Source organism: Pyrus communis, chromosome 2 (genome assembly GCF_963583255.1).
Source record: "Pyrus communis chromosome 2, drPyrComm1.1, whole genome shotgun sequence".
Lineage (NCBI taxonomy): Eukaryota > Viridiplantae > Streptophyta > Magnoliopsida > Rosales > Rosaceae > Pyrus > Pyrus communis.
In genome coordinates this window covers 16,849,353-16,910,160 of record NC_084804.1, presented here as the reverse complement: position 1 = coordinate 16,910,160, position 60,808 = coordinate 16,849,353, and the positions used below count along the sequence as shown (strand labels likewise).

General features: G+C 36.1%; 2 protein-coding genes, 2 long non-coding RNA genes and 2 pseudogenes across 4 annotated transcripts; 2 read left to right on the top strand and 4 right to left on the bottom strand.

Moving 5' to 3' along the window:
- The first annotated feature begins 1,500 nt into the window (after positions 1 to 1,500).
- On the top strand, positions 1,501 to 4,697 carry LOC137726944 (uncharacterized). Its single transcript, XR_011067704.1, has 3 exons — positions 1,501 to 1,943; positions 3,763 to 4,023; positions 4,300 to 4,697. It is a non-coding gene; the product is annotated as an uncharacterized lncRNA (long non-coding RNA).
- Positions 4,698 to 5,097: 400 nt separating this feature from the next.
- On the bottom strand, positions 5,098 to 57,040 carry LOC137724470 (inactive disease resistance protein RPS4-like). The gene is made up of 4 exons (XM_068463212.1): positions 56,964 to 57,040; positions 6,759 to 6,879; positions 6,150 to 6,602; positions 5,098 to 6,042 (listed from the first exon to the last, which is right to left on the bottom strand). The coding sequence occupies exons 2-4, from the start codon at positions 6,801 to 6,803 to the stop codon at positions 5,797 to 5,799; spliced, it is 744 nt and encodes a 247-aa protein (XP_068319313.1). The 5' UTR covers positions 6,804 to 6,879; positions 56,964 to 57,040; the 3' UTR covers positions 5,098 to 5,796.
- On the top strand, positions 25,699 to 29,297 carry LOC137724472 (uncharacterized). The gene is made up of 7 exons (XR_011067412.1): positions 25,699 to 25,876; positions 26,696 to 27,039; positions 27,267 to 27,338; positions 27,502 to 27,725; positions 27,818 to 27,879; positions 28,156 to 28,913; positions 29,045 to 29,297. It is a non-coding gene; the product is annotated as an uncharacterized lncRNA (long non-coding RNA).
- LOC137724471 (disease resistance protein RUN1-like) lies at positions 29,620 to 32,412 on the bottom strand (annotated as a pseudogene).
- Positions 42,002 to 45,755, bottom strand: LOC137727089 (uncharacterized). Its single transcript, XM_068466026.1, has 3 exons — positions 43,483 to 45,755; positions 43,072 to 43,383; positions 42,002 to 42,986 (listed from the first exon to the last, which is right to left on the bottom strand). Exons 1-3 carry the CDS (start codon positions 45,753 to 45,755, stop codon positions 42,860 to 42,862), a joined length of 2,712 nt encoding a protein of 903 aa, XP_068322127.1. The 3' UTR covers positions 42,002 to 42,859.
- LOC137726824 (disease resistance protein Roq1-like) lies at positions 56,999 to 58,980 on the bottom strand (annotated as a pseudogene).
- Between the last annotated feature and the right edge of the window lie 1,828 nt (positions 58,981 to 60,808).

Genomic DNA, 60,808 nt, shown 5'->3' with positions numbered 1-60,808 from the left:
AATGTAAGAGAAGACTATAATTATATGGTAATTGATTCTCCAAGTGTAATTAAGTCAGTGAGAGTACCTCTGAATCAAGAAAGAAATTGATTAGGAAATATTAAGATCTAGAGAGATCGAATACGAAAGACTGATCAAGTTGAAGCTTTTCCAGAATCCTGACGAAAATAATCCAGCGCAAGAGAGAAATATAGAAAGAAACAAGTTGGAAGAGAGATCATGTTGTTTCTAACTTGACTTTTGTGGGTTGTTGACTTACGCAGGTGTGAGGGACAAGTCTAACCATACAAACGAATTGTTATTATTATTATTTTTTTGATAAATATCTGCTTATTACGTTCAAGTTTTATGTTTTTTTAACGTTTAGTATATGAAATTATTTTCATATCAAAGTCATGACTGTTAAGTTAACTGTTAAGTAATTGATGATGTGATGCTTATGTAGACAATGATTAAATGTGTAGGATCCAAGTGAAAATTAAAAATTCAAAAAAATATTAAAATAATTAATTAAATAAACATATTTATAATTATTATTAAAATATATATATAATAAAGTAAAAATAAATAAATAAAAAAAATACCCCAAAGCGAACCCAGAACCCCTCCACCCCTCCACCCCTCCATCCCCTCTACCCCTTCCATCTTCTCCGCCCGAGCACCCCCTTCACCCATCCCCCATCACCCACCCGAGCCACCCTTTCTTCGTCCACTCCTTCCTCTGGCACTTGCTGCATCTGAAACCCCAAAGAATCCCAGCTATCAACCTTGAGCATCAGAAGGGCCGACCGCGAGACCTTCGACGCGGAGACGTTCTCTCCTGCGGCGGCAAGTTCGTCACGAACCAAAGAATCCTGCGGCGGGAGAAATTAGTGGGAGGGAAGGTTTGGTAGACACTGTGGGTATGAAAGCAGGGTTGGAGGGATAGACATATGGTGAATTGATGGGGCTTTGGAGGGGGAAATTAGGGTTTTGGGGTTGTCGGGTGGGGATGGAGGAAGGGGGTTTGGCTTTGTTTGTTTAGGTTTTTTTTTTTTTTTTCTTTAAATAAATATTTTTGTAATTAATTTTTAAATATTTTTTGAATTTTTGATTTTCACATGGATCCCTTAATAACACGTGTTATTCAATCATTGTTCACATAGACGTTACGTTATTGAGAGACTTAATATTCACACTAACAGATGTATAAGACTGTTCCAAAATTAACATTTTAAATATAATTTGGAACAAAAAAAATTTCGTAGTAAATGTAGAAAACCACAAAACTGATATTTACCTTTTTTTTTTTTTTTTTTTTTTGGTAAAATCTTTTCCGTAGAAGGGAACAAAATTTTATTCCAGCATTAAGTTACAACAAAGGCCCATATACACATAAACAAAACAAACAGAAGCCACCTAAGCTAAACCCAAAAGAGCCCAACCAAGGGCCCAAAGCTACACACAGAACAAAAGAAAATTCTGGATTCCTTCTACCACCACTGCAATGGTATTTCCCAATCAATCCGAATCGATTTCCCCAGCAGACGCCAAAGATCTTACCAAGCAGCACCGTAGAGATTAAATGGAGGAAAATCTCATCATCCAGCCACGATCCTCGCGCCAATTTCAGCCAGAAATTGAAAAAAGCATGTGGATTTACCACGAACAACATTGCCAACAAAGGCGGACAAAGAGAAGGAGGTGGTGTTGTAAACACCTGAGCCGGCATGATCACCAGAACTCTACGCACCCTCTCGAATAATCGCAACAAATTGCGTTGAAAAGTGACTGCAGACTAGAATGAAATTGGTCGAGGAAGATGGACGCCCGTGAGGTTTGAAGAACAGGTAAATCGCGACAAGATAGCAAGGGGTAAAGGCAGCAAAATGAGCAAAAGGTTGAAACTTAGAGAAAAAGGAAAGATCTTCCACCGACCCCTGCCACAGCGAGGGCCGGTGCAGGTCAATTATAGGTTCTGATCCTCAACTCAATTCACACCATTTCAAGGAAATTCTTATGAGGCAATAGCTACAGGTGCACATATGTTTATTAAGCTTCAGTTTCATAGTGAAGTTTCTGGGATTTTGGTTCATATTTTTATTTTAGGTGCTTGGATATAATGTTTATGTTTATGTGATTGAAGGATTACATGGATTTCGAATGATTAATTGGACAGAGTCATTTTAGTTTCAGTTATTACATTACATTTGCTCATTTCGTGGATTATATCTTCATGTTAGAAACAAATCTGAGTTTGTTGTCAAAATATGAATTCATTCTTTTAAATCCTTATTATATCTAAATGAAGTCTCTGTCTCTTTTATCTTTAATAAAAAAGAAGAGAAAATTCCAGTCCTTCTACCACAAATTTAAGTCAATGTTACTAGGAAGCAAATTTTTCTGAGTTCAGTCTCTCTCTCTTTTAAATCCTTATTGATATCGGTTAATGTAGATGGCGTTTATGGTTGATTGCTGGTGGGGAATAGTAGAGGGACATGCTTGACAGGAGTATGATTGGAATGGATACAAGAGGCTCTTTCAGATGGTGTGTGAGCTTAAGCTAAAGTGACATGTCTGTTTTATATAAATACGTTCTTGCAATTGCAGAAGCTTTTTCCTCTCAGTGGGCATATAAACAACATATGTGGTTAATTGTTTTGCCATCTTTGTGGTCATTTTTATTCTTTCTATGCATGTTTTTGGTAACAATTTGACAACTGATTGTAGCAACTTTTGTCTTTGTATGTTGATGCTGATGCTTCTTAATAGTGGTGGTGCCATGCATGTTCTTGGTTAAATTAATAGAGTACATCCGTAATTTGGAATAGTTCCTTTCTAAATTGGCAGGAATTTTTTCAGCCGAGGAGATTGTTGGATACTTCTGCTAATTGGATGATTTGGATCAATGAAAACGATAGCCAGTGATTAGGGGTATCTTTTGGCAGGATTACGAGCGTGTTCTCTTCTTATTTCTGAAATGCAGTTTGCAAAGGAGAATCCATTTGCCACTAATCTACCACAACTCAAAGTTAAAAATCAAGAAGAGGTAACGGAAGAGGCAGTGACAATCACATTACGAAGGTCTCTGAGTTTCTATTCAACAATCCAGGCACAAGATGGACATTGGGCTGGAGATTATGGGGTCCCATGGGGGTCCTATGTTTCTGCTTCCTGGTTTGGTAAGGGAGAAAGGCAGTAATCACCATGTAATCCAGAAGATGAAAACACGGAGAATCTGTATATCATGGTTAAATATGAGAAATAAGTTTTGACATTCCAAAAGATGGCTGCATATTCATTTCGGAACTTCACAGCCTTTCTTCTTAGTTAAATGAATTAACCAAGACTAGTTTTTTCTTTATTATTTGGTCCATTTGGTAATTGTCGAGTGACTAAGTATTACTTACCAATTGCAACAGATCATTGCACTTTCAATTATTATTGGAGGTCTGAATGCTGTTATGATGTGCAGAAATCTCTATAATCATCAGGTAAGAATGCTTTTCATGAAATTAATGCTCCTCTTTGTCTGCCAACAAAGGCAGACAAAGAGAAGGAGGTGGTGTTGTAAACACCTGAGCCGGCGTGACCACTAGAACTCTATGCACCCTCTCGAATGATCACAACAAATTGCGTTGAAAACTGACTGCAGGCCAGAATGAAATTGGTCGAGGAAGATGGACGCCCGTGAGGTTTGAAGAACATGTAAATTGGGACAAGATAGCAAGGGGTAAAGGCAGCAAAATGAACAAAAAGTTGCCACGGCGAGGGCCGGTGCAGGTCATTGAAGCTGATATCGAAGTGTTCAAAGCAAAGTAGAAGGGATCTGATTTCAAGAAGAAGGATTTGATTGATCTTTACAGCCAGTGCAAGGGGAATATGAATAGGTATTAGCTTTATTTATCACTGCATTTATCTTTTTGGTCATTTGGATTCCTGTTTCTGTTTGATACTTGCAGACTGTTCTATTGAATTATAGGTTCTGATCCTCAACTCAATTCACACCGATTCAAGGAAATTCTTATGAGGCAATAGCTACAGGTGCACATATGTTTATTAAGCTTCCATTTCATAGTGAAATTTCTGGGATTTTGGTTCATGTTTTTATTTTAGGTGCTTGGATATAATGTTTATATTTATGTGATTGAAGGATTACATGGTTTTCTGTTTGTCAATGCATTTGCTTTTCTACTCTTTACCTTGCATTAGAGGTTGCCATGTCAAGTGAGTTCAAGTTTTGCTTAATACACAAGGGTTGTTTTTAAGCTTAGTCGCCAATTTGTATGCTCTTCATCATGTCTTTTATTTTGGTGGCAGTTAGGTGTCATTCATATGAAGTGTGTGCTGGTTGATCCAGATGCTCACTAAAGCAGCCGAGGGTATTGATATCAGTTAATGTAGATGGCGTTTATGGTTGATTGCTGGTGGGGAATAGTAGAGGGACATGCTTGACAGGAGTATGATTGGAATGGATACAAGAAGCTCTTTCAGATGGTGTGTGAGCTTAAGCTAAAGTCACATGTCTGTTTTATATAAATACGTTCTTGCAATTGCAGAAGTTTTTTCCTCTCAGTGGGCATATAAACAACATATGTGGTTAATTGTTTTGCCATCTTTGTGGTCATTTTTATTCTTTCCATGCATGTTTTTGGTAACAATTTGACAACTGATTGTAGAAACTTTTGTCTTTGTATGTTGATGCTGATGCTTCTTAATAGTGGTGGTGCCATGCATGTTCTTGGTTAAATTAATAGAGTACATCCGTAATTTGGAATAGTTCTTTTCTAAATTGGCAGGAATTTTTTCAGTTGAGGAATTTTTTCACCCCAGCATCAACAAATTTCAACATATATAAAAAAGTGATATTCTTTTCAACATATTTGTATAAATTCGTTCATGCACTTGAAATTTTATGTTGATTAGTGTATGTTTTCATAATTAGATCATATCAAGCTTCATTCATGCTCACTACTATTCCTAAGAGCCCGTCTTCTGTCAATGGCGACAATGGAGGCTAAGCTTGAAGCCAAACCAGAAAATTGAAGAGAGTTCTGAATCTCTTCTCAAATACATGGTAATTAAAACTTGAAAAAAAAAAATTATGAGCACCAATAACAAAAGATTATGACTTTCACATGTTTATAACATCTTCTTCTAGTTCTGTCCTAAAGTTGAAATTATGAATCCTTATAAACAATCCTCAGGGAAGACATCTTCCCGATATGCTTTGCCACAGGCACTTGTATTGAAGTTGGAAGATGGGACGGGTCTTCTCATCCCCTCACAATTTGAAAATGCCTCTCAATTGAATAAAGAGTAAACACCGCCAATCTTTTGATATGTTTTCTGTATGTATATATTACTTGGAGAGCCAATGCGTTTCAACAACAAAGACTAATACTAGGAATCCCTCGGCCACAAAGCTTACAAACAGCTTAAAAGATGAGAATACAAACAATAAGAGCAGCTCAAATTCTAAATTTTTCATTTCTAACTTTTTATTTTTGGCTACTCCAACCTGTATTTCCTCCTGACTTGATGGTCTCGACATCTTCAGCATACAGAAGGCTGATCCCACACTTTTTCACCTTTATTCTGAAAAAGGCGGTGACTTTCGCGGTGAACTCAAAACAGGCCTCAGTGACAAGTTTGTAAAATGAATTGGAGCGATTTAAATTTGCTCCCTCTCCAAGTGCAAGCGCACTATACCACACAAATACGTGACCAAATTCCGAATAAGCAACCGCTCCCCCTTTTTCATTAAAAGGATAATGGGAAGGATAAATGGTTTTATGGCTTTCACCACTATTAGTTTTAAAATTGCACGAGCATCAGATCTTTATGAAAGACATAGCGACCGAGAACAACAGATAGAGCAAAACCCAAAAAATCTGTATAATACCAATTTCGAGGAAGCTTGATAGTTATCGAAGATCCTTCATTTTGATGGCAGAACCAATTTGGAATTTCATTTCCTGCACATACAGTGCTAACTAAAGTCCGAGCAGAGACGGTGCTACCTAAAGTCCGACAAGAGGTAGGGATAGATGAAGTCATTTCCTGTAACATCGATGCATGGAAATCAAGTAAATTATTCAACACGTGAAAAAATGGCATAAAGGAGATATGAAAGTGTGTGCTAGTGCGTGCGTGGGTGAGAGAGCGACCATGACAATTTCTTCTTCTTTATGTTGCTGAGTTTTCAATGGCCCAGTTGCCACTCGCATAATTCTTAACTGTGTGTCAGCCATTATATTGGTCCTTGCATTTTCGTCCAAGTTTCGGCAATCAACAAAGTTAAAACGCCCTCGAAATAATTCATATTTATCCCAAGCTTGTGTGAGTGAATTTCTTGAACTCGAAACTGTCTTCAGTGAAGTGCAGCCACTTGCTTCAAGACAACATAGCACTGGGAGTTCTGGTAAGAATTCTAGACTTATGCACTGTCCCAGATTCAGCCATCTAAGCTTGTCAAGATCTTTAAAATAAGAAGGAATTCGAACCAATCTATCACACCCAAAAAGCACTATATGCTCAATTTTTTTACTGCGAGAGAGATCTGGAACTTCAGTCAGATGCACGCAAAAACTTAGTTCAATCACTTTTAAGTTCCCAAGATTCTGTAACAAATTAAAGAAAAATGGAAAGAAGAACATTATTGACTTCGGCCGAAATAGGTTTCCAGAGGCACCATAGTTCATACGAAGAACAAAAGTTAGCATATATATACTTCTATAAAAAAAACATAGAAAAAAGAAGAGGAAGCATATATATACCTGGTTTTTACTCCAAAGTTCTGCCCCAACAAAGCTTTCGGGCATTCGAAGCTCAACAAGATTTTGTGGAGAAAAATTTGATGGAAGAGATTTCAACAGGTATCCCTGCCAGTAAAGATACCTGAGAGAATTGGGAAGAGACTGAAGACCTTGAGAAAGGTCCAGAATGTTGTTGCCAAAGGGATTATCAACCTCTTGCATCCATTTTTCAAACCCACCCCTGTACATGAACCTTAGACGAGAATCATGAATTATCAACAATCTTAAATTAGACATCTTCTTGAAGGATATGCATTGAACTGTTGAAGTTCCCTGGAAATCAAGAGAAAATAGTATAATGAGAATAAATGTACAACACAGATTACTAAAAACTACTTTTCTTGACATATGCTTATACAAAATGAGTTTCCACAACCTATTACGTTTTCCTGATTTTTGGTTCTTACCGTATCATTCTCCAGCACTTGATAGACATCATCAGCAGCCCACAACCTATTACGTTTTCCTGGCTCGTCCTTGCATTGTTCGCGAACAATTGTCCGGCCCATTTCTTGCAGCAAATCATGCATCTCTAAGCAATTCTTCTTTGAAATTGATATGAGAGACTTGTCAATGAGAATTTGGATTCCCTTCACAAAGAAACCCCGAATATCTAATATTCTTTTTGCATAATAAACATCTGCCCCTTTCAGAAAGCATGCAATGTCAAGAAAGCATTCCTTCTCATTTTCTTCTAATCCATCATAACTAAGTCTTAACACATTCTGAATTTTTTCGCTAGGAAATTTTTTCAATCTGTTCAATTCTTCATCCCAGTCTTCTTCTGTATCGCAGCGATGGAATAAGGCACCCAAAGTTTTAAGAGCCAATGGAATGCCTTGAATATAATCTATCACCTTTCTTGAAAACTCTGTATAAACTGTCGTAGGAGACTTATTTTTCAGAGCATGCAAATGAAAGAGCTGAAGAGCGTCACTATGTTTCAATCCCTTGACCTCGTAAATTTTGTCAACCACCTTTTCATTGAGTAAGCTCCTATCTCGAGTTGTTATAATGATTCTACTTCCGACACCAAACTCAAGATCATCTCCAACTAGAAGTTCTAATTGCCTTGAATCATTCACGTCGTCAAGAACAATGAGTACCTTTGTACGACGGAGCCTCTCTTTAATACGCACTGGTCCTATAGATGGAGTCTTAATATCTATATTTTCATCATCCAAAATCTCACGGAGAAGTTCATTTCGTAAGTTATATATTCCTTCTTTTCCTTCGGAATTTTCTCTAACATTTTTAAGAAAACAGCAAGCCTCAAACTTGGAAGAGAGTCGGTGATATACAACATCAGCAAGGGTGGTCTTGCCAATACCACCCATGCCCCAAATACCTACAATGCAAACATCCGATGACTCAAGGCATAGTAACGATTCAATTTGCTCAACTTTGGTTTCAATTTCAACTAGGCCCTTTAAATTACTTGAGCTTTTGCAATCCAATTTGTTCAATATAACTTGGACAAGTTTCTCAATGGAATCGGCCTCTGTCCTGGAAAATATAAATAATCACGAAGGAAAAATAGTTACCAAGTCCTGCATTAATGAATATTGTTTGAAACAAATGGTCACAATTAAAAAATCCTGCAAGAGGTGCAAAGTTAGTTACCCTGCTTTGTTTGAATTGTCATAACCAGATAGGTTGGCAGCTTTCTCCAAAGCATCCCTCCACTTAAGCACCTTGTCCATACAGTCCTTGAAACGTTCTTCAAGCTTGGCAAATGCATCTGCATAACTCCCCTGTTGTTTTCGTACATCCTGTGGACTGATGTCGTAAAAAACGGGTATAACAAACTGTCCATCCCTTTCCTTGCATCCTAGTATATGGACGAGTTCATCCAGACACCATGTGGAAGAAGCGTAGTTTTTTGAGAAAATGATCACCGAAAGCCTTGATTTCTCAATAGCTTCTAGAAGGGCAGGTCTGATTTCATCCCCTCTCTCAAGTTTGTCATCTATGTAGGTGTGAAGTTTCTTTCGAAGTAAAGCAGCACGAAGGTGGCTGGTGAAATTGTTGCGGGTGTCCTCACCTCTGAAACTAAGAAACACATCATACTTTCTTGGAGGTGACGAGATAGCAGCAGCAGACGAAGAGGAAGAAGCCATACTAATAACCTGCAAACCCCACTATTTATATTTCATAACCTGCAAATCCATCCATTTATATTTTTCATAACCTGCAATCCGGATCTACTTCATAACATATACACACATGTATGTTCATAAGGGGTCCGTTAACTATGACAAAATATGAAATTATTTATTTAATTAAGCCAAAATCCCCTATATACAACTGACATACATCTCAGTTAGAATCTACCCTGAACGCACCCGGGGTCACTGAATTCGAATCTCCTTCACCAACATAATCAATTCTATCAACAACACACAAAAAAAAAAAAAAAAAGAAAAAAAAAATCAACGTTTCTATCTTGGTGAGCTTTATAAACATTCTGAAGGATCAAAAAGTCACCACAAATTAACAATCGCTATACAATATTATAAGAGAAGACTATAATTATATGGTAATTAATTTGTGTAATTAAGTAAGTGAGATTACCTCTGAATCAAGAAAGATATTGATTAGGAAATATTAGGATCTAGAGATATCTAAAATGAAAGACTCATCGAGTTGAAGCTTCTCCAGAACCCTGATGGAAATAATCCAGCGCAAGAGAGAGAGATAGAAAGAAACAAGTTGGATGAGAGATCATGTTATACGCAACTTGACTTGCTTGGGTTGTTGATTTACCCAGGTGCAGGACAAGTCTAATCATGCATGCTCACTTTTGCTTTTGACAAAAGATTTGCTTTTGGCAAAAGATCTATAGTGCTTACTTTTGCAAATTTATCTATGGTGCTCCATTTTGCAAATTTTCTTCTAACCGTTAGGCCATCTTTAATGGGAAGGGAAAGGTTTGAAACTAAAAAAATAATCTCATTTGTTTAAAATTTCATCTCCAATTGCTGATCAAGTTATAATTTTATGAAGCTTACAGGCCATTATTTGGCCAAAGGTGCATTAGGTTGGCCAAATATAGCCCATTCTTAGCCCATTTTTGGAACTAAGCTCCTTAATTGCAATTATTAATTCAAATTCAACGATTAGATTTGAAAACATTCAAAGTTGTTTAATTTTTTATTTTTTTTTTAACAAACGATAGTATCTACACTAAGAGGAGTGGGGTGGGCTTAGCCTCACAATAGGCTAGTAATAATGTAATTCAAATTCGTCTTTGGTGAGAATTGAACCTAAGACATCTTAATTACAAGTGAAGATGAATATCATGAGATTGTAGTACTAAGTGACAAAGGTCGTTGAATTAAATTAATCAATAAATTTCAAGTATAAACGTAAAACTAATAAATTATTGAGGAAGTTATGTTTAGCTTATTCGGTTAGAGATAATATATAAGTATGGACTGACATTGTTCATTTAAGAATAACTTTTTGCAAGGCTATAATTCTAGATGAGGATGTGTTTAGCCTTTTCGGTTAGAGATGACATTAGAGCATCTGCAATGGAACTCCCTATTTAGGGACTCCCACCACCACTTTTAAAAACTCATTTAGGAACTTAAAGGCATCTTCGTGTCTTTAAAGAATATTGCCTCTAATGGAAGAGTCCTTATAGAAGGATTCTTAAATTTGAGGTTTTTACGATTTTATGTGATAATTTGATTAGGTACAATTTCTATTTTTGTGTTAACTTTTTTTTAATTAATTTAACATTACGTTGTCGTAAAATATTTTTGTAAACATTTTGACCAAAAAAACATTTAAATTCTACTAGTTTGATACATGGCTCTTTGTAATGATTTCGTTGAACACTTGTGGAATGGACGGAGAGTGGATAATTAAATAATTTGCAAATCAATTTTTCATGCTTCCAATAAGTAATTAGAAATATTATTGTAATGTTACTAGTTAACTCTTGTTGATTAAGTACGTAATTTATGTTTTGTAATTTGAAATTTGAAATGAATAAAAGAATTAATAAGTTCATACAGATTTAACTATTAAATTAGTTATAAATAAATATATATATATATATATATATATATATATACTTGGAGCTTACTTAAACCTGCCATTGATGAATAAAATAAATTAACAAACTAAGGAAAATAAATTGTATAATTTAAAGAAATGAGTATAGAATGTGAAAGCATATAAAATTGGAAGGCAAAATAAGCAAACAAGAAGAAAAGGGATGGAAGTCGCGGTCGTTGCGCCAAATAATTGTGCAAAACAACAAGAAAGATAAAGCGATGGGCCCATTTGAATTGAAAAAGTACACGGTAAAGTCAGAATTTGTGATTAAAAAAATGAATAAAGATAGCCCCTATGTGGTAGAAAATTTTAAGAACTCTACTTTGTCCCTCTAATACAGGAATTGGAGCTCCGCCTCATTAGAAGTCACATAATGCTCAAATTTAAGTACATACGGTGGTAGAGATTCCATTAGAAATGATGTTTGTATAAATAACATGTTGTCACACTTCTTAAGAATTACTCTAGTCATACTAATAAATTGGTGCGAACATGACCACAAAGTGATTCAATTATTGACGTGATTAATGTCATGATAATATCGATTCATTTTAATCAAAATCACAATTTCAGCATGGATTAGAGTCTGGCCTAAATAAATTCCGGGCTAGATCTCTTTTATTATCTCAATTATCCTCATTTTGACCCAACTTGACCACTAGATTACATCAACCCAAAGCAAATTATACCGGATGACGTCAAATTTACGCACAATCATGAAGGATACGTTTCCTTCACGACTAATCTTAGACCTTCAAATTTTAGAAGTTGGCATGTATTTCTTCTATCAACTAACATAGGATCTAGTGAGTTATCTACTCAAATCCATCCTAGGCACCAAAGGAGGCCTAGATGTTTTGTCACACAGTCGCGCAATATATTTGTGTATATACAAGAAGTTTCTACAAAACTAGTCTCACCAGTAATCACGACAAGAACAAGTGCCGTCAATGAAGTGGTGAAAGACCTTCGAATCTCCTACAATTATCTCTCTCTTGGTGATCTCTGAAATCTTCTTTGCAGCGCTATGGCATTCTTCACAGATTCTCGTGTTCTTCCTAACAACAACGGGGTGTCTGATTTCTGTGGAGATCAAACCAAAACAAATTGCCAATCTTACACTGTGACTCTCTGCGGAATTTGCTCTCTTTCTCTTCAAATCCAACGGTCTGAAGTTGGTGATACTCTTAACATATTTATCTTCCCCTATCTTCCTCAGAATCAAATCTAAAACAGCATAAATCATGTAGGTTTCAACGTGGGTTGTATCTTGGTTGATGAATCTGTAAGGCCTACATTTGGTCTCAACAAAGCTGCACGCGACAGTTTTCCGGAGTCCTCTTTGCTTCATATGAGATTTAAGCCGTTCTACATCTTCCCACCTCCCAGCTTCAGAATACATATTCGCAAGCAAGATATAACACCCGGTATTATCATGTTCCGAGGACAAAATATGCTCAGCAGCAAGTTCAGCTAACTCTATGTTTCTGTTGTTTCTACTAGCTGTCAGTAATGACCCCCAAATTCTGGCTGTGGGCAGCAGCGACATTTCCTCGATAAAAATCTTGGCACGGTCAAGATTACCTGTTCCAGGATCAATACCATAGTCTCTTTTCATCGAGCTATAGTATTTCCAACCCTCGTCAACCATGCCAGAAACACTACACGCCATTAACAAGGAAACAAATGTGCTCTCATTAGGCTGAATGCCATTGTCTCTCATTTTGGAGAAAAACTCGATGGATATTCTCCCAAACCCATGAATTGCATAAGCCATAATTATAGTGTTCCACGAACTGGTATCCCTGAATATCATCCTATCAAAAACTTCTCGCGCCGTCTCCAGATACCCACATTTTGCATACATGTAAACAGTTGCATTCAAGATTAATGTATTTGAGTTGTGCTCCAATTTTGTGATACAACCATGAATTTGCTTCCGCTCCCCAATGGATGCTACTTCACAATAGGCAGGTATGATGCTTGAAAATGTAATTGCATCCGGTTCAAGCGGTTCATTCAAGAGATCCCAAAATAATTCCAAGGCTTCCCTGTTATGTCCACTTTGTACATATGCAGAAATCATGCTATTCCACGATATCAAGTTCTTTTCAAATAGCTGACCAAATATACGTTCTGCCAAATTTATCCTGCCGCAGGCACCATACAAATCGATCAGTGCAGTTTCAAATACAATATGAGGGAGAAAACCTCGTCTAATGGCATAGCCATGGATTGATTTACCTTCCAATAGGGCTCCTAGTTGTGTGCAAGAGGGAAGAAAATTGATCATTGTGATAGCATCAGGAATCAACTTATCTGCCTCTTGCATTTTTTTCAAGCAAGAAAGTGACTCAAGCGGCTGAGCATTTAGAGTATACCCATGTATCATTGCATTCCAAACCACAACATTCTTGGTGCAAATCTCATCAAACAACCTCTCTGCATAGTCCACTCTACCACATTTGTGGTACATGTCGATAAGCGAGGTGTGCACCATGACATCTGATTCAAGCATACATTTAAGAACCTGGCAATGGATTTCCTTCCCGGGTTGGAGAAAGCAATCAATAGCACAAGCGTTAAGACCGCCAATCATACTGAATCTATCAGGCTTCATACCGAGCACCTGCATTTCCTGAAAACAAACCATCGCCCTCCAACCATCCCCAACAGCAGCATAGCCGCCGATCATAGAATTCCAAGAAACCAAGTCTTTAACAGGCATTTCGTCAAACACTCTCTCTGCATACTCTATGCAACCAAGTTTTGCATACGCAGCACAAAGCGAGTTACCGATATAAACATCCAAATCCAACCCGACCCTAAACAACTTCCCATGAACCTTTTGTCCTTCATCCAACGACAACAACCCACCACAAGCCTTGATCACAAATGGGTAGGTATAATTATCGGCTCGAACACCTTCACTTTGCATCCTATGATAAAAACCAACCGCCTCCCGGAACAACCCGTTATCAGTGAGACCTCTAATCATAACATTCCAGTAATACGTATCTGAATGGGACATTTTCTCAAACACCCGGAGTGCATCCTCCATGGACCCAGATTCCACATGATCTTGAAGAGCCTGTTTGAGCGCATAGTTGTTGAGGGGTTCAATCGAGGTGCTCGGATTCTCCGATAGTTTTCGGATTCCACGAACCAACTTAGGAAACTTCGGCTGGTCGGAGCCTTGGTTTGCTTTCGGCTCAGCGGCTCGTTTTGGTAAAAGGCTCGGTGGCGGGGAGGTGGAGTTGTAGAGGTAAGAGCTGTGACTGTGAGCGAGACTTGCAGCCATTTTTGAATGGCTTCAGGGATTAGGCGGCGCTGGGAAAATAGCCGTTCCAACTCATTACTCAACAGACAAAAACAAAAGCGGTACACACTCTGTCTTCCTCCTCCGCGGGTTTTGAATGATAGGTATTTCTGACAACTTTTAAACTGTCGATATATGCAATCGTTAACGGGCTGGGGCAGCCCGAATCTTTTGAGCCCAGCTATTTTAAGCCCAAAGAGTAGTCGTAGTCAAGCAAGAACCTCTGAGTGAGAATAATGACTTACATGACACGAGTAAACTGTCACGCGACATTCTTTGCCAATGAAATAAGGATATAGAGACAAAACTTTATACATCTTCATTATAATGGCATGGGGACGCCACCACAGCGTGTACCTGTGTCATGTATGTCATTTTCCCAAGTGAGGGCAGTATAAAAGATTAATTTTGCTAAATTGGTTAAACCAAGACACGTCTTAGAGACTAAATTCGATTGTAGATATAATTACTAAGCTAAGGTTTTCAGCGGTTGAATCACTCATTTCCTTCTACAATGGTGAATTATAGTCATCATGATGTAACGAGAATTGCTTGTTTCTACGATTGTTAATGATAGTATTTTGTTTTCACTCTAGCCACATAAAATATTTATTAACATTGAAAACAAACTTCGTCAAGTAACTCTTCTAAACGAGTTAGCTTCTTTAGACTTCCTGTATACTTTAATTACACATCGAATACAAATAAATGGCAATCTTATCTTAATATACTTGTTATACCATTTAGATATTAGTTTAGTAGTACTTCTCTTTTTTCATATTAAAAAAAACGTCAAGTTTGATTCCTCTAACCCCATTGATCCAAGAAAAACATGTTATCGACACTAATATATCTAGTTAAACGCACAAATACTACTTGTGCTTTGCTCTTAATGAACATAAATATATGTGCTCTTTGTTAACAATTATAATAGAGTTATTTTTAAGTGGTCGGTTACGCTAGCAGAGGGAAGGTGGGGTCAATGGATGACTGTGACCCCAACAAGATGGTTTTCTTCCCATTGAATTCCGGTGCCGGCCCCAAAGATACGTTCATGCAAAGAAAGTCAAACACCCATGCAAAATATCTCTCTTTTGTAAAGATACATTACTAGGACCATCATAGAAGTGAATTAACATTGAGCATTTGATATGTACAAATATGTGTTTAGATGTACTTTTTAAATGATTGAAAACGTTTTGAAAAAATTATAATTGTAACCAATCATTGATCAAAATGCAAGTGAATTCTAAAAAAAAACATTTTGAAGTACTCCTACAACAAGCACATCAATGAGCTTCCAAAATGCACTTTTAGTGCTTTTGTAACCCAAAATACTTTTACCAAAAACGATTTCAGTCATTCTAAAGTCACTTCCAAACATGACTAACAAATATATGTCTCAAATGTTTTTTTAACGTGTCAAATGCATATTTGAGAGCCCTAAAATATATAATTATCATTGGTTTGCTTTAATTTACTTGAGAAAACTAAATTTTAGATATAATGCATATCTTTCAAAGGAATCATATGGCTTATAGAACATAAGATTTTGTAAGGAAAACTATAAATGGAAGGTAACCAACTTTCGGAGCTATTGTTGTGAATAATGCTTGGCTACTTAAGGATGAGTAGGAACTTTTACTCAAAACTCTTCATGTTCAAATTACATAGGTTTGTGCTTATAATAAAAACCGTTCATATTATAAATCACTTTGTAAATATCATCTATGCAAAAATTAAATTAAGACTAAAGTCATTTAGTCAATTTATTGTAGCAAATACATAGACAATTCATAATGCTTTTACCAATTTCGTTCATCTATTTTTATTCAATTCAGTGACCAAATGACCTTAATTTTAATTATTTTTTGCACAAACGATCTTTATATAATATTTGTAATATAAACGGTTATGATATAAACACTAAGTTCTATGGATTGGCAACGAACTGTTTTGAGTAGGAACTCCTACTCATTCTTTGGCCAAGTATTATTCTTTTGTTGTGCCCCCATTACGATAAATTTCTGGCTTCACCACTGATCGGTTACCTCTATCCGGGATTGTTAATTGATCGAAGGTAAATTATTGATCACATGAACTCATATTTGTATGTGACTTGCAAAACCCAAATTAAAGCCACTAGAGCTATAACAAGCTACCATAGAGTTCAGAACCAACAAGGATAGTTTTATTATGTTGAAAGAAAAACCAATATGAATTGGAAAAAAAAAGAAAAGATTACATGCGATCAAAGTATGATGTCAAACACATAAAGTCAAACAACACACTCGAAAATCTTAGTTGTAATTAGGTTATCAAATTAAATTTCTTCAGGGATGCTTTGCAATTCAGGACTCCGAGAACTCTGGCGGCTATGTCTGGCTCTTTGAATTTGCTTTTTTTCTCAAAACATATAACCTCTGCTCCAAAGAAAATGACGACGATGCCCCAACAACTGATGATTGGTTATGAACGCCGTTGCCATTCATGAGCTCCAGAACTTGCTTCAAATCTTGCTTTCTTACCAGAATCTTCATCCGCACAACCCCATCTTCCTGAGGTTGATGAGAAATTACGTTAGTACTCTGATGACGATGATCACCATTTACATTTGCAACGGCCTCCATGAACGCATTGCTTCCGATCAAATTGCTGTTTCGGTTAAACAGAGCTCGAAAATGTCGAAATAGTACTCTCTTGATCAGCCCCATCTTTCTGAATATTTGATTTTTTATGTTTTGTGTGTTTAACTAAGCTTTAATTAAACCTGTGTGTAGTTATGAACATAGCATTTGTGATTGAGCTTTATATAGAAATTGCCAATGTGGTTTTAGCCCTCTGCGTTTTAACTAATTTTTTTAATTAATATATTAAACTGAATGGTAGCGACCATTTGACTTTGTTAATATACTCCTGTGCCCAATTGGGTTTTAGCTGTTATACTTATATTCGAAGTCAGCGGGGTCTATACAACAACTAGGTTACAACAATATAAGCAAATAGGAATAAGACAATAGCGTATATTAAGTTTACATCTTCTCTAACGTAAGGATTTAGTTAGATAAAGGGAGAAAGACAACCGAACAACAATTAAACATCAAAATCTCAAGCTAACAGAAAACGAATCAACAATGTAAATGAGGTTTACGCATCAAAATATCAATTTCTAAAATGTTAGTAAAACAAGGTCTCATTTTGAAGTTGATCATAGCAGTAGCATAGTCTTGATAGACTTCTATTACTTATTCAATGATTAGGTTTTTGCTAAAGTTTTAGAGAGACGGATGATTTAACATTAATAGCATTGATAATATCTCCACCTAATTATTCATGCAATTAATAGATGTGAATTTTTATGCAAAAGGTCTCAATACAATTCGAAGGGGACTTTTGCTTTATTCAACAGATTTATATTGTAAAATTTTTGTATGACCACATTGTTCAAGTGAACGTACGTATGAATGGATTGTGGCACACACCGGCAGCTCACATGCAAAGCCCTGTATGTTAGTGCTGGAGGTTGGTGCTAATGAAAACGACGCGTGCACACGTTTAAATAGAGATCTCTAGGTTTCTCTATCAGTTCAGTTATCTTTATCTCAGATTTATGATTAGGTAAAGAGAGAACATTCTTTGAGATTAATTATATTAATCACAATGTAGTTTGGTTCAAATTAAAATGCTTTGTAAACAGTTGTAGCATTCGAGATTGAGAATCTATCTGTTATATATGTTTATCATAGATTGGTGATTAGGTAAAGAGAAAACATTCATTGAGATTATTAAATTAATCAGATGGAGTTTAGCTCAAATTAAAACAGGTGGCATTCGAGAATGAAGAATCTATATTATTAGGGTTGCTTCAAAATTTTGAAATGAAAAATGTGAATGGGTCTTATATATATAGTGAGTTGTTTGTATGGCCCGTACGTGTTTCTAATCATTAGTCTTATTCTCTCCCCACCTACAATCGTATGAACTTATTAAGCTACAGCACATAAACCCTAACATAAGCCAAAGTCTTGGGGTTGAAAGACGCTTAATTATTATTATTTGTTTTAATAAACGATATTATCTACACTAAGGGGATTGAAGATGAGAGACAATAGGCTATCAATAATGTAGTTCAAATTCACCTTCGACAAGAATCGAACTTAAGACCTCTCACTTACAAATGAAGAGAAATGTCACTAGACCGTAGTACTAAATAGCTAATGACGCTTAATTATTAGACATGATTGGTAAATTATGAGGGTTTTCCCCTTGGAGGGAGGAGTTATAAAAGATTTTTAAGATATGTTTAATAATAATTTCGTTTTCAATTCATATTTTTCATTTTGTATATATATATTTTTTTTGTCGATGGAAATTTTTATAACAAAGTCCTGGACGACAAATTACAAAGACTTCGCAAGTGAAAGCGAGAAATAAAAGCAGCCCAAAAAAAAGGTTCGGTACAGACAGGACGCCACACATGCACATAATGTATGAGTAAAAGTTTATATCTATACCTAAAGTGAAAATTACATAGGAGCCCAAATGCTAAAGCCCAATTGTAAAGGCTCAAAAGTGACCTCACACAAAAACCTAATAACCCTAACCATAGCTTCACCAGTTGCGTACACGGCCGAAATGGTGAAGACGACCAGCGGACAAAACCAAGAAAAACCACCGCATGGAGCTCAGCTTGAACCCATCATAGTCACAATGCCGGGGAAAAAGTGCCAAATATGCAGATCCAATGAAGCCACACCAATACCGATCGCCACGTTTCTACTCCTTAGCCGATACCAAGCACACAATGGGCAACTAAATGCCCAAAACCAAGCAGTAACAAAAAAGGTCAGGTGGTGTAAACACTATTCTGAAGAGATACCAGACTGTTTTAGGGGTGACAACTTGTAGTTGTCTTTGACTGGAGAGAAGCACGAAAGAAGCAGCAAGCAAGTGTTGAGGTAAGATCCACCAAATTTGGAATTTGATTCGAAGTTTTGGAAGATCTTGAGCGCAGGGCCCCAAATCATAACCCAAAGACTCCAAATCAGATTACCATGATACATGGGCAAACAGCCCGGAGTTAGTACTCTACCCATACCACCCGTATATGGTGGGTTGCTTCACCGTTCCTTGATGGGAAACGGGGCCACCCCATGTGCGGGGAAAGACAAAAAGTCCAGAGATTGAGCTCCATCCACTCCTTCCGGAGAAGGTGTGTAGATCCTCAAAATCCAGAAGGGAAAGGGGGCCATCGTAGGTCTTGGGAAGGAAGAGAAGGATGAAGAGAAGGAGGAGGAGGAAAACAAGTTTGAAAAGTTGTTTGCCACCGACCCCAAGTAGAAACTAGAGGCCGGCGTCAAGAATAATGATGAAGTTTAGGGTTTCTTCTAAAGACGACGCTCTTTAGAGAGAGAGAGAGAGAGTTTCTACAAAAGAAGGAAAGATTAGGGTTTCCAACGCGTTTATAGAGTTTAACCCAATTGAGGATATGTTTTCCCTTTTTTTTTTTTTTTTTTTTTTTTTTCTTTTTTTTTTTTTTTTTTTTTTTTTGCTAAGCCAGGGATTGCAATTGTTTTGCACTCAAGATTCTAAAATACGTTAGGCGCTAGTCGGCTGGTGAGCCGAGGCCTAGCACCTAGACGACTAAGCGGGGCCTAGACAGGGTCCTAGGCGGACCAGGGGGATTTAAGTAAATATATTATATTTCGTGTAAATAAGTGTCTGTTTATAGTTTATACTTAAAATATATATATAATTTCATTATAAACTACAAAATAGAATGACATATATATTAGGAAGTATTGGAATATAATGAAAACATGGAGAACATGCAGATAATGTGTATTCATTTAAGTATTCAACAAGTCTCTTACAATTTATTAAAAAAATAAAATGCAAAATGAAAGTTATCTATTTTCTGTCTAAGTGAGTCGCAACCTAGGTGGGTCTAGGTGGGTTAGGCGGGTGCCTCAGCAGGTCTAGACGCCTTTTCTTAATTTTCAAATACTTAGGCATTAATCAGGGCGGTGGCAGCCTAGACGCTAGACCGGGATTATTTTTCCTTCTAGGTGCTAGGCGGGGATTATTTTTCCTTCTACAATTATGAATTGTAGTATTCGTTATGTAACGACTAGCGATGATTTGGTTGTTTCTGTGACTGTCGTTGATAGTATTTGCCCTGTTTGGCATTCTCTCACCACACACACACACACACACACACACATTCACACACACACTCAAAACTAGTAATATTGGAAACAAATTATGACTCGTTTGGAAATACTTTTAAAATGGCTGAAAGTGTTTTTAGTGAATTTTTTTTTGAAATCAATTCTTAATAAAAATGCAAGTGAATCCTGAAAAAAAACATTTTAAGTGATTTCTGCAAGAAACACATATTTAGTGTTTTTGAAATCCAAAATCAATTTCACCAAAAGTATTTGTTGTTATTTTAAAAATACTTTCAAACGAGCCATGGGGACAACAAGCTATCACAGAACCAACATAGTTTGATTATGTCGAAGGAGACAAACCAATAGGAATTGGAAAAAAGTTTACAGTGATCAAAGTGATATGTTCAACATATATAGTAAAACATACACGTACGCTTGAAAAATTGTTGTAATATTATTAAGCTTAATTAAATTTCTTCAGGGATGCTTTGCAGCTCCGGGATCCAGGAACTTTGGCGACTATGTTTGGCTCTCAGAATTTGCTTTTTTTTTCAACAGACTCGGCCTCTGCTCCAGAGAAAATGACGATGTTGCCCTAACAACTGATGCTTGGTTATGAATGCCAGCGCCATTCATGAGCTCCAGAACTTGCTTCAAATCTTGCTTTCTTACCAGAATCTTCATCCTCACAACCCCATCTTCCTGAGTCTGATGAGAAATTACGTTAGTACCCTGATGATGATGATCACCGTTTACTTTTGCAACGGCCTCCATGAACTCATTGCTTCCGATCAAATTGCTCTTTCGACTAATCGCAGCTCGAAAATGTCGAAATAATACTCTCTTGATCAGACCCATTTTTCTGATAGTTTGTTTTGTTGTGTGGAACATCCATGATTGAGCTTTATATAGGAATTCTCAATGTGGGATTTTTCCATCTGAGTTGTAATTAGAAGTTTTAATCAAATATTAAACTGAATGATAGCAACCATTTGACTTTGTTAGAAAGAAACTTCTATTCCATGCCCATTGGGTTTCAGCTGTGATATTCAAAGTCAACAGGGTCTACACAACAGCCAGGTTACAACAACTGAAACTGAGAATGATTGAGATAATAATGTATATCAAGTTTACATTTTTTTTTTCTTTTCGTATTTACGTTTAATCAGACTATCATGTCACAACGTAAACTAACAGTTGATAACGAGTAATATTAAGATTGGACCTACCACCGTAAATATACTATATATCCTGTTATATGTTTCATGTAAAAATCTATTATCCAACACTACGGTATATAACTTCTAAAATATTAATGAAACGGGGTTCACCTTTTAACTTGAAAAACTAGTCGGTCACTTAATCATTAGATTTTATAATTTTATATGACCATTCATTACTTAATTATACGCGTGAATGCCACACATTATGGGTGGATTCAAAAAATCGAAAACCAAACTGAACCGAAATCTAAAAAATTGAACCTAACCGAACCGAATCAAATTAATTAAATTAATATTTTTTTTAATTATCTGTTTTGGGTATTATTTTTTAAACCCAATTTGTAAGTCCAAATGTGCTAAGCCCAATGTGTTGTCAAACTTTAAACCCAAAAAATTAATAAAAGCCTTTATATTATGATTCTCGTTGAACTTTAAATGTTTATTTTCATTTTCTTTGATTCTAGTTGGTATGTTTATGTCATGGTTGTGATTGAGATGTTAAAATTTAAGATTTCAAATTTTTTTATTTTTTGACCTAAAATACATGATATTTAAGCATATAATAATCACTAGCTACTTACTGGTTTGACCTAAAATACATACTTTTTCTTAGTTTTATATGTTAAACGTGGCATTAGTTGCAGTGTGGTAAATTAATTAATCTATTCAGTTCTTTTTCATAATCTGCTTCCCTCTGAATCTGGATTCCTATCAGTCAGTCACGGCAAAGGGTGTGAAAGAAACACACAAAATCTGATTGACTCTCAGAGTGCATGGGGGCTGCTCGCTTTAAACTTTCAAGGTTCTTTTTTTTTAGCATCCAATTTCCTTTTTAGCTCAATACTATCACTAATGAAAAGTGATAATGTAATACTATCACTTTGACAAAATTTAAGATTTCAATTTTTTTTTTCCATTTTTTGAAAAAGAAAAAAAAAAAAAGTGAAACCAAACCAGAAAAAACCGAACCGAAAAAAAATGAACCGAAATTTCGGTTCTGTTTTGATTTCGACAAAAAACCAAGCCAATTTGAACCGAACCCAGCCTTACCACACACCGATGGCTTTCACAAGCAAAGCTCTAAACAGATCAAAATTGTAATGTTGAAGGTTGGTGTAAAAAGAAACGACGCGTACACGCTTAAAGAGGATCTCTCCAAGTCACTATTTGTTATGTTTATCTTAGATGGGGTTTTACCTGAAATGGTCTTTAAAATTAACTAACACCATCAAAATAGTTTTTGAAATTGAAAATCGAATAGTATAGTTCTTCAAAATAAGTGTCGTAAATCAATTTGGTCATTCCGTCACAACTCTATTAAAAATTCTGTTATATGCTAATGTGGTACATAAAGGAGTTCACAAGATTTAAGGGTTTTTATCTCAAATGGTCCCTGAAATTAAAAATTCAAATATGTAGTCCCTGAAAATAGATGTCGCAAATCAATATTATCATTCTGTCAAAAAATTTGTTACATGCTTATGTAGGTTTTATAATTTAATAATTAATTTAAAAAGTTGTCAAAATACCTTTTAACAAAATGAGATCATATCAAATCAGAGCTCGCCATTATCCACGTCACCAAGATCACTTGCGGAAACGCCCAACAAGCTCTCTAAGATTAAGGTCGTGATGATGTCAATCATCCAAATGTTAACGGTGATGTCAAAGTCATCACAGATCCAAGACGTCACCAAATGTGGTTTCGTTCCTGGTCCAATTCTTTGAAGGGTGCCAAAGGGTGTAAAGAAAGGTGCCTTGAGATTTTTATTTTTTATTTTTTTATTTCAGAGAAGAGACGGCGAAGGCTACCATAGATGGAGGTAGAGGAGTGTGGGTTGGGATTGGAGGTGATTGTGGGATTGAGTTTCTGGGCTATTTTTAAATTAATTATTAAATTTATTTCTAATTATTTTTTAATTAATAAACAGAATTATGAGTAAAAGATCATATTGATTTGACACATCTATTTCTAGGACTACATTGATCGATTTTCAATTTCAAAGGCAATCTTGATGGTGTGGGTTAATTTCAAAGACTATTTGGTGATAAAAACAAACTTATAAGGCCCATTTATGTGTCACGTCAACACATAATATAATTTTTTTACAGAATTGTGACAAAGGGACTATTGATTTGTGACAACTATTTTCAGGGACTACATTAATCAGTTTTTAATTTCCGAGACCATCTTAATGGTGTGGGTTAATTTATTTAAAAATTAATATTTTTAAATATTAACTCGTGTTGTAACTCAGGTTTGTTTAGGTTTTTTTTTAACTCGTGTAAGAGATTGCTTCAACGTAAGAAACCAAATATTTTCCTTTCTGATCGAGATTGTTGTGTTGGTTAATTCTATAATGGCCTCTCGTTTAACTTTTGATGGAGAATGATGAATTGAATGAATTTGAGTGTTACAAGATATTACATGAATTAGTAGAAAGAGTAGGGAAAAATAAAAGGAAATAAAAAGCTATCAATTAAGAAGAGAACCAGAAAAAGAAGAAATAAGGTGGTCCTCAAAGACCAATCTTGGAGTTGGTAAAAGAATCAAAGACGATGGGGGATGTGGAGAGCTAAGGGAGACACCACATCCTCTTTAGCAACCCAATCTGCTTACTAAGATATTGGCATGAGATATATATTGTACGCAAGCCATGTTCAAGTGGCAATGTTATCTGGACTGTTTACTTAGGATCACAAGACACTGTGTCCAAGTTTCCTTGGCGTTTCTCATGTTTCTCACCCTATTTGATTCAAAGCTCACGATTCATAGTTAGCTCACAGCTCCTTGGAAATTGAAGCATTCAGATTGGTGCTTTGATGGTGTTGGTTCTAAAAATTACAAAACCTACGTGACGCGCATGCCGAGTAACTAATAAGCTAACTACGTCATTCGGTTGAATGCGGGGCGTGCCAAATCGTCAACCGAGCTCGGCCGAGGAGTAAAATTTGTTGATGTTGCGTTGAGTGTGTTGCTGACTTCTTTATCTTGCGACTGCGGCCGAGGAAGGAACAAATCTCGGCCTTTGAATTCTCGAGCCTGAAGACAATGCTGCTAGTTTTGCGAAGTGCACAAATCGTCGGTGCCGGATTTGGTCACAGTGATTATATTCGTGAGAGTATAAGCACGTCGAATCGACACCAGACTGTACGGACACAAGTATTCAAAGGTGATGTATGTCTTGATGGTGAATGTGGTTCGGCCGTCAGAATGCCGAACTCTAAAACTCACTTGTGAGTATCCAATCATAAAATCACTCGGCGTTCAATGCGTCGAATGTCGTAACTAGTGTCATTCAATTTTTAAATAAATATTTTTTTAATTAATTTTTAAATATTTTTTGAATTTTTGATTTTCACGTAGATCCCTTAATAACATGTGTCATTCAATCATTGTCCACATAGACGTTATGTCATTGAGAGACTTAATAGTCACACTAACAGATGTATGAGACTGTTCCAAAATTAACATTTTAGATATGACTTAGAACAAAAAAAATTTAATGTAGTAAATGTAGAAAACCACGAAACTGATATTTACCTTTTTTTTTTTTGGTAAAATCCTTTCCGTAGAAAGGAACAAAATTTTATTCCAGCATTAAGTTACAACAAAGGCCCATGTACACATAAACAAAACAAACAGAAGCCACCTAAGCTAAACCCAAAGGAGCCCAACCTAAGCTAAACCCAAAAGAGCCCAACCAAGGGCCCAAAGCTATACACGAACAAAAGAAAATTCTGGATTCCTTCTACCACCACTGCAATGGTATTTCCCAATCAATCCGAATCGATTTCCCCAGCAGACGCCAAAAATCCTACCAAGCAGCACCGTAGAGATTAAATGGAGGAAAATCTCATCATCCAGCCACGATTCTCGCGCCAATCTCAGCCAGAAATTGAAAAAAGCATGTGGATTTACCACGAACAACATTGCCAACAAAGGCGGACAAAGAGAAGGAGGTGGTGTTGTAAACACCTGAGCCGGCATGATCACCAGAACTCTACGCACCCTCTCGAATAATCGCAACAAATTGCGTTGAAAAGTGACTGCAGACTAGAATGAAATTGGTCGAGGAAGATGGACGCCCGTGAGGTTTGAAGAACAGGTAAATCGCGACAAGATAACAAGGGGTAAAGGCAGCAAAATGAGCAAAAGGTTGAAACTTAGAGAAAAAGGAAAGATCTTCCACCGACCCCTGCCACAGCGAGGGCCGGTGCAGGTCAATTATAGGTTCTGATCCTCAACTCAATTCACACCGTTTCAAGGAAATTCTTATGAGGCAATAGCTACAGGTGCACATATGTTTATTAAGCTTCAGTTTCATAGTGAAGTTTCTGGGATTTTGGTTCATATTTTTATTTTAGGTGCTTGGATATAATGTTTATATTTATGTGATTGAAGGATTACATGGATTTCGAATGATTCATTGGACACAGTCATTTTAGTTTCAGTTATTACATTACATTTGCTCATTTCGTGGATTATATCTTCATGTTAGAAACAAATCTGAGCTTGTTGTCAAAATATGAATTCATTCTTTTAAATCCTTATTATATCTAAATGAAGTCTCTCTCTCTCTCTCTTTTATCTTTAATAAAAAAGAAGAGAAAATTCCAGTCCTTCTACCACAAATTTAAGTCAATGTTACTAGGAAGCATATTTTTCTGAGTTCAGTCTCTCTCTCTTTTAAATCCTTATTGATATCGGTTAATGTAGATGGCGTTTATGGTTGATTGCTGGTGGGGAATAGTAAAGGGACATGCTCCACAGGAGTATGATTGGAATGGATACAAGAGGCTCTTTCAGATGGTGTGTGAGCTTAAGCTAAAGTGACATGTCTGTTTTATATAAATACGTTCTTGCAATTGCAGAAGCTTTTTCCTCTCAGTGGGCATATAAACAACATATGTGGTTAATTGTTTTGCCATCTTTGTGGTCATTTTTATTCTTTCTATGCATGTTTTTGGTAACAATTTGACAACTGATTGTAGCAACTTTTGTCTTTGTATGTTGATGTTGATGCATCTTAATAGTGGTGGTGCCATGCATGTTCTTGGTTAAATTAATAGAGTACATCCGTAATTTGGAATAGTTCCTTTCTAAATTGGCAGGAATTTTTTCAGCCGAGGAGATTGTTGGATGCTTCTGCTAATTGGATGATTTGGATCAATGAAAACGATAGCCAGTGATTAGGGGTATCTTTTGGCAGGATTACGAGCGTGTTCTCTTCTTATTTCTGAAATGCAGTTTGCAAAGGAAATCTATTTGCCACTAATCTACCACAACTCAAAGTTAAAAATCAAGAAGAGGTAACGGAAGAGGCAGTGACAATCACATTACGAAGGTCTCTGAGTTTCTATTCAACAATCCAGGCACAAGATGGACATTGGGCTGGAGATTATGGGGTCCCATGGGGGTCCTATGTTTCTACTTCCTGGTTTGGTAAGGGAGAAAGGTAGTAATCACCATGTAATCCAGAAGATGAAAACACGGAGAATCTGTATATCATGGTTAAATATGAGAAATAAGTTTTGACATTCCAAAAGATGGCTGCATATTCATTTCGGAACTTCACAGCCTTTCTTCTTAGTTAAATGAATTAACCAAGACTGGTTTTCTCTTTATTATTTAGTCCATTTGGTAATTGTTGAGTGACTAAGTATTACTTACCAATTGCAACAGATCATTGCACTTTCAATTATTACTGGAGGTCTGAATGCTGTTATGATGTGCAGAAATCTCTATAATCATCAGGTAAGAATGCTTTTCATGAAATTAATGCTCTTCTCTCTGTCTGCCAACAAAGGCAGACAAAGAGAAGGAGGTGGTGTTGTAAACACCTGAGCCGGCATGACCACTAGAACTCTATGCACCCTCTCGAATGATCACAACAAATTGCATTGAAAACTGACTGCAGGCCAGAATGAAATTGGTCGAGGAAGATGGACGCCCGTGAGGTTTGAAGAACATGTAAATCGGGACAAGATAGCAAGGGGTAAAGGCAGCAAAATGAACAAAAAGTTGCCACGGCGAGGTCATTGAAGCTGATATCGAAGTGTTCAAAGCAAAGTAGAAGGGATCTGATTTCAAGAAGAAGGATTTGATTGATCTTTACAGCCAGTGCAAGGGGAATATGAATAGGTATTAGCTTTATTTATCACTGCATTTATCTTTTTGGTCATTTGGATTCCTGTTTGTGTTTGATACTTGCAGACTGTTCTATTCAATTATAGGTTCTGATCCTCAACTCAATTCACACCGATTCAAGGCAATTCTTATGAGGCAATAGCTACAGGTGCACATATGTTTATTAAGCTTCCATTTCATAGTGAAATTTCTGGGATTTTGGTTCATGTTTTTATTTTAGGTGCTTGGATATAATGTTTATATTTATGTGATTGAAGGATTACATGGTTTTCTGTTTGTCAATGCATTTGCTTTTCTACTCTTTACCTTGCATTAGAGGTTGCCATGTCAAGTGAGTTCAAGTTTTGCTTAATACACAAGGGTTGTTTTTAAGCTTAGTCGCCAATTTGTATGCTCTTCATCATGTCTTTTATTTTGGTGGCAGTTAGGTGTCATTCATATGAAGTGTGTGCTGGTTGATCCAGATGCTCACTAAAGCAGCCGAGGGTATTGATATCAGTTAATGTAGATGGCGTTTATGGTTGATTGCTGGTGGGGAATAGTAGAGGGACATGCTTGACAGGAGTATGATTGGAATGGATACAAGAAGCTCTTTCAGATGGTGTGTGAGCTTAAGCTAAAGTCACATGTCTGTTTTATATAAATACGTTCTTGCAATTGCAGAAGTTTTTTCCTCTCAGTGGGCATATAAACAACATATGTGGTTAATTGTTTTGCCATCTTTGTGGTCATTTTTATTCTTTCCATGCATGTTTTTGGTAACAATTTGACAACTGATTGTAGAAACTTTTGTCTTTGTATGTTGATGCTGATGCTTCTTAATAGTGGTGGTGCCATGCATGTTCTTGGTTAAATTAATAGAGTACATCCGTAATTTGGAATAGTTCTTTTCTAAATTGGCAGGAATTTTTTCAGTCGAGGAATTTTTTCACCCCAGCATCAACAAATTTCAACATATATAAAAAAAGTGATATTCTTTTCAACATATTTGTATAAATTCGTTCATGCACTTGAAATTTTATGTTGATTAGTGTATATTTTCATAATTAGATCATATCAAGCTCCATTCATGCTCACTACTATTCCTAAGAGCCCGTCTTCTGTCAATGGCGACAATGGAGGCTAAGCCTGAAGCCAAACCAGAAAATTGAAAAGAGTTCTGAATCTCTTCTCAAATACAAGGTAATTAAAACTTGAAAGAAAAAAAATTATGAGCACCAATAACAAAAGATTATGACTTTCACATGTTTATAACATCTTCTTCTAGTTCTGTCCTAAAGTTGAAATTATGAATCCTTATAAACAATCCTCAGGGAAGACATCTTCCCGATATGCTTCGCCACAGGCACTTGTATTGAAGTTGGAAGATGGGACGGGTCTTCTCATCCCCTCACAATTTGAAAATGCCTCTCAATTGAATAAAGAGTAAACACCGCCAATCTTTTGATATGATTTCTGTATGTATATATTACTTGGAGAGCCAATGCGCTTCAACAACAAAGACTAATACTAGGAATCCCTCGGCCACAAAGCTTACAAACAGCTTAAAAGATGAGAATACAGACAATAAGAGCAGCTCAAATTCTAAAATTTTCATTTCTAACTTTTTATTTTTGGCTACTCCAACCTGTATTTCCTCCTGACCTGATGGTCTCGACATCTTCAGCATACAGAAGGCTGATCCCACACTTTTTCACCTTTATTCTGAAACAGGCGGGGACTTTCGCGGTGAACTCAAAACAGGCCTCAGTGACAAGTTTGTAAAAAGAATTGGAGCGATTTAAATTTGCTCCCTCTCCAAGTGCAAGCGCACTATACCACACTAATACGTGACCGAATTCAAAATAAGCAACCCTTCCCCCTTTTTCATTAAAAGGATAATGGGAAGGATAAATGGTTTTATGGCTTTCACCACTATTAGTTTTAAAATTGCACGAGCATCCAAGCATCACATCTTTATGAGAGACATAGCGACCGAGAACAACAGATAGAGCAAAACCCAAAAAACCTGTACAATACCAATTTCGAGGAAGCTTGATAGTTATCGAAGATCCTTCATTTTCATGGCAGAACCAATTTGGAATTTCATTTCCTGCACATACAGTGCTAACTAAAGTCCGAGCAGAGACGGTGCTACCTAAAGTTCGACAAGAGGTAGGGATAGATGAAGTCATTTCCTGTATCGATGCATGGAAATCAAGTAAATTATTCAACACGTGAAAAAATGGCATAAAGGAGATATGAAAGTGTGTGCTAGTGCGTGCGTGGGTGAGAGAGCGACCATGACAATTTCTTCTTCTTTATGTTGCTGAGTTTTCAATGGCCCAGTTGCCACTCGCATAATTCTTAACTGTGTGTCAGCCATTATATTGGTCCTTGCATTTTCATCCAACTTCGCGCAACCATCAAAGTTAAAACGCCCTCGAAACAATTCATATTTATCCCAAGCTTGTGTGAGTGAATTTCTTGAACTTGAAACTGTCTTCAGTGAAGTGCAGCCACTTGCTTCAAGACAACATAGCACTGGGAGTTCCGGTAAGCAATTCTTGCAGCAAATCATGCATCTCTAAGCAATTCTTCTTTGAAATTGATATGAGAGACTTGTCAATGAGAATTTGGATTCCCTTCACAAAGAAACCCCGAATATCTAATATTCTTTTGCATAATAAACATCTGCCCCTTTCAGAAAGCATGCAATGTCAAGAAAGCATTCCTTCTCATTTTCTTCTAATCCATCATAACTAAGTCTTAATACATTCTGAATTTTTTCGCTAGGAAATTTTTTCAATCTGTTCAATTCTTCATCCCAGTCTTCTTCTGTATCGCAGCGACGGAATAAGGCACCCAAAGTTTTAAGAGCCAATGGAATGCCTTGAATATAATCTATCACCTTTCTTGAAAACTCTGTATAAACTGTCGTAGGAGACTTATTTTTCAGAGCATGCAAATGAAAGAGCTGAAGAGCGCCATCATGTTTCAATCCCTTGACCTCGTAAATTTTGTCATCAACCACCTTTTCATTGAGTAAGCTCCTATCTCGAGTTGTTATAATGATTCTACTTCCGACACCAAACTCAAGATCATCTCCAACTAGAAGTTCTAATTGCCTTGAATCATTCACGTCGTCAAGAACAATGAGTACCTTTGTACGACGGAGCCTCCCTTTAATAAGCTCTGATCCTATAGATGGAGTCTTAATATTTGTATTTTTATCATCTAAAATCTCACGGAGAAGTTCATTTCGTAAGTTATATATTCCTTCTTTTCCTTCGGAATTTTCTCTAACATTTTTAAGAAAACAGCAAGCTTCGAACTTGGAAGAGAGTCGGTGATATACAACATCAGCAAGGGTGGTCTTGCCAATACCACCCATGCCCCAAATACCTACAATGCAAACATCCGATGAATCAAGGCATAGTAACGATTCAATTTGCTCAACTTTGGTTTCAATTTCAACTAGGCCCTTTAAATTACTTGAGCTTTTGCAATTCAATTTGTTCAATGTAACTTCGACAAGTTTCTCAATGGAATCGGCCTCTGTCCTGGAAAATATAAGTAACCACGAAGGAAAAAAATAGTTACTAAGTCCTGCATTAATGAATCTTGTTTGAAACAAAGGTCACAAGTAAAAAAATTCTGCAAGAGTTGCAAAGTTAGTTACCCGGCTTTGTTTGAATAATCATAACCAGATAGGTTGGCAGCTTTCTGCAAAGCATCCCTCCACTTAAGCACCTTGTCCATACCTTCTTCAAGCTTGAAACGTTCTTCAAGCTTGGCAAATGCATCTGCATAACTCCCCTGTTGTTTTCGTACATCCTGTGGACTGATGTCGTAAAAAACGGGTATAACAAACTGTCCATCCCTTTCCTTGCATCCTAGTATATGGACGAGTTCATCCAGACACCATGTGGAAGAAGCGTAGTTTTTTGAGAAAATGATCACCGAAAGCTTTGATTTCTCAATAGCTTCTAGAAGGGCAGGTCTGATTTCATCCCCTCTCTCAAGTTTGTCATCTATGTAGGTGTGAAGTTTCTTTCGAAGTAAAGCAGCATGAAGGTGGCTGGTGAAAGTGTTGCGGGTGTCCTCACCTCTGAAACTAAGAAACACATCATACTTTCTTCGAGGTGACGAGATAGCAGCAGCAGAGGAAGAGGAAGAAGCCATACTAATAACCTGCAAACCCCACAATTTATATTTCATAACCTGCAATCCATCCATATATATTTTTCATAACCTACAAATCCATCCGGATCTATTTCATAACATATACACTGAATTCGAATCTCCTTCCCCAATATAATCACTTCTATCAACAAAAAAATGAAAAAAACAATTTTTCTATCTTGGTGGGTTTCATAAACATTCTGAGGGACCAAAAAGTCATCACAAATTAACAGTCGTTATACAATATTATAAGAAATGTAAGAGAAGACTATAATTATATGGTAATTAGTTCTCCAAGTGTAATTAAGTCAGTAAGAGTACCTCTGAATCAGGAAAGAAGTTGATTGGGAAATATTAAGATCTAGAGAGATCGAATATGAAAGACTGATCAACTTGAAGCTTTTCCAGAACCCTGATGAAAATAATCCAGCGCAAGAGAGAAATACAGAAAGAAACAAGTTGGAAGAGAGATCATGTTGTCTCTAACTTCACTTGTGTGGTCGTTGACTTACCCAGGTGTGGGATAAGTCGAATCATACAGACGTATTGCTGTTGGCAAAAGAATTTTTATTTTTATTTTTCGGGAAATCCTTCCCGTAGAAAGGAACATAATTTTATTGCGGCAATAATTTACAAATCAAAGGCCCATTTGAAAGGAACAAAATTTTATTGCAGCATTAATTTACAAACCAAAGGCCCATATACACTTAAACAAAACAAACGTGTATGTAGAAGACATTTTTTGAATCACGGTATCCTACGCAGACTTACACATTTTAAATGTATTTATATGCGTAAATTGACAAAAGAAAAGTCAAATATTTAAATTAAATGAATAATCTTAGATCATGCTAGAAGAAACCCCTCATAAATCAATTAAAACAGCTGAATCCACATAATAAAATCGGTCTCTATTGAATTTATATTAAGTATAGAGAAAATAATATTTAATAAACAACTGATTGAATCACATTATAGCTAGCCCATTTTGAGGCTAAGCCCATTCCCTCCCCCTTAGTGTAGATAATATTGTTTGTTAAAAAAAAAAAAAAAAAAAAAAACCAAATAAACAACTGATTGAATCACATTATAGATAGCCCATTGTGAGGTTAAGCCCACCCCCTCCCCTTAGTGTAGATAATATCGTTTGTTCAAAAAAAAAAAAACACAATAATTTGACAACTAATTTAATCACATTATTATCCGCGTGCCAAAGACCTTTTTTTTATAACCAGTATTACAGCCTCTTAAGATGAAAATTGCATTATTCCATTTTGGAACCTGCCACTCTTATTCCTGAAAGACTTAAAAAGTAAACTGTATGACTTTTCCTCTATTTTAGGTCATGTGTCAATGAGTACCCCACCATTTAGACAACCCTTTTTCTAATTATTACATTTTTTTTTTGTTAATTTAAAATGAATGTCTCATTCCATAACTTCAAGACCGTTCTTCAAATTAACGTAACACATCAATCAGGATCCTCATATATATAAATAGTTGATTTTTCAAACTTGTTGAAATTTGATTAGTTCAACTTTATCATCTTTTGAAATTTCTACGGAAGAATAATCCTTCGGATGCCAAAAAAATCTTTTGGTATAGCCAAATGATACGACAATCTTCATTTCTAATTTATATTGTATGTGTGTTGACTGTTGGGTATTCCAAATCCATGAAGTTCCTTGATTCACCAACCATTGGGCTTCCAAATAAGTATAATCTTGTTCTACATTTTCCTATCTTCATTTTGATATATTATGAGTCGAATTTGGTTAATAAACAATTGAGTTACGAAGTTTTGAAAATTGCCCAAAGAATTTTTAACGGAATGACCAAAATGATAAATGGTAGACAATCTCAATGACCATTTCTATTGATTTTTTATCTCAGGAACTAAAGTGATGTTTATGCAAATCACATGGACCATTTTAGTTATTTAGTATAGAGCATGAAAGCATATAAAATTGGAAGGCAAAATAAGCAAACAAGAAGAAATGGGATGGAAGTCGCGGTCAGATTGTGCCAAATAATTGTGCAAAACAAGAAGAAAAAGGAAGTGACGGGCCCATTTGAATTGAAAAAGTTAGCAAAACACGGCAAAGTTAGAATTTATGATTAAAAAAATAAATAAAGATAGTTCTTATGTAGTCCTCAAATGTGAGGAAAATTTTAGGGTCCGTTCGATATTCTATTTGAAATTTTTTATCATTTCTCAAAATATTTCTTAAGAACAGTTCTTGAAAATAATTTTCTTTAAGACTAAAAAACTTGATTGGTTTGCGATTTAAGGTCTAAAATAGTCTTACCAAACAAGTTTTTAAGGTCTAAAACTTGAAAATTGTTTTTGAGCTTAAAAAGTTGGATTCAAGTAGAGTACCAAACATGCCTTTCAAGATTCTATTTAGTCCTTCTCCTATAGGAACTGGAGCTCCGCCCCATTAGAAGACACAAAGTCCTCAAATTTAAGTACATACAGTAGTAGAGAGTGGTAGGGATTCCATTGGAAATGCTCTTAAATCTTGATGTTTGTACAAATAACTTGTTGTCACACTTCTTAAGAATTACTCTAGCCATACTAGTAGATTGGTGCGAGCATGACCAGAGAATGATACAACTATTGACATGATTAGTGTCATGATAATATTGATTCATTTTAATCAAAATCACCTTTTCAGCATGGATTAGAGTCGAAGATTTCAGCCAGGTTTGAAATCATAAGAAGACTCGAAGAGTTCAGCCAGGTTTGAATTAAAGCACCAAATGAATTCTTCCTCCAGATGATGATTAAATGTTCCCAACTTTTTTAGTTGTATAAAGACTTGGGTAGATAGGAATTTGTTTTTACTCATGTGTTTCACTAATTCTTTGGTAATAGATAAATCTTTGTGAACAGTCTTTTGCTTCTATCAGTACCCATGGTAAGTTCTTATCAATTTACTTTTTAACACTCAGTCATTTGCGACCAAATATTATTTTTCAACTTATGCTTGGTTTACTCTTCTTTTGCAGCCTATTTTTTCACACATTTAGTCTTCAGTAGATGGGCTAAGGAATTTCCACGTGGCATTGTATCAAATTATCATTGATCGAAGGGTATGACATTGTAAGATCATCTTCTGTTCACTTTGATCAAATTATTTGTCAACCGTTTTAGTTTTTTATAATTATGATATCATTTCTTATTTGGCCTCAAGATTAGTGGACTTAAACTTTGTTTATTATCTTTGCAGTAAGAAGAAGACCTTAATAATGTAACAAGAGATAACAATATTAACTTGACAGTAAATGGTCCATTCTTTTTATTTCTTTTTTTGGCTGCAATGTCGATACTTAGTGTAATTTGTACCTTATGTTTTACCTTTGGTTTTAAAATAAAATTCATTAATTTGGTTGTCGTTTGTTCCATAATAAATGTGTGAAGATGATCATGTTGTACATTACATAGTTTGGGAATTAGACTAAGTATTTTGATCAATCAGAGTAAATATATTTTAGCTTTTCTTACGTCTTAACTGTCAAGATATAAATTTACAGGTCGTTTACATAAAATTCACAAATTATAATGTCAATTGCAAGTTAGCATATGATCCCGTGATGCATAGAGGAACTAAGAATTAATGGACAATTTTATGTATTGGTGCTTAAATTTCCAAGAAGAGACGAGCTCCATTTTCTTTTAAATGTTAATTTTGTAATGTGGGTTTGTGTTTGCTCAGTTTTTGTGGTGAGAAGGAATAAATTGGTGAAATGTAGAGTGGTCTTTTTGCAGAAAGGTATGACCTTTGAATTGGAGCTATGGTGTTCGTTCCTATTGCTAGATTGGCAGGTAGAAACTCAACTTTTTGTTATATCTAAATGTTAGTTTCATGCTGCAAATATGATAGCACAATGGTGTGTAAAATTGAAAACCCAGTAACATAGGGTGTAGGAAATTCAAACGAATTTGTAAAGAATTTATTTTGTTGTTTTCTGTTGTGTTCCACTATAAAATGAAACTCCTTTATATCCATGGTTCATCACCCAGTTTTTACATATATTGTCTAACTCTCTAACAAACTCCACAACAGCTTTTGGCTTAGAAATGTTTACAGTTGTCTTCATCCGAAACGAGTCAATTAACTGTATACCATCACCTTCAATCATTGAGAACTTCAACATGTGCTTCAAATCTAGATCAAAGCTAGATTGCGTAAATTCAATTTGCAAAGAAAGCAATCAATGCTTTTTCTTTCTTTTTTTATTTTTTATTTTTACAATAATACTAGAACAAGAATAACAGGTTTAATCCTGTGAATGTCATTAAAATTTTATCTTCGATATAAACAGGTTTTTGCCAATTGTTATTTTTGAAGGTTATGACAATTTATGCCATCATCCGGTGTTATTGTAGCATCCCGATATTTCTGATTCAGAAGCTAAATCCAGTGATAGGCCAAAATAAAGTCATGGTTAATCTCTACGCTATTAACCATAACAAATTTCTTTCGTTAAAAGAAATCCAGCAAAATATTAAATTTGGGGTTATTTTTATGGCTGCATCTAACCGTCTCGTTAGACTACCTACGTACCCTGCGAAGGGATCAAGCTATTCGTAGTTCGTCATTATGCATTCTAGAAAAACATCTCTCCACAAAATCTGCAGAAAAACAGCACTATTGGACCAAGTTTAGGCTCCCCACTACAAAAAAAATGAGCACTGCACACAAAAAATTATATGTGCCTTTTGAGGCCAAAAAGCACCAACATTTGTGCTCATAGACCAATAGCAACAGTGCAGCAACTAAGTTTGTATCTGTGCCCTCTATGGGCGTCACCATTACTTATAGCACACAATATGATGTTTTGTGCCCAAAGCTAAGCACAAATACAACCCTTATTGTGTCTTACCTCTAATAAAGGCTACTGAATGTATGGTGTAAGATGGGCACAATTGCTATTTTAAAGGCTTGGATTGCTGTATAAATGTTAAAGCAAGGGCACAACTTTAAAATTGTGCCACTATTATATTTTAATAAATACAATAAAACTCCAGCACAATTAAAAATTTGTGGCATAATTGGATATTTTTATTTAAACATGGAAATCATCAGGTTGCTCATAGAACCTAATTTCCACCTAAATTTAGAAACTTACAAATCATCCATTACAAACTAAACATAAATCAACATTAGCACTAAAATAGTGAAGTTAATATATTACATAACCCATGTTCTCGGCTAAGACCGATTCATGCAACCTAACAATACAACCCATCCAAATGTTAAACCAAAAAATACATGTTATCCTATGCTAGACATACCCGGGATTCTCTATATACAACAAAATATAACATATCCAAGCTTGTATCCCCAAGTCAAACATACTAATGGTTAAACTAGCAATATATAAACAAAATACACATCTACAAGGGCTGCTTGATGACAACTAACCAGTATTCTCACTTTGGCAGTCCTCATGCATCATAGCACTAGAAATTGGAGGTCCACACTGCACATTCTTGTCATTTCCACCTTCGAAACGCGTTGAAATCTGAGCGTGTGAGCTTCCACACCCTTGCTGCTGAGTTGAAGTACTTTGTGGAGCACCCACTCCAAATGAACCAATGTTGATGCCTACATGTGCCAACATGGCTTTCAATTGCTCAGCCATTTGCACCTTTGCTAACCTCAAATTCTCCTCTTGTTCGGCCCTAAGCCTTTGTATGCTTTCTTCTTGCTCTCTTTTCATCTTTTCCGCTTTCTCATTTGCCTCATGCATCATACGAGTCATTTTTTCTTCCGCAGCAGCAGTGGCTTGTTTCTGAGCTTCATAAGCTTCCCGAAGATACTTCACTTCCCTAGAAATACCTCGCTGTTCAGTAACAATTCCTGGTACGTCTGCCCAACCAACTCCAAGGCCAAAGCCTCGCACTTGATTTCGCTTCTCCGGGCCCAGCACTTCTGCATAAATCTTATTACGAACCTCTGTTGTTACCTCATCACCACGCTCACGAACCTCCACTTCCAGATTTTCAAATGCCAACTGTTTGAAAAAGCCTTAATCATTCGTAAATGCATAAAATTTCATTAAAGGTTGCTGGAAATAAATTTGGTCAAGTGAAAATGTACAAATTACCATCATTCTAGCAGATTCATCATCAACTGGGAGTTGCTTAGGTCCTCTTGTGTGTGTCATTTTGAAAAAAGTCACACGATCAGGTTCATTTCCATCATGTTCTTCAGCCTAAGACACAAAAAAAATCCCAAAAACAATCACAATCATTAAACAATCACAGTTACAATGACTAAAACTATAGTGCACTATATATAAACACAAACATCAATAAGGGTAATAAACCGTTATTCCTGAAAAATTGGAAGAAAGAAAATACTTTAGTTTATGTCAAATGTATACTCATTTGAACTAAAATTAAATGTGAGATATAGTTTTTGAGACATTTGGATGTTTGTATTGATCTCGTACATTAAATATGCATGCATATCAATCCAGTTATCATTGATAGGATTGGGACATGATGACTACTTAATGCTTTCGTTTTCTATTTCATTTTGTTCAAGCATTAACCTAAATAACTGCAGTTTTCTTTTTGACAACGTCTTCTTTTTGCTGAACATCTTCTTTTTGACAAAACTACTCCATTACTCGGACATTATTACTTTTTGGTTAATGCATTATCAATTTGAGGCAGGTGCAAGCACAATTAAGAAATATCCCATTACGATCCCTAAACTAACCTATGATACAAAATGAGGAACAAATCACAAAAACTAAGTCAAGTTTTAACCATGTACTTATAACAGGAATGAAAACAAGACTAAGATTATGAGGTAATCATGAGATATGTTCACTATCTGTAGCATTATTCCTGTAACTTTATGTTCATCTTTATCAATAATAAGATATAGTGACTATCTTCAGTACTATGTAAAACAAGTATTCATGGCAACATCAAATTATAATATATGGTACAAGAATCCACTCACATAATCATTCCGTATTTGAGCAAAAGTTGTTGTCCCAGTTGTGTGACTCGTCTTTAACATCTTTCGATTCTTGACATTTGTTGCACATCTCCGCTGGATCACAACAAATACAGAACACCACAAAGGAAAATACTCATGTTATCGAACCTTATATTTCGTTTCAACTACGGTTTAATGAAGTATAGTAACTATAGTGTTGAAAAGTTTTACAAACCTTATTTTCAATTTTATCCCAATAAGCTACCAAGGCTTGCCATTGTGTCTGGATTACCCTAAAATCATTGTAATGCTTCCTCTGCTCGGAGTTCTCAAAGGGAACATAATACAACTTACGGAGTTTTGCCCTCCATGTCCTGAAACGATCATGCAATTTCGTTTCCACAATAGCCCTGACTTTCTCCTCTTTGCCAGCTGCTCTTGGATTTGTCCAGTCTATAGTGGCCTACATAAACAATAATGAAGTTGTGACACAAGATTGTAAGCATCCAACAAGTCAAATTTTACAAATTAGCATCAATACCTGGACCAATGACCACACTCGATCAAGTTTCGAAGATTCTATTTGGCGCCAATCAGGTGAATCAATTGGGATCATTCCACCATCACGAGCCAACATGGCTATGTAGCGCCCAAATCTGGCCACATTGTCACGAGGAGAAATAGCTTGACCAAATCTGTTAAAATTCAGTTTTTCGCACCTCCCTCTGCCCCACCGTATTTTGTTAACTCCCCTATTCCTTTTTCGAGTTGTGAGTGACAAAGAAGTAGAGCCACTTGATTGCGTATGTCGACTACATGTCTCATGGGGTTGGTTGGTTGCAAATGATTCATTTTCGGTGACTACACCAAATTGGAAGTGTGGTTGAGTTCCCATAGATGCCAAAAATGCATCATCATCAAGCATCATATTAGCCATCTACATTGCAAATTGCAAAAGAAGTGTAATCAACAAGAACTATTCATTTACACCAACAAGAACTATTTTTTTACACCAATGAACATACAGGTAACATCAACAAGTTCTATAACGATTCAAATTATCTACATTTTATCATCATGCATAAATTATCCTTAAATAAAAGTGACAAAATCTTTTCATTAAGACATACAATTATTGATAGAAGAAAAAAGATGAACACACTATATGATGCCACCATGTACTGTAACCATCATGTGACTTTTGAGTTGAGTGATCTTTGTCGAGGTGATCATCAAAGAAAGACCAAAGATGGACGGCTGGATCACAATGTGTAGTGTGTTAGAAGAGTTATAGTTTATATTGTGCATTCATTCAATGAACCACAACATCAAATACCAAAAGAGGCATGAATATGAGTACCGTGGAATCTGAACACTTAATAGTCACGTAGAGCAGATCCAGTTTTATTGTAGTGGTGTAAAGCAATCATGCTTATGCACCATGGTGAAGGTTTGACCCCATCGATTTCTCTATCCCTTAGTAAATAGTTATTTAACATGCCGACGTTATGGATGGTAAAAATTAAAAAAAAACAAAAAAAAAAAAACAGGGTCACGTAGTAATAGGAGTATGATCGATCTAGGGATGATGGATGTACTCGCACACTCTATTCTATATGTTCCCTATGAGGGATACTTATCTGAAAGACAACTGGGATGGTACTGGTAGGGAAATCCCTCATAATTTCAATGAGACCTGCAATCCCAAAAATCTGCACCCATCCTAGATTCTTAATCCCAAACCCATTGTCCTCTGAAACCCACTGTCCTCAAACCATAAACCATATTCGACAAAATAAACAGCCTACTTGACCTTAAATCCTAAAGAATAGAAACCCATTGAAAAATTGAAATTCAGAAACCTTACCTGTATCTTGGGCCTCTTGTGTGTCGGTGTGTGTCACCAGAAGACAGAGGAGCGCCTTTGAACTGGACAGAGGAGTAGCCTTGAGGTGGATAGACTGCACGGAGGAGTGGGTTCGAACTGGACGGAGGAGCTGGAATGAGCGTCTTAGAATTTTGGGAGAGTAAAGGTGAGACGGAATGAGAAATGGTGGACTGGAAGCTTTCCAGTTTCTAACCCTTTAATATAGCTACTAATTTTTTTAATTAATATTTTAAGAGTGAGTGGGCACAATTTTGGGATGAGGTGGGTTTAAATCAGATTGTGGCAAACCAAGTTTTTGAATTTGGTGGTGGGAACATAATATAATAGAGGGAGAAGTCCAATTTTAAAAAATAGAGGGAGAATCCAATTTGGAGAAGGAGAAACTTAATATAAGTTCAATTTTATAAGTCATTATTAGTTATAGTCCAACTTAATTTGTTTTATTTTTCGGGTGAGGTCCAGTGATTAATTATCCACATAAGCTTATTTGTATTAGATTGCCAAATTTACCCTTAAATCGATTAATTAAGTAATTGCTGTTTATTTTTTCATTTGTGATTAATGTTAATCTTATCCTGAATTATAGGATTAGAGATTTAAATCTCCGTTTTTCTTCTCGTTACCCAAACCGTTCATTTCTCTTTTCTTGTTTCAGTTCTCTTATCTTGTTTCTCCCTGTCAATATCTTTATCTTGATGTGTTATTTTGCATTACTCAATCTTGTATTTTGGGTTCTTCCTCTTTTTTATTTTTTATTTTTTGGGTTTCTTTGTCCTTTCCATTGTTATTTTTTTTATTTTTGAAGTTGTATCGAATATTAATTGTGTTTATCTACCTATACCATAGGGTTTTTTTTGTTTTTGTTTATATATATATATATATATATATATATATATATATATATTATAACACTACCTATATTAGAGATTAATTACATATGTATCATTTGTTTTCTTGTTTGTAAATTAACCACAGGCATCACAAATTTATTGCATTGCCTACTTGCATCACATATTAGTTGCATTCTCTACCATATATATAGTTTAATTAGATAGTATTTACATATTCATGTCCAATAGATGATTGGATACATTGATAGACAAGATGGAGACAATCATGCTCATCATGCATCATCTGTGCAATAGATGATTTCGTGATCATATTCATTTGCCTTATTAATCTCCCTGATTTTATGTAAATATTGATTTGTAGAATTTGTCCTTATGCAAATTGTCAAAGCTTGTAAACCCTCTGTAAAACTATATAAATACAATATACCGAGATGAATGAAGATCATCCAAAAAATTCTACCAAAAACTTGTGCGTGGTCTTCATGTTATTTCCCTGCACTATTTAATCTTTCATACATGAACAAGCTACATAGTAGATATAAGTTCTTGATCATTACAAGTTTGATAATCGTTCTGCAATAACAATTTCTGCAACATCTAGCCTTGTTTTCACTATATCATCATCCCCTAATGTGTTTTCTATATCTTGAGCTGTGTTGGGGTCTTCTACATCTGTATCGAGCATGTTGTAAACGTCTCGTGGCTTTGTCTTTGTAGCAACAAACCACTCAGTGTCAATAGGATCTTGAACATAAAACACTTGCGTTGCTTGTGACCCCAATATGAATGAGTCATCCGATGGTAAATGATGTTCACAATTAACCAAAGTGAACCCAAACTCATCCTTCTTAGTACGAAACCTTTTGCTCTTGACATCAAACCAATCACAATCAAACAGTATAACCTTCCGACCATTGTGATAATCTAACTCAATGATATCTGTCACAACACCATAATAATCCACATCTCCATACCTTGGATTCTTGTCGACCGTAGTAGCAAAACTACTAACTTCAGATGCTAAAAAAACACCGCTGTTTTGGGTTTGTGCATGTCGATCAGCAGAAGCAACCTTAAATCGATTTCCATTCATGATGTATGCGGTATAACGGTTTACCCACTGCATCGGTCCAGTAGCCAATGCACATATATCGTCTTTAATAACTCCCTCATCATTTGCCCCTATGATATGTACCTACATTGAATTAAAATGCAGTTACAAAATTACACCATTATGAGGGCTACATTTAATACTGAAACTTAATAGGAATATATATAAGGTACATTATCCCGACACCATTGAGGGAAACTATCTAAAGCTTCTCTTTCTGCATCATATATAGTAGTTCTTCTGCCACGAGAAGAAATTACATGTGACATATGTCTCCTACAAGACCAACACATAAATCAATTCAGGATCCAAGCTAGTCCATCAAACATATACTAAGGTAATGTCATTGTTATAACTGTACCTTAAGGATTCTGCCATTTGAGGACAATTTACTAGGACATACCGATGAGCCATTTCAAACCTCGGACGTTCTAGCAAAACAGTGTCAACAGCGCTTGCTGGTTTGCCTTGGCTACTAAATAGAGGAAGTCCTTGTTGTGCATCACATTGCTGAACATCATAGTTACGTCCATGCCTATTGCGACGGGTAACAATAGAGTCATCCATGTACATGGAGCAGAATGATACACACTCATCTAAATTAACAGCCACTGCAATACATCCTTCTGGCTGACTCTTGTTGCGCACATACGATTTTAGAAGATGTAGATACCTGATTGTTAAAAAAAAAATCTTTAAGCAAAAGGTAATGATGAAAAACAAATACTAAATTTAGAAACTAAACTGAGTAGGTGTTTTACGAAACTGACACCTTTCAATGGGGTACATCCATCGGTATGGGACTGGACCAGCAACAGCAGCTTCATCCGCAAGGTGAATTATCAAGTGTACCATAACGGTAAAGAATGATGGCGGAAATAACTTCTCCAAATGGCATAGAGTTAAGGCAATGCTTTTTGACAAGCCATTGAATAATTCTTCAGTTCCAGTTTTTGAACACAGGTGGCGAAAAAATCTACTCAACTCTAACAACACTGTAACAACCGATTTCGGTAACACTTTTCGTATTGCAATAGGGAGGAATACCTGCAGGAGCATATGATAATCGTGGCTTTTCAAGCCAATTAACTTATTTTCTTGAATATTAACATAATTGCTAATATTAGAAGAGTAGTTGTCTGGCACCCGAATTGATTCCAAAACCTGGCACAACATTCTTTTCTCCTCAGGTTTCATATTGTATTCTGCCGCTGGCAGCTTTGTACGGGCACCATCTGCCCGTGGATGGAGATCATGCCTAATGCCCAACTCTACGAGATCAACCCTTGCCCTAATACCATCTTTATTCTTCCCTTCAATTTCCAAAAGAGTGCCAATAACATTTTCAGCTACATTTCTCTCTATATGCATGACATCCAAGTTATGCCGCAGTAGAAGATCCTTCCAGTAAGGAAAATCAAAGAATATAGTCTTTTTTGTCCACTGACCGACAACGTGTCCATCATCATTCCACCCCCGCTTACGACTACTTGCCTTTGCACCCTTGCCAAATCTGAAGGTCAATCCCGTCACTTCCAATAAACAATCCATGGCAGTTCTTGGTTTAGGGGGGTTTCGAAATTCTTGAGATCCATTAAAAGTTTTTTTATGTCTTCGGTACCTGTGTGACATCGGGAGCCATCGTCTATGTCCCATGAATGCAAACTTTTTCCCATGCTTAAGCCGTAAAGAATTAGTGTCATCACCGCAAGTCGGACAAGCTTTCTCACCACTAGTGCTCCACCCTGAGAGCATGGCATAAGCAGGAAAGTCATTGATAGTGCACAACAAGGCAACACGCATGGTGAAGGTTTCTTGACGGTGAGTATCATATGTTTGCAAACCTGTCGTCCACAAATGCCGCAAGTCATCAATGAGCGGCTGCAGGAAAACATCAATTGCATCACCGGGACTTTTTTTCCCTGGAATTAGAAGAGACATCATGATATAAGGTTGTTTCATGCACATCCAAGGTGGAAGATTATAAACTACAACTAAAACAGGCCATGTGCTGTGAGGTTTGCCATGCATTCCAAACGGATTGAATCCGTCGCTTGTAAGCCCAAGACGGACATTGCGACACTCCCTTGCAAAATTTGGATATGTATTATCCAAATGCTTCCAAGCCGGAGAATCAGCAGGGTGCCTCAAAACACCATCGTCAGTTCTAATCTCTGAATGCCATATCATTGACTCAGCTATGTAACGAGACATGTACAACCTTTGTAGTCTAGGACCTATGGGAAAGTAGCGTAAAACCTTTTTTGGTACCTTAGTACATTCGATCGTTCCTGAATTTGCCTTCCTTTGCTTATATCTACTAGCGCCACATTTTGCACAAACGATGTCATTTACATGCTCTTTCCAGAATAACATGCAATTATTTCGACACGCATCTATGTTCTGGTAATCCAACCCCAAAGCCCGGATAATCTTCTTTGTATAGTACAAATTTGGAGGAAGAGTCTCGCACATAGGAAAATGCTCTCTTATTAGTGCCAGCACTGAACCAAATGCAGCATCACTCATTCCATATAACAATTTTGACTGATATAATTTCACCACAAAATCCAACTTTTTCTTCCTACTACCTGGATATAATTCTCCGTCTGCTTCTCGTAGAATGTTGTCAAATTGGTGCACATCAATTGTTTCGTCACAAGCAAAAGAAGATTCACCAACATGATCTGACTCATCCATATGCACGTGGTTACCGAAAACATCGTGAAGCATCGCTGCCATGAAATTTTCAGGGCTTCTTTCATTATGAGCTTCAGTAGTTGGACTTGATATATTATCAGACGTATACACCTGTTCGCCATGTTCAACCCAAGGTATATCTATGTAATGGGGATCCATACCCTCAACGTAGAGGTGTTGATCGACTTCAAATGGATCATGATAAAACATATTGCAACAACGCCGACAGGGGCATTTAATTTTTCCTTGAAAGGCAGCAACATCTAAAGCATTACTGATGAATGCACGCCTGCCAATCAAGTATTCATTGGTCGTCCTATTCAGATGCACCCATTCTTTGTTCATCTTTACCTACAAGCATGTATGAAATTATAAGACATTTGATTACACAATAAGATTAGTGAATTGAGACAATGACACAAAAACTTTCATAAAGATCCAACTTAATATCCCAAATATCACAAACCAACTAAAAGCAGATGTGGTCTACATTAAAGTGCCTTATTCATTAACGGCTACTTTGAATAGAATTTTGTTTCATTTGAATGAACTCCATTTGAAGTTTGCTATGATAAGCGTAAAATTATTCTACCTATTTTACCCCGACAACGACGTTTTCTTGTGATATGTTTGATTTAAATGAAAGGAATTGCATGTTCTTTGTGTTTTGTGGCTAGATTAATGAGATGGAAAAAATCGTATTAAAATTCTATAATTGCTAGTCAAGTGAATTTGGAGAATGTTTTGATTGTCATTGATCTCTTGCTCTAATTATTAAATCATTTGTTTGGTGGCATATTGAGAGTTGTTACATGTGCAACTGGATTATGTAGTGCATTTCTATCATTTGAATTTTATGCAAGATGATAAAAGAGAGAGGAATTGCATTCATAAGAGCTTTGCCCTTATCCTCCCATTAGTCATGTGACTATTTATAAGAAAATGAGAAGGACAACCCTATTCTTTCCAGTGCAGCTAATACAAATATTAGTCATGCCTTTGTCTCCCAAAGACCAGGAAAGAAGCCATTGACATACCGTAGTGAGTAAACTGAAGAGGCCCAAGACCGAGAATAAGTTGGTGCTAAGCTTTCGTCGGTTACAGCAAAGGAAGAGAAAGAGGAACAGCTGGAGTGCTTGGAATTAATTGATCATGCTATTGAAATCCTACAAACATATGATGCCAAAGACTTATACTTGTTCTTTTATTCATAATATATATATATATCAGACTACAAAGTATTCATTGCACCAAACAAATTGATTCAGAGTATACATAAATTACGAAAGAAATCTAGTAGGAAAGGCAACTAAAAACTCTATGTTTCTCTGTTACAATCTCAGATTTCCTAATTACACAGTTCTGTAAAAAAAAAGAGCACATATTGGTGACTAATTTACTTTTTTCATGCTGGCTCCATTACAGTTGATACAACATTGGAAGGATGATAAGCTGACATTCATGACTTACACTTATGCATTACACCCCTTTTAACATGCAAGTCTGTTAGCTTCAAAACAGTTTCTATTGTGAACTTCCAATCAATAAGCAGCCTAAGGGAAGGGTCGCAGGCCTAAACCTTGTCCCTGATGTTACCTCAAGACCATAAATAAAATTTCACCAAACAAATTGAGTACCAGCCAAATCGTAGAAAAAAACGGTTCAATCTCTCTCCCATATTTTTCGATTACTTCTTGTTTTATTCCTATTATATATCAGACCCCACAGAAAATTCCACCAAACAATTAAGTACCAGCAAATCGTCGAAACAATTAAGAACACAAAAAACAATTGAGTACCAGAAAACGATTCAATCTGTCTCGCATGGTTTTCGATTATCCAAGCCAGCCACCAAATAAGAACACAAAAAAAAACATATATAAAAATCAAATACCTGAAGAAAGACACACCAGCTGGGAAAATTGGAGGAAAACGAGGACTTGAGTACGATTTAGGCACCGGCCGTTCAGAAATAACCTGAAGAACACCCACACCAGATGTGCGATTTGGAGGAAAACGAGGAGTTCAGTGCGATTCCGGCACCGGCCGTTCAGAAATTACCTGAAGAAAGGCACACCAGATGTGCGATTTGGAGGAAAACGAGGATTTGGATAAAGATATTTTTGTGTTTATAGTTATGATTCCTTTGCCCAGGTGTGCGATTTGGTGAAGCAGAAGTATGAAGCCTTATGTTGGGGAAGTATGAAAGCAAGTTTTTTTTTTTTTTTTTCCCTTTTTTATTTTGTTTTCTCGTTTCTCGTTTCTTTTTTCTTTTAGTTTACTAGTAATGGGCGTTGGGGAAGTATGAAAGCAAGCATTTTTTTTTCCTTTTTTATTTTCTTTTTTCATTTCTTCTATCTTTTAGTTTACTGGTAATGTCTCATAACCTTTGCATTGCCACGCTGTGAATTCACTGAATTATGCGGTATGAAGCGGACGAGAAACATAATTATAACCTAAAAAAATATATACTAGGAGTAAATCTACAAGGGCTAATTAGAAAGAAAACATTATTATATTGGAATACGACATAAGTTGATAAAAGGACCGAAGTGGAGTCCAGCATAGCATAACTTATTGGTTCCTTCCCTTTGGCCTGAATGGCCTCTTTCCCACAAGGTGGGAGTTTATATTCATTTAAATCCATAGTTTAGTGAAACGACTTCAAATGTTTGTAACTATGCCGTTATAATCCGGATTCGCAAATGGTTTTCATCTGTGCGTTCGTGGTCTCGAGATCTATTTGAAAACATCAATTGTGAACTTGAAAGGTCAACGAATTTTAAAGATTGATTACGAAAATTCAAATCCGATAGTTATTCGATTTAATTCCAAAAATCAATGGAATTAAAATTAACTAATGAAAATAATGTAAACGTGAAATACAAATTTAAATAACTAGATATGTAATTAATAGTGAAATTCCGAGGATGGGATTTCACAAAGCCATTATTAGTTATAGTCCAATTTTGTTTTAATTTTGAAGCTCTATCGAAGGTTAATTGTGTTTAGCATGATAAAAGGCTTGCGTTGTTCTTTTATTAATTTTTTTCTTTTTTTCTTTTCGTTTTTCTTTTGTTTTTTTCTTTTTTGTGTGAACTGGGAAACATAATTATAAACCAAAAAATATATAATGTTGGGAGTATCTATATCATGGGCCAATTAGAAAGAAAATATTATTATATTGTAATACTACATAAGTTGATAAAAGGACCCAAGAGGAGTCCAGCATAGCATAAGATAGTTATATTTTCATAGTACACCAGTGAAATATAACATAATACAAAATATATTAATTGTCGTTGTCATCGCTGCTTAAAATCTCAACGGTAACATTCTGCATATTTCGTGAGCTCAACTGTGGGAGAGACAGACCTCTAGGACGAATTTGTGCTTGATAAGTGCGTGGTTCTTCAATAATAACGACAGAACTGGTAGACTGTTCAGTTGTTGTTTTAGTAAAAACCAAATTGACAGGATATTGTTCTGTCCTACCTGGGTTTGCCCATGCTGGCAATACACGTCCTTGAGGTGTGCGTACGCATCCCTTATTGAAGGGTAATGCGTAGCCAAGGTGACCATCAGCAAAAGTAGTAAGAATGTACTGATTATTAAAAGAACGAGGTGTGCGCCCGACATTAACAGGTTGTCGTGGACGTTGAACTGGAGGATTCGTTGTGGAATTTTCTGTTGTAATGTTGGAAGCAATATACGAATGTGATGCTGGAGATTCAGTTCCAATTCTAACTCCACGACGTCGCCTGTCCGCCATTCTCAATGATGTAGAACTTGCTCAAATTCAAAAGAAACACAAGTGTATGAAGCAACCTTCTTAATTTCCATATACAAATTAGTAAGGGAGTGTGTGGACGTTTTATAGTAGAATAAAGGCACAAATCCATAATTGTGCCAACATATTCTTTTGCTATAGAGTATTTATTATTTATTAATATTTACTGGACACAATTTCTAACATTTGTGTCAGAAAAGAGGAATTTATAATTATTAAAATATATTCTCTATTTGAAGACCCAATGAGAAGTAGAGTGATTTATTATTTATTAATATTTAGTGAACACAATTTCTATCATTAGTTTCATAAAAAGGAATCTACAATTATTAACTCATTTGTCTATCTGAAGACCAACTAACTTTTGCACAGAGACCAACCCTAAGGGCACAATTGTTGGTTATGTGTCACTGCAGGTATGACTTTAAAACCAAAAACCATATCACCAAGTATAAAAAACAAACCTGCAAGAAGATAACAATCCAAAAAGCAGTTCAAAAAGATACGAATCTAACAAACATTCATTGCACCTGGAAATGATCCTTTGTAAATCTAAAACATGCTACTTAGTACTATGGTGTAGTGGTATTCTTCTTTACTTGTAAGTGAGAGATCTGAGGTTCAACTTTCGGGAAAAACAAATTTGAACAACATTATTGCTAACTTATTTTGAGGCTAAAATATTGCACGGTAATAAACAGTTTCATACCACTATTTACCACAATTTTATAAATTTTAATTATTAGTGTGCTAGTGGAGGTAAAGACAAACGAGAGAGAACATATAGTGCCTTTGACAAATAATTTTTATAGACACAAAATATTTTTTGTGCCCATTTTCAGTAAAAAAGTTGTCATGTGATCCCACTCGACACGATTTCCGTGCCCATTAGTGTTTTGTGTCTGCTTTTTTTAACATTGGGCACAATAGATGGTGCCCTCTATGGAATGGGAATTGTTTAAGCTTTTTGGTGGTCAAACTGACACAAAATTCTCAATTGTGCCCTTTATTTTGTACCCAAAGCTCATTTTTCTTGTAGTGCCCCTTGGAGCATTCAAAACTAAACCAAATCGTATAATATTATATGGGTTTTAAAGCTTGTGTTCTGTACTTTAAAGGCATATAAAGTTCTATTTCTATTATATGGGTTTTAAAGCTTGTGTTCTGTACTTTAAAGGCATATAAAGTTCTATTTCTATTATATGGGTTTTAAAGCTTGTGTTCTGTACTATCTAGGAATCATATTTAACTTCTATTTCTATGTGTTAGCTTACCCATACCATGCTTAATTCTTCCACTTGTAGCCAAAGACTACAAACAATTCAATAAAATTAAAGTATGTACCATTTCTTGTTCTTGTCCTGCCCTCCAAAGTCGTTCATCAATCTACCACATAGTTACTAAGCTCCTAAATCAATGTTACCACCACAACTCCTCAACAAGAACACCAGAAATTCAAGTTAAACACATAAATCTCAAACTTATTGGAAAAGGAAACTTGAATTTCGGAAGATTCACTTACATATCCTGAAAGCGCCTGAAGAAATGAGTATTTTTCTTTCTTGGGTCGAGACCTATCTCCAGCGAGGTTAGCTGGAATCGATGTCGAAGCTTCTAGGCTTCAACATATGGGCATGTTTGGTTCCAACATATGAGTTTGGTATCAAATTAAAGAGGGCTTTGCTACGAATACATAGGCTTCGACCATGCGTGATTTCGTTACCGTACGAGAAAGTTATGATTCCATGAAATTTTTGGAGTGAGGGATAATTAAAGGGAAGAAGAACACAGCAGCCCCCCTCCTCACTGCTGGTTTCTCAAGTAGGGAGGGAGAAAAAGGAAGTCATTGGCTTCCAGAAAGTTCCACTTGAATTTACTAAAATATTCTTTTATTTAGAAAATTCGTAACTTATTCGTCCTTACTCCAAATCACATTTCATTTGCGCTCACGCGTCCGTATCAAAACGTACTATTCGAATATATAAAGAAATCTGGAAAGTCATGAAAGGATCAAATACATCTGCGAGGAAATCAGTTTAATACAATAGGGCAATTTCGTCATTTTCCACTTAACAAAAAATTATATGACATAATTAATAATAAAATCATGAAGCAAAATTTCACATTTTCCCCATTCAAATTTCATAACCATAAATCTATTTATTCTCAATTACTCCACATATACATATATTTTAAATTTTTAGGGTATTACAGTTACTATTGGAGAAGATTGCTGATCAAAATAGATACCTTGCAGTTTTCTTTGAAGTATCTTATTAAATTTTTTTAAAAACTGCAAAAATTACTGAATTTCTTTAGCAATTATAAAAATCTTTCTTCTTCTTTAACATTCTTATTTATTTGTACTAATAACTTCTATTTTTTCAAATCATAACAGAGAAGCATGTACATCATCACAAATAAAACAAAAAAAATTGTGAAGCGACAATCAATAAACTTTTCAGGTACTAATTATTATGTGTATAAATACAATTGTAAATGATACACCTAATTTGAATACACATGTTTTATATGTTTTTTAAGCCCGCAGCAATGCGCGGGCACTATTACTAGTATATACTAAAGCTGAATGGTAAAGCACTATTCCAACGTACAATGAAATCGCAAAATTACCCTTTTTACTGTGCATTTTTCTTCTTCTTTTCCTCACTTGCACAGTGAATTGACCAGTTTGCCTATCTTTGATACGTGTTGCCCAGTGAATACGTGGTTCACTGACACGCCCCGATCCCGATATTCCCCGAATACCTGAATAGGCACGTGCTGGTTGACACCCGAGGGTGACGAAAGCCATTAATTGATACAAAAGCTAAAAATGAGAAATAAATAAGGGTTATGAATTGAAATACAATGAATTAACAATTTAGGAACGTGTTCAGAGCATACAGCTAATTAGAACACTAAAAGAAATAATATAAAATTGAATGAATAAAGGAGTGGGTCCTACACCGAGACGGCTCAAAGATGCCAATGTTGAAGTGCCTTGACGCTGAGATTGTATGCCTCGATTCTAAGACCTGAATGGGGGCGCAAAATAAAGGTGAGTGGACCAAGTTTATATACATACATAATGCGAAAACAGTTGTGAACATACTAACCCCCAAGTTTTAATAATGAAAACTACTAGCATAATAAGTGATAGGTTTACTGAAAACTACTAGCATAATAAGTGATAGGTTTACTGAAAACCCTAGCATGCCAAAAACATCTCAAAAGACATATCGCGAAAAAACATCGTGAAAATCAAAATATCAATCATCTCACAGATCGTCTCGTAAGCGCGGTGTGCTGCTAGTAAGATCATTGAATAAGTATAACTCCCGACCCTATGCCAGCACCGTGGTCTCTACGCTCGTAGTCAGAGATTACCGACTCCCGGCCTAATGCCTGCTCCATGTCCCTTAGCCCGTAGCTAGGGATTATTTCTCCCGGCCTAACTGCGAACACCAGATCCTCGCCCCAGGCAGCATAGTGTCCTCTAGGTACACACAAATAGTTACGCCTCTCATAAATAACCACTTCATAGTATAAAGTCATCCATCGTTTATACTATAAAGAGGAGTTTCTAAACATGTTCTAACATCCTATCGTCATCCATTAGATAGTCTACCAGTTCATGGTTTTTATAGAAAATACAATATATTAAAATATAGTTCCATATAGGCCAACAATTAATTCCTTACAAAATAACGAGACGATAATCAACATTTCAATAAACATGCTTAACATAAAATCAATCCATAAACTCGTAAGGCATGCTTTTCATTTATGCAATTAAACTATGAAATCATGTAATTTTAGAAAGGGTCCACTCACAGTACTCAGCTGCCGAAGAGCCATGTAATTAGCGAAGACAGAAACGCCACAATTAATTGCACCTAAGCATATAAAGGGTACATTTAGTCAAACTATACTCAAACGACTTATTTTGGAAAAACGAACATCGGAAATGGGTTCAGGACGTCGAAATTAGCCTAAGAGGGTCTAAGACGAAAACCCGAAAAAGTCAATGTTGACCGTTGACCGGTCAAAGTCAACGCTGACCGTTGACTGAGTCAACGGGTCAAATAGTCAAACCGGGTCAAAGGGTCTTGGGCTTAGGGTTTGGATCTGGATTAGGGCTTAGGTCCTAAAGCTCAAGGGTTTAGGGTTTTGCTACACAGGCCGAAGGCCCTAGTTTTCCCAAGGCCTGAAAGCCTGTTTTGAAAGGGTTTAGGGGGATCGGGCTCAAGCCCTTAACAGAAAATGGCCCAAAGGGTCCTATTTGGTTTCAAACAATTTAACTAAAATTAAAATAAAAAGGAAAAGGGTTTGGGTTGGGCTCGGCAGGAAATGCCCAAAGGCCTTGGGTTTGGTGGGTCACCGGATTCCAAGGAAGGAGAAGGCTGGATTTCGGCCGGAGAATTCCCAAGTTCTGATGGAGCTCAAAACTCAACCAAAACATGTCATTAAATATACCAAATTGAAGCCCCGAAGGTAAGGAATCGAAATATACCCTTGGTTCCCGTCATCGTGGCTGGAATTGGCTAGAAAACGGCCTGGAAGCTACGGGTGTCCGCCGGAAATGAGGTAAGATTCAAATGGATATAACTTCTTCAATACGCAACGAAATTGGGTGAAACAAAAAGGAAAGTTGTAGTACTCGACGAGACAAAGAGATTGACACCTGCACGCCGGCCAATTCATTATGATTTGGCCGGAAATTGCATCGAAAGGGGCGGTGCTCGCCGGAAAACTGAGAAAGTATCCCTGAACTGGTTCTTCTCGGTTTTGACGTCCAAAGCAAGTACAAAGGAGTTAGTTTTCAACCAGTGACGAGGGAAAGACGATCAAAAGGGTTTAGAACTTACCATCGTGACTAGAATTCGAGAAAAGACTTTGAAGCTCATCCTCCATACCGGAGCTTGGTAAGTCTTTTCGCCTTCGTCGGGTTTCAATGATGCAGGAAGGGAGCTCAAGGATGGTGGTGTTGTTTGTTGGTGAGAAAAGCCCTCTGAGGGGACTGAGATGGAGAGAGCCAATAGGGAGAGAGAGAGTTAAGGGACGGTGAGACAGAGAGTGACAGAGAAACGGCGAGAGTGAGAGACATGGAGATCGGGAAAAGAGAGAGAATGGGAGTTGGGTGTTTGCCACGTGGCAGTGTGGAGGAGAAGAGAAATCGAGATAAAGGGTCCGGATTAGATTAGGATAAGGGACCAAAAAGTAACTTTCAAAAACCTTTTTGGGGAAAAAAAAATATGAAATTTGCAAAATAATTGGGGGTGGGGTGTAACATTCACTTTCCTCATTCCTCCTCCGCCTCTTTCCTTGATACGTGCTTCCCCCTTCGCCTCTGTCCTAAAATTGAAATTATGAATCCTTATAAACAATCCTCAGGGAAGACATCTTCCTGATATGCTTCGCCACAGGCTGTTGTATTGAAGCTGGAAGATGGGACGGGTCTTCTCTTCCACTCACAATCTGAAAATGCCTAATAAAGAGTGAACACTGCCAATCTCTTGATAACTATGAACTTACATAAATTTAGCTTCCAAGCATCTCTTATCTTTTGAACATTGAGCAATTAAACACTCTCAATCTTTTGATAACTATGAACACTGCCAATTTCTATAAATCTATCTTCAATAATTTATGTTTTTTGTATGTATACATTATCAAAATATTTAAAGCACTCGCAGCAACGTGTGGGGCACTTTTGCTAGTGATTATTATGAAACGAATTATTATAGGAGACTACATGATTTTTGGAGTTTTTTTTTATATTAATTTGTGAATTAAATGATAAATTAAGTAAATGAAATATTAAAAATTAATAAAAGAATGTTTGATCAAAAGCCTAAAAACTATAACAATTAATATTATGGTCTACTGGTATTTTTCTACTAAACCCATGATATTGATGGTTAGAACAAAAAAAAAAAAAAAAAAAGCCACAAGCTATAGATGTTTGATATAAAAAATTCAAAATTGAACCACCTATATCAAAACACCTCTTATAAATTACTTGGAAAGCCAAAGCATTACAACAACAAAGACTAATACGAGGAATCCCTCGGCCACAAGGCTTACAAACAGCTTAAAAGATGAGAATACAAACAATAAGAAGAGCTCAAATTCTTAATTTTTCATTTCTAACTTTTTTTTTTGGGCTACTCCAACCTGTAGTTCCTCCCGACTTGATGGTCTTGACATCTTGAGCATACAGCAGGCTGATCCCACACTTTTTCACCTCTAATCTGAAAAGGGCGGTGACTTTCGCGGTGAACTCAAAACAGGCCTCAGCGACAAGTTTGTAAAAAAAAGTGGAGCGATTTAAATTTGCTTCCTCTCCAAGTGCAAGCGCACTATACCACACAAATATGTGACCGAATTCCGAATAAGCAACCATTCCCCCATTTTCATTAAAAGGATAATGGGAAGGATAAATGGTTTTATGGCCTTCACCACTATTAGTTTTAAAATTGCAATTTTAAAACTAATAGAGAACAATATAGTATAGTTATTATAGTTATTATTGAACAATAATAACTATATTCATGAACAAATTTTAAAACTAATGACTATAATAATAATAATAACTATAATAACCCACTATATAATAACTATAATAATCCACTAGTTATTATAGTTATTATTAGTATATTCATGAATAATAATGACCAATAGTGGGTTATTATAGTTATTATTAGTATATTCATGAATATACTAGTGGATGTTTTTATAATAACTATATAGTTATTATAGTATAGTTATTATGGTTTTATGGCATTCACCACTATTAGTTTTAAAAGCCACTATTAGTATAGTTCTCCATGATAATGGGAAGGATAATGGGAAGGATAGATGGTTTTATAAGCAAACATCTGATCTTTATAATAACTATATTCATGGAGAACAATAGATAGAGCTTGATAGTTATCGAAGATCCTTCATTTTGATGGCAGAACCAATTTGGAATTTCATTTCCTTCACATACAGTGCCAACTAAAGTCTGAGTAGAGACGGTGCTACCTAAAGTCCAATAGCCCAGTTTCTTCTTCTTTATGTTGCTTAGTTTCCAATAGCCCAGTTGCCACTCGCATAATTCTTAACTGTGTGTCAGCCATTATATTAGTCCTTGCATTTTCATCCAAGTTTCGGCAATCAACAAAGTTAAAACGCCCTCGAAACCATTCATATTTATCCCAAGCTTGTGTGAGTGAATTTCTTGAACTTGAAACTGTCTTCAGTGAAGTGCAGCCACTTGCTTCAAGACAACATAGCACTGGGAGCTCTGGTAAGAATTCTAGACTTGTGCACACTCCCAGATTCAGCCACCTAAGCTTGTCAAGATCTTTAAAATAAGAAGGAATTCCAACCAATCTTTCACAGCCAATAAGCACTATATGCTCAATTTTTTTACTGCGAGAGAGATCTGGAACTTCATTCAGATGCATGCAAAAACTTAGGTCAATCACTTTTAAGTTCCCAAGATTCTGTAACAAATTAAAGAAAAATGGAAAGAAGAACATTATTGACTTCGGCCGAATAGGTTTCCAGAGGCACCATAGTTTATACAAAGAACAAAAGTTGGCATATATATACTTCAATAAAAAAAACATAGAAAAAAGAAGAGGAAGCATATATATACCTGGTTTTTACTCCAAAGTTCTGCCCCAACAAAGCTGCCGGGCATTCGAAGCTCAACAAGATTTTGTGGAGAAAAATTTGATGGAAGAGATTTGAACGGCCAGTAAAGATACCTGAGAGAATTGGGAAGAGACCGAAGACCTTGAGAAAGGTCCAGAATCTTCTTGTACGCCTCGCTAAGGCAACGAACATAGAAACCCCGAATATCTAATATTCTTTTTGCAATATAAATATCTGCTCCTTTCAGAAAGCATGCAATGTCAAGAAAGCATTCCTTCTCATTTTCTTCTAATCCATCATAACTAAGTCTCAACACATTCTGAATTTTTTCGCTAGGAAATTTTTTCAATCTGTTCAATTCTTCATCCCAGTCTTCTTCTGTTCAATTTTTTCGCTGTCTCAACACATTCTCATTTTCTTATCGTAGCGACAGAATAAGGACCCAAAGTTTTAAGAGCCAATGGAATGCCTTGAATATAATCTATCACCTTTCTTGAAAACTCTGTATAAACTGTCGTAGGAGACTTATTTTTCAGAGCATGCAAATGAAAGAGCTGAAGAGCGCCATCATGTTTCAATCCCTTGACCTCGTAAATTTTGTCATCATCAACCTTTTCATTGAGTAAGCTCCGATCTCGAGTTGTTATACTGATTCTACTTCCGACACCTAACTTAAGATCATCTCCAACTAGAAGTTCTAATTGCCTTGAATCATTCACGTCGTCAAGAACAATGAGTACCTTTGTACGACGGAGCCTCTCCTTAAGAAGCTCTGATCCTATAGATGGAGTGTTAATATTTATATTTTCATCATCAAAAATCTCACGGAGAAGTTTATTTCGTAAGTTATATATTCCGTCTTTTCCTTCAGAATTTTCTCTAACATTTTTAAGAAAACAACAAGCTTCAAACTTGGAAGAGAATCGGTGATATACAACATCAGCAAGGGTGGTCTTGCCAATACAACCCATGCCCCAAATACCTACATTGCAAACAACCGGTGAATCAAGGCATAGTAACGATTCAATTTGCTCAACTTTGGTTTCAATTTCAACTAGGCCCTTTAAATCACTTGAGCTTTTGCAATTCAATTTGTTCAATATATCTTGCACAGCTTTTTCAACCAAAACGGCCTCTGTCCTGGAAAATATAAGTAACCACGAAGGAAAAAAAAAGTTACTAAGTCCTGCATTGATGAATCTTGTTTGAAACAAAGGTCACAAGTAAAAAATTCTGCAAGAGTTGCAAAGTTAGTTACTCGGCTTTGTTTGAATAATCATAACCAGATAGGTTGGCAGCTTTCTCCAAAGCATCCCTCCACTTAAGCACCTTGTCCATACAGTCCTTGAAACGTTCTTCAAGCTTGGCAAATGTAACTGCATAACTCCCCTGCTGTTTTCGTACATCCTGTGGACTGACGTCGTAAAAAATGGGTATAACAAACTGTCCATCCCTTTCCTTGCATCCTAGTATTTGCACGAGTTCATCCAGACACCATCTGGAAGAAGCATAGTTTTTTGAGAAAATGATCACCGAAAGCTTTGATTTCCCAATAGCTTCTAGAAGGGCAGGTCCGATTTCATCCCCTCTCTCAAGTTCGTAATCTATGTAGGTGTGAAGTTTCTTTCGAAGTAAAGCAGCATGAAGGTGGCTGGTGAAGGTGTTGCGGGTGATCTCACGTCTGAAACTAGGAAACACATCATACTTTCTTCGAGGTGACGAGATAGTAGCAGCAGAGGAAGAGGAAGAAGCCAGACTAATAACCTGCAAACCCCACTATTTATATTTCATAACCTGCAAATCCATCCATTTATATTTTTCATAACCTGCAATCGGGATCTATTTCATAACATATACACACATGTATATTCATAAGGGGTCCGTTAACTATGACAACATATGAAATTATTTATTTAATTAAGCCAAAATCCCCTATATACAACTGACATACATCTCAGTTAGTTTAGAAGCAATAGCTACAGGTGCACGTATGTTTATTAAGCTTCAGTTTCGTAGTGAAATTTCTGGGATTTTGGTTCATGTTTTTATTTTAGGTGCTTGGATATAATGTTTATATTTCTGTGATTGAAGGATTACATGGATTTCGAATGATTCATTGGACATAGTCATTTTAGTTTCAGTTATTACATTACATTTGCTCATTTCGTGGATTATATCTTTATGTTAGAAACAAATCTGAGCTTGTTGTCAAAATATGAATTCATTCTTTTAAATCCGTATTATATCTAAATGAAGTCTCTGTCTCTTTTATCTTTAATAAAAAAGAAGAGAAAATTCCAGTCCTTCTACCACAAATTTAAGTCAATGTTACTAGGAAGCAAATTTTTCTGAGTTCAGTCCTGGCTTGCAAACCATGGCCGATTGGTTCTTAAAGATATTTAAAATAGAACCACAGGTGATAAGTGGGGCCTTATTTTGAAGAAGCTGAGATCCCCTCAACCATTACAATCAATAAAAGGACATGATATGCAAGGTGAAAGAATTGGAAAAAGTTCAAGGGTAACATTTCTTCTCTAACCACAAAACTACATTCAACTTTGTAAAACACATGTCCGTTAGTCCATATATATAATCCTGTTTCCTCAAATTTGTTCGATGGCATGATTGTTTGATCCTTTATTAAATAGTCATCAAGAAATGTTGGAATTTTTAGTAGTAGTGATTTCTTTTGAATTTTTGTTATTTTATTTTCAAGCCTCGAATTTTGTGAGAACTGTCTACTCTGTACATACACCAGATCCTCCTGACAGTTCAAATAAACTAACTTCTCAAACACTGATATTTAGGTTTTTTATTGGTCTATGTAATGCTACCAGTGAGTGCTGGTTGATCCAGATGCTCACTAAAGCAGCTGAGGGTATTGATATGAAGTGTGTGCTGGTTGATCCAGATGCTCACTAAAGCAGCTGAGGGTATTGATATCAGTTAATGTAGATGGCGTTTATGGTTGATTGCTGGTGGGGAATAGTAGAGGGACATGCTCCACAGGAGTATGATTGGAATGGATACAAGAGGCTCTTTCAAATGGTGTGTGAGCTTAACCTAAAGTGACATGTCTGTTTTATATAAATACGTTCTTGCAATTGCAGAAGCTTTTTCCTCTCAGTGGGCATATAAACAACATATGTGGTTAATTGTTTTGCCATCTTTGTGGTCATTTTTATTCTTTCCATGCATGTATTTGGTAACAATTTGACAACTGATTGTAGAAACTTTTGTCTTTGTATGTTGATGTTGATGCTTCTTAATAGTGGTGGTGTCGTGCATGTTCTTGGTTAAATTAATAGAGTACATCCGTAATTTGGAATAGTTCTTTTCTAAATTGGCAGGAATTTTTTCAGTCGAGGAGATTGTTGGATACTTTTGCTAATTGGATGATTTGGATCAATGAAAACGATAGCCAGTGATTAGGGGTATCTTTTGGCAGGATTACGAGCTTGCTCTCTTCTTATTTCTGAATGCAGTTTGCAAAGGAGAATCCATTTGCCACTAATCTACCAAAACTCAAAGTTAAAAATCAAGAAGAGGTAACGGAAGAGGCAGTGACAACCACATTATGAAGGTCTCTGAGTTTCTATTCAACAATCCAGGCAGATGACGGACATTGGGCTGGAGATTATGGGGGTCCTATGTTTCTGCTTCCTGGGTAAGGGAGAAAAGTAGTAATCATCATGTAATCCAGAAGATGAAAACACGGAGAATCTGTATATCTTGGTTAAATATGAGAAATAAGTTTTGACATTCCAAAAGATGGCTGCATATTCATTTCGGAACTTGACAACCTGTCTTCTTAGTTAAATGAATTAACCAAGATTGGTTTTTTCTTTATTATTTGGTCCATTTGGTAATTGTTGAGTGACTAAGTATTACTTACCAATTGGAACACATCATTGCGCTTTCAATTACTGGAGGTCTGAATGCTGATGTGATGTGCATA

Excerpts from the sequence above, each read along its gene's own strand:
- LOC137727089 (XM_068466026.1), bottom strand. The coding sequence starts at position 45,755 with ATGAACAAAGAATGGGTGCATCTGAATAGGACGACCAATGAATACTTG. Across the intron at positions 43,384-43,482 it reads TGGATGTACCCCATTGAAAG|GTATCTACATCTTCTAAAAT; the intron begins GTGTCAGTTTCG and ends TTTAACAATCAG. Across the intron at positions 42,987-43,071 it reads CAAATGGCAGAATCCTTAAG|GAGACATATGTCACATGTAA; the intron begins GTACAGTTATAA and ends TTGGTCTTGTAG.
- LOC137724470 (XM_068463212.1), bottom strand. The coding sequence starts at position 6,803 with ATGCCCGAAAGCTTTGTTGGGGCAGAACTTTGGAGTAAAAACCAG. Across the intron at positions 6,603-6,758 it reads AACTTTGGAGTAAAAACCAG|AATCTTGGGAACTTAAAAGT; the intron begins GTATATATATGC and ends AATTTGTTACAG. Across the intron at positions 6,043-6,149 it reads AAGAAGAAGAAATTGTCATG|GAAATGACTTCATCTATCCC; the intron begins GTCGCTCTCTCA and ends TCGATGTTACAG.